This window comes from Dreissena polymorpha, chromosome 2 (assembly GCF_020536995.1).
Source record: "Dreissena polymorpha isolate Duluth1 chromosome 2, UMN_Dpol_1.0, whole genome shotgun sequence".
Lineage (NCBI taxonomy): Eukaryota > Metazoa > Mollusca > Bivalvia > Myida > Dreissenidae > Dreissena > Dreissena polymorpha.
Window position 1 is genome coordinate 59,152,931 of NC_068356.1, and position 72,089 is coordinate 59,225,019.

General features: G+C 34.7%; 1 pseudogene; it reads left to right on the plus strand.

The window, feature by feature from the left end:
• Positions 1–18,044: 18,044 nt before the first annotated feature.
• LOC127869759 (glutathione S-transferase 1-1-like) lies at positions 18,045–22,182 on the plus strand (annotated as a pseudogene).
• The last annotated feature ends 49,907 nt before the right edge of the window (positions 22,183–72,089 follow it).

Consider the following 72,089-nt stretch of genomic DNA (forward strand, 5'->3'; position numbering starts at 1 on the left):
CATTCAATGCAGTCAATGTTGGTTGTGTTCGTGCGACTATGATCGCAATTGTTTAATTCCCAAGTCATCGATGCAATGCCATGAAATGACAAAAGATAAAATGTATAAGTAAGGAGTATTGTAACATAAGTAACGGTACTTTAACGAAAAAATGTATTTAATCAGTTATTCGAACAAAACAGCTAAACGGACTCTGAAATAAAAACAACGTATACATTAAAAAGCTAAATATAAACAGAAATCAACAATAACGAACATAGCCAAAAAATAAACAAGCGCGCCGCAAGATTCCGCTTCTGGCGACTCTGGTTCGCATGTCGGTCGGCGGATTTTTCGTATTTTTCAATGCGAAACAATATCGAAATCCCTATTTTTAGACAAGAATAATTAATTATGCAAACAAAGGACTATGTAGAATTAAAGCTTAGTGTCGAATGCTTTATGGTTTAAGGAGCGGATTTTATAACCCGGACCAACCATGTAAAAATTATCCAAACTTAATACTTATAAATATTGTCACGTCTGTCTCTAACTCTACCGCGAAATTACTTAATGATCCGACCCAACATTTCAAAATGTCCAATCCAATATCCTATTTATGTTTAATATTCGGCATTTAACAGCTCAAGGAAACACTTTTCTTGTGTGTCGTGCCCGTCTACTCGCAAGCAATGCCTCAACACTGTTCCGAATAAATTATCACATCCAAAATATTGCGTAAGAACGGAAATACATCATGTCCACTTAACACGCAATTTCACTGTGGATATAATAAATACAGTTCCCAAAATTTTCGTCCCATTTACTGCATAGTATGCTCAACACCGAACATCAGTACAAAATGTCACAAAAATACATCATTGCATTTATCACGTTTGACAGTTTAGGCGTTTCAATTACGATGATTGGTCACTTGAATGAGGAAACCCGATGCCCATGGCGGCATCAACACACGCTAGTAGAGGTATTCCAACAAAAAACAGAGATGGGTCTCTATGACTGGATGCACTTGTATAATTGTACAAACATATAAAAGGGGGCCTGGAATTAATGCAATTGTTGTTTATGAATTTAGTAAGTGTTAATTATTCGGTTATGATAGTGCCTCATCGGCCCGATGTTTGTTTAACTTTAATTACACGTACCAATTAAGCTATATATGACAGGTTGGTTGAACGTTTTTCATAGACGGTTTAATATTCACAAAGTAAATAATTATGAATACTTAATATATCAAAAATATAAAATGCTGTTGTTCATATCGTCGTATTATGTTCCAATTTTCAGCTCCATCGCATTTGCACTATTGTATTAATTGAAATAAAATGTGTTGAAAAAATTGTGGGCAATTGAACTTATTTCAGTTATCGTATGCAAGTATGAAGTTCAGGTTACTTTGATATTTGTATATTTATACGGAATCCACTGTTAGAGTGAAAATATTTTAAACTAAAATGGCAGCTTAAATATGCCTTAGGTTTTATGAAGCATAATATGTTTTTTGCAAACCATACTATTAATTATGTTTAATGCTGCAGATTGACATACGTCAACGGAAAACACATTGTACTTCAGATTTCTAACTAGATTACATGTCCCACTGCAAGTGAAATAAAACACATCGCAAGATTTCCCACATGTCAACAAAATTTCCGACAATCAGAATCGACTATTCCAAACAGTCATGTGCATTTAGGCTCGCGTGCATTTGACTAGCGCTAAACGTCACTGCTTTGTATCATAAGACACAGGTATAGAATCGCACAGCCTTTTTTAAAGATGGTATAGTGTTAAGACAGCCCGGCTGTGTATTTTAAACTTTTGTAATTATTTGTTGTTGTTTTGTTTAACAAAAATTAAACGAAGAAACATTGGTTTGTTGTTTATACATTTATACATTTGTTTTTCAACACACTCTGTATTAATCTTAATTTACCTTGAGTAATCAAAAAAATGTGATGAAAAAAAGAGACTTATATTAGATTAAAGAGCTTTAAACAAACATTTATATAAACAAAGTGTAAAATTTGATGATTTAAAAGTGGCATAGTCATTTTTGAACAAAATATTTTTCATTGTGAAATTTGACATAACAAGCGCTTATCATTTTAGTGAAATTTTCAAACAACATTGTGATTTTCTAGGATTTTCTTGGAAGGGGAGGACGGCAAGGTCCGCTACTTCCGGTTTCTAGAACTTCCTTTTGGATTAAGTAGTGCTTGTTGGATTTTCACAAAGATTTGTCGCCCTTTGCTCAAAAAATGGCACAGCGAGGGTAAATCCGTCCTTATGTTTCTTTATGACGGATTTGGTTGTTCAGATTCATATAAAAACACTTTGGTTTTAGGCACTCAAGTAAAACAAGATTTACTCAGTTAAGGTTTTATTCCAAACGCAGACAAATGCATTGGATACCAGTTCAAGTCGTGCAATTTTTGGGAGCTGTGCTTGATTCTTTAAAGGGTGAGATTCAGATTGTCGAACATAGGAAAACTAAGGCATTATGTCCATGCTCCTCATTGATTGAAGAATCTACATTACTTAGATCTATTTATGTGAGAAAAATAGCCTGTTTTGTTGGTCAAATAATATCAATGTCAAGTGTTATTGGAAATATCGCTCAAATAAAGACTAGGTACTTGACTTTTGATATAAATTCAGCCATTTCTTGGAATAAGAATAATAGAAGAAAGTGTAAATGAACTTCAGTTTTGGCAGGCAAATAAGAAGGATATATTTGATTCACATAAATGTTCCAAGGTTGTGTACTCTGACGCTAGTCACGCAGGTTACGGTGGTTATGTAGTGGATGCGATCAATGGGGTTTCGCATGGAATGTGGTCACCTGGTGAAGCACAAAAGTCTTCATCATGGAGGGAATTAACAGCTGTGTTTAGAATACTATGTTCTCTCAAGCACTTGCTTGTTCATCAGCGCATTAAATTGTTCTCTGATAATCAGTCTGTTGTGGCCATCGTTAAAAAAGGTCCAGAAAAAGATATTTGCAAGATTTGGCAATGGGTATTTTAAATTTAAGTTTAGCCACTTACATTATATAAGAGGTTGAGTGGGTCCCTCGAACGGACAATGAACGAGCAGACTATTTGTCAAAGATAGAGGGCATTGATGATTGGGGGATATCAAACGAGTTATTGGCGTTATAAGTCGAAAGGTTTGGTGTGCCAACCATGGATTGGTTTGCATCTCATTACAACAGAAAATTAGATCGTTTTTATTCAAGATTTTGGAACCCTGGTTCGGTAGGAATAGATGCATTTACTGCTAGATGGTCTTTTGAATTATGATTATTTGTGCCTCCCATTTCTGTTATATCAAGAGCTGTGAACAAAATGATGGTTGATAGAGCACGCGGTGTATTAGTTGTTCTGCAATGGACCTCTGCGGTATTTTCGCCATTGTTATGTCCGAATGGACATTTTATTCCTGAGATATTGGATGTTATTCATCTGCCATGTCAAAGTGGAAAGGCTATGTTCGGCAAAGTAAATTTTAAATTTGACATGCTTGCTTGTTACATGGATTTCAGGAAGTGCAAAGGTTGTGATATAATTGCAATGCAGTTACAACTACTTGATAATGCATAATTTTGTATTTATTAAGCCGCAGGGCTGTCAGGACTCTTGTTAGAAAATGATTTTTGTCGTTTTCTCAATGTCATCAACACGCTTGTAGTGGATTAAATATCATTGAAATGCTTGTCTGTGATCAAATGTAGCTAAGACGCTTGTCTGGAATTAAATATCAGTAAGACGCTTGTCTATGATTAAATATCATTTGAGACGCTTGCCATAGATTAAATATCAGTAAGACGCTTGTCTGGAATTAAATATAAGTAAGACGCTTGTCTATGATTAAATATCATTTGTAGACGCTAGTCTTTGATTAAATATATGTAAGACGCTTATAAGTGATAAAATATCATTTCAGACGCTTGTCTGTGATTAAAGAGCGATTAAGTCGCTTGTCAGTAGTAGAAGATCAGTAAGACGCTTGTCTGAGAATGATCTGTAATTGATTATGTACATCGGTTAGTAAAAGAGAATCTGTATTAATTTTGTGTGGTTTTTACATATGTTTTTTTCAGATCCATGCGGATGAAATTGAGGCATTACCGGAGGTCTTGGTGGATAGGGTGGAGCTGTTCCCGGGTATCTTGCGCAAATCAAGAGCAGAAAGTACATGTTCTAAATATGAAGGAGCATTTATGCGATGGAGAAATTTGGCTTTGTGTAATCAGATAGGGAGCAGTGACATTTTGCCCGCCAACGCTTTTTCGGTGGCGTTGTATTTAGTGTCTCTTTTTACAAAGTACAAAAACCCCGCGCCTATTATATCTGCATTTTTCGGGATTAAATGGATGCATGACTTATATGGTTTAGATTCTCCTACTGATTATAAAATAGTAGTTAATGTAGTCGAGTCAGCAAAAAATAATTTTGTCAACTCAAACTAATAAAAAGGAACCCATAACGGTGGAACTATTAGCTATGTACAAACGTATTTACAAAGATGAGGATACATATATTTTAGTTTTTGCTCAGTCGAGTAAAACTGACAAGTATAGAGATGGGTCATGGATACTAATTGCTAAATCGGGAAATGTATTGTGTCTTTACACACATCTACATTGAGTTCATTGAATGGGTAAGTTTGAAGGGAGACGATTATATATTTTGCAATTTGTCTAAGACTAAAACCGGTTTTAAACCAAGAAAAGTCATGAAAGCTATGTCTCATACAAGCTTACGCGAGCAGTTTATTAAGGCTTTTCAACCGCATGTGTCAGATATTTCTAGCTTTGGATTGCACTCTTTGAGATCAGGAGGAGCTTCATCTGCTGCAAACAGCGGTGTAAGAGATAGACTGTTTAAAAGATATGGTCGATGGACGAGTGAAAGTGCAAAAAATGGATATGTGAAAGATGATATGAATTCTAGAATGATTGTCTCTAAATCACTTGGTTTATAAACGTTTGCTTTTTGTTTGGTTTATAGAAAACAATTTTTAGCTAGTTTTGCCCGAACTTTTCGTTCATCTGGTCGTACGCATAGATACCAAAAGACAAGCTGTATTTTCAATTTATATAGTTGCGTTTGTTGTTTATTTATGAGACGTTTAAGGTATAAGGAAATATAATTTTCCTAGTTTGAGCGCAGCGAATTAGAGGAAATTTATTTGCCTTTGCATAATAAATTCTCCTGTAGGGGTCGCTCAGTGTATTGTTTTGGCGGGCAAATATGCTCGTGGAATAGCCATTTGGCTTTGCGATACGAACCAGAGAACACGTAAATTTTCCTAATTATTTATTGGATATAAAATATTGACAAGTTTTCTCATGAAAATTATTATCTGCATGAATATAGCCAGTTGTTGTTTTTTGTATGTAAACTATGAGAGTTAATACATGTATGAGTTATGAAATGTATATCAAAATGTGAATTGTTCACATTTGTTTATTGTCATACGTTATAAATGTGTTATCTGGTCGTACGCATAGATACCAAAATACAAGCTGTATTTTCAATTTATATAGTTGCGTGTGTTGTTTATTTAGGAGACGTATAATGTATAAGGAATAACTGTGCCCGATATCAACCATGTAATTGGCAAAAATGACGCATTGAAGCCTTACATGGCACGAGTTGTCATATCATACCATATTTGATTAAACTAGTTCTGGAATTTTGTTAGTAAGCGAGCCTTTGGCGAGCTTACTTACAAATTTCCTGGACGAGTTTAATAAAATACGGTATGATATGACAACGAGTGTCAGATCTTTTTTATCACAAGCTTTTAAATGAGCAAATAAAATAAATATTTACGCAAACATATTGATAAATCCCGAATGTTGTTTACATTTCGTGACGTCATTTGACGTTGCAACGCCATTTCAGCAAAATAACAAAATGCGTTTGGTCAATAAACGAAAACTAAGCCAATGAAAACGCTTAAAAATGTTGTATTACACATGTGTAATAAAAAAAAATACGTAATGGTTGTAGTACATGGGAAACAGGGTATAGCATGTGATAATAACCATTACTTAGTGTTACAATGGAACATAACATGGTATATATTTAATCTACTTTAATATGTGTCATGATTCAAAATACCAATATTTATCTGAAATAATAAACATATTGTAAGCAACGATTAACAATAAGATTCACACTGTGTTAACATTATGATTTACGCATAAGAATAATCATGTCAATTAAGTATTATCTGCACTAAATACTTGTGCATTGAGAGTATCAAACGATGACATCTAAAAAATCCGTCATAATTTATGTTAATGTGGTCTCAATCTTGTTAATACCACATGAATATCCATATTACAGACCCAAAATTATTAATTGTAAAACATATTGTGATTACATCAAGAAGAAGATATTTACTGACGGTTGTGTTAATCCATGTTATTGCATACTCTGTATGTGTTGTGAGTACCATGAACCAAAACATCAACAGCGATACAGAGAAATATACAGCATTGCAAGACGCAATGCAACATTGAACTATATTTTTGTTATTTAAATTTTAATAAAAAGGCGCTTTGGACTTAAATCTTAAGGAATTGCTTTACATGATGTACGCCTTCCACCCACACACATTGAAGAAATATAAACGGACAAGCCATGCAATAAAATAGTACCAAAATTCCGAAAACATTGTTAGCATACATAGTTACCATTCGCTTGTTTGTGTATCAATTATGACGCCTTACAGGAAACAACAACTTATTGGACTCATTGCTCCAAATCAACAAAGTCATTATATTTCTTACTCCATACACAGCAAACTGTCGCTAAATATGCTTATGCGTATCATTTCTGTCGCTAGTTAAAATGTTTGTGTCAAGTGTAAAGCAAATGTGTTCCATTTGTAAATTAGTTTCGACAGCAATTATTGCATTTTTTAACTATCATTTGTCGTAACACCAGCCAGTTGATAGGATTTAGTAGGGGAGCCGATTATATATTATGATAGATTTCAACAGTCTGCATAAATATGCATGTTTGCTAGTCTAAATAAACTGTTTACAAAAAAGATGCACACATCGCGAATAAACAATCTTGTTTAACGGAATGGCATAACACGCAATCATGTTTCCTTTTCAGAGAGAAAAACATCGATAAGATTAATTACCTTCAACGTTTTTTTTGCTATTTTCGGTATGTCTTTTGCGTGCAAATATATTAAACGCTGTCCGGTTTAAGAATATTAAGGACGTACGCGGCAGTTTAGTGTCACGCAAATATTTTTTACTGAAACACAGGTTGCGAAATAAGTGCAATATATTTCGGATATTCGGGTAAAAATAAATGTAAACAATGTAAGAACGAAAGAACAACAAAATATGCTTAAATGAACGCCAGGTACACAAATGGACAGTTTTTGTCCATGAAAATAAAATACCTTTGATATGCCCCTTTAAAGGGGCCGTCCAACAGATAAAGCGTCGTATCGACGCGAAACGATATTTTGGGAAACTACGAGGATTGCTTATATAGGTAAAAAAATGCATACACTCTCAATATGAGCGTGGATGGTCGAGTGGTATAGGCGGTAGGCTTTTTACTCCAGGAATCCAGGGGTCAGTGGTTCGAGCCCTGTTGAGGGTTACTTTTGTCCTTTTTTAAAATTTGTATTCTTGTTTTTTTTTTAATGGAGATTTTTAGTTCAAATGTTTAAATTAAACAAATATAAAGCATCAATACATGCCTTAATCTGTTAGACGGCCTCTTGAATATATTGTATACATCGTGTTTTCAATTATTTACTGTATTATTCTTTTTTTACTCATCTTGCTACACATAATTTGTGTTTTCATTTACATTTAAATCTGCATTTTCATTGGCATACAGCAATACATGCTTTAGTATGTATTTTGACCTGCTCCATGTACATTGTTTTCACTGTGTTTTAAATTGCAATTTAATACCTTCCGTAAAACTGCAATTGTGCACAAACGACTACGGTGACCTATTGTTTTCTTTTTATATTTGTATTAAGTTATTACTCATGTGAAATTCAGGCAAATTTGGAAAAAATCTAGGTGCAGGAAGGCACTTAAAAATTAAAATGACTTTGATGAATTTTGTTTATTTTCATATGTGAAATTCATTCTGTTGTTTTAGTTTGTGTTTAAAAATTGATAAAAAAACATAAATCAATCGATTCATGTTATGTTTTTTTTATTTACAGTCTAATTAAAACAGTATTACATATTTTGTGATAAATAGAGGCTGTTTTCAACTTTTTTCTCAGAAATTTACTATAGTTTTTATGTTATTACCTTATTGGTGAATTGTTCTTGTGCTAAAATATGCTTGTTGTTTAGGTGCGAATAAAACAAATGAACAACAACGGTGACCCATGATTTTTATTTTATTTTTTCATCCACAACAGATGATTCTACCTAAATACCAAAACTTATCAAATTCTAGGTGTAGCAAAATTTGCATTAAAACTGCCGCGTACGTCCTTTACAGCAAAATATAACAGCAGATGAAGACAGAAAAAGTGAGACTGTATAAAAGATTTCTTATTCCAATCGTGACAAATTTTCATATTCAACGAGTGATAAAATAATGGTTTACAGATCTGATTGGTCCAAATGCATGGCTTGAACATGAACACATGTGAATTGGGCATTGAACCAATGAAATTAAATACGTGTTCATTCTGGGAAGAAACTACCACGGGGAGAATGTGGAAAGTTTTGTCACATAAAACTAAAGGAGCTTTCGATGCGACAAACGGTCATTTGAGCAAATCGTTTGTCATTCTGTTTTAGACGAGGAAGATGTTACCTTTAATGGAGCTAATGGCCAAAACTGAACGTAATTATTAGCTGATGCATTGTACATTTAAAACGACACTTTCAAACCTGTTGTTAACACTTATTCAATCGTACCAGATTTTGAGGTCCGAACAATTCAAAACGCAGATAATCAAGTAGCCATAAAAATACCGCCCAAATACCAATAATGAATAAAATCATACTCACTCCGATTAGATTAGAACACGCCTATTCATCATCATCGTAATCATCATCATCATCATCATAATAATAATCATCTTAATAATCATCATAATAATCATCATAATAATCATCATAATCATCAACATAATCATCATCATCATCATAATCATCATCATCATCATCATTATCATCATCATCATCATCATCATCATCATCATCATCATCGTCATCATCATCATCATCATCATCATCATCATCATCATCATCATCATCATCATCATCATCATCATCATCATCATCATCATCATCATCATCATCATCACCATCATCATCATCATCATCATCATCATCATCATCATCATCATCATCATTATCATCATCATTATCGTCTTCGTTGTCGTTGTCGTGGTCGTTCACGTCGTTGTCCTCATGAACATCTTGAGCAGCAGCATCATAATCATCAACAACAACACCACTACCACCACAACTACAACCGCCACTACAACCATCACCATCGTCATCGAGGCAGTATTAATTGATATAAATTATTCCATCATGTGGTTATCACTGGACTTGCGTTCACTTACTCGTTTTACAAGAGCCATATGATTAGGATACCTAACCGTTTTAGTCTCGTTAAAAATAAATATTGTCCGACAATTATTCTTATTATTAGCTGTTTTCTTAAACAATATTTAATTACAGTGATCAAACTGCAAGTCATTAATCTTTAATTTATTACTCAAAGAAGGAATCAATATTTTATTGATGAAGCAAAAAAGCGCCGCCTTTGATGTTATTTACCGGAATTGTCCGAAACTACTACGGGGTCAAATTAAAAAAAAAAACACTTCCCGAGTGTCGGTCCGTTACAAAGAAGTTCCGCCGGTTTTATGCTGACAATTTTATAGAAGCTTAATATTTTGCCATCGTATTGCAACGATATACGGTGCCTGGAATTTAGTTTACATTAACAATTTGAAATATTCCGGCAATCATGTAAATTACAAAAGACGATTAAATGGCCTAAGTACCATAGAGTACGTAGAAAAACGAACATATTTGATTATGAAAATGAGCAAGATTAGAGCCGACCATGGCCATATGCTCAAATTAAGCTGTAGACTTGATTCTAAGGCACTGAACCAGATTGTGTCTTTTGTTTCTTGAAAGAATCGGTAATGTTATTAAGAATAACCAGTTTGTCATGTGTAAATGAGACCATCCATTAAATGCGATCTTCCAATTGTCATATTGTTGTATGCTTTTTTTTCCTAATGTGATTTTAAAGTCCGTGGCATGTTAATATGCCAATTTATTAGTATTGCTATTTCGTTTAACGTTACAGAGTTAGGCTGGAAACATAAGTGTCAGTCGAAGGACAAACATTCCGTCACTTGTAAGCATTGTTTATTTGTGATAGTTCATTTATGGCGCATACTTACACTGTAAATAAAGTGAAAGTGATAAGCATTTTATATCAATTTGCATAAAACTTACGTTTAAATGTTTTAAAATACGCCTTATAGTTTCTTAATGAACCTTCAAGATTAACAGATTCCAAAGATACTGTTTGGTATATCAACATCCGCTATATATTCATAAATATTTCAATCATATTAGGGAAATGATGCATTAAAACAAAGCATGCGATAAGTATACTAATATAAAACAATACCTGCATGCAAACGAATGTGAGACAATCACAGCTGAAAATAAAACGAAATGAGTTGGGCTTTATTTTATAATGTTTTTGTTTCGAAAGGAAGATTTCTTTTTCAAGAGATAATTGTTTTCAGTGTATTTTATTACACAGCAATTGTTTTTAAAACGACATGCATGAGATATGTATATGTTTTGCTTTGAGATGTATACTCCACACACGTGGTTGGTAATTACACGTTTAACCTTGGACGTTTTATGGTCTGTCAATGCGTTAAAAATATCATTTGTTTTACTAAAAGCGCGTAGTCAAAAGTGCTACCATGGAATACATAACATATGGCAACACGTAAGAATATTTATAGGACTAAATTGATCGATTGACGACAATATTCCAAGATAGTTAATGGGAAACTTATTTTCATTTTCATCTTTTGGGACCCAATACAATTAACGGCGATTTTGCTGTTGACTACGGGTTTACATCAACATTTAAAAACGTTCAATAAAGAACTCTTGTGGTGATTAATAATGCTTTAACCACGTGAATTCGCGAGGGGACACGCCATAAACGTTGTAATCGGAAACGCCCTCTTCTGGCTGTATGCGTTAACCTATGAACTTCTGAGTACATCAAACAATACCGCAACAAGTGAAGATGGCAACATGCAAAAAGTTATTGATGCCAATATTTCAAGGCAGTTTATGTGACACTTGTTTTGATATTTATCGTTTGGGACCCATTTTAAATAGCGGCGATTTTGCTGTTGATTACAGGTATTTATCAACGTATATCGACGTTTAATGATAAAAATATATGGTGATCAGCAATTAGTTGAATGCTCTTTTATTTGATCTCGCGTGGGATCCGCCTCTAACGATGTATTCGAACACGCCGTGTTCTGGCATTAGGCGTTTAACTATTTATGTTTATAAAAAACACTCCCATCGACGAAAGAAACACTTTCTTTCTCAGAATTGAACAACGGAATAATTTATAATTTTTACTGTGAAGTATATAATTTTCTGATGTGTTGATAAATAAGATATAACATGCAAATGTAAGCGTACATGTGGCAATTGTTAATAACAATAACCACGTGCAGTGACTTATCATACACGTGCAGAGATAATGTAGTCCTAAGGTGTACACATTGTGTAACCCTAATACTCAATCAGAATGCAATGCTATATACTTTATTTTTTCAACAGTGTCATTAATTGACATCGTAACAACAACAAATATTTTACGAGAATGTCAACATATCTGATATCTCAAAATCTAAAATTGTCGTCGAAGGAGTAGAAAATCCGATTTCTTGAGAACCGCAACCCAATTGCCCTTCCCCCATCTGGTAAGCCCCCGACATACGTTTGAAAACAACTTGAAAAGCTTCAATAACTGATCTGAATACCTTATTCCGAGCAATGACCTTCGTGTGGCCTCTGTTCAAACACCAATAGCCCCTGAACAGCGCCTTGGCAGAACATACAAGATCCCGTCGAAGTACCCGTTCACGCCTAGATATACGTCCGTTAAACCCAAGGACCGCGTCTATTTTGTTCATTGCAAAAATCGAATGAATCCGTATGAAGATGATACGGCACACGTTCATGTTGTGTATTATATGGAATAATTCATAAGTCTGTAGGAATAGGGTATAGTCGACTAAAAATTTGAATTGTTCAAATGCTTGTACAAATTTTATAACAGTAGAAAAGCGTTAATTTAAAAATAAGTTTAGCAATACATGCTAATGTAAATATCTCTCTGCATTTTGACAAAATTGTTAATTTTCCTATACTGTAAATATGCAGTTCGACCAACCGCTGAATCTATTGAATATTTGACACCGAATACTGACTTTATTCATAAATGGAAAACAGCAGCACTAATCGTAAACGAGTTTTCATTAAGACGGTTATTGTGTCGACCAATCAAATAAGACCTGGCTGAAGAGCGGCTGGCTATTAGGTAAACATAGCTTCGGAATTACTGCTATGCAATAAATATCTTGCAACGGTGTTTCAGATGTATTGACTTGCTGATACCAATTGCCACAATGTTGAAAGTCAAAACGGGCAACATACCGGAACTGGATTCCTGTGTGATACGAGGAAAACTGCAAGGGAATTTGTTTTTCTTCATTGTGGATTAAGTGCATGAGTTTAATATAGTTGTGAAAACACTCAGTAACATTTTGAAATATATCCGAAGCAACTCTATAATGGAAATGGGACGAACAGATCATGCTTGAAATTTTACTGGACACTACTGGAAATAATTTAGAACAACTTTAAAGATTGACCTGTAAGTACACACAATGTATTTTGTAATTGAATAATTTTATTTGTATTTTAATGAAAGTATTTGCAGAACAAGAAAAACATATTAAATAGTTATCAGTTACATATTCACAAAGATATTGTGGTAGTTGTAGAAGTTATTTAAAGTTATTATTAAAGTTAATAAAACTTTAACAAAAATATATTGCTTACTTGTATAACATTATAACTTGAAATTTGACATATATTTGAGGGCTGCTTTAAACATATTTGAAGCGAGTTTTCTTCATATATTAATCATATAAATTATATCGATGTGATCTTTGCTTTCTTCATTACTTGTTTGCTGAATTCCTGACATTTATATTACCATTATCATAACCAAGAAATGTATAACACTTGGCCCTAAATCGACGTACATGATATGTACGCAGAATAAGATAATCATATGCGTACCGTTCGAGAGTTTCGACCCAACATTTTAAAACCAATGTATGCAGTACCAACAATAATAATAGGGAATTACACACGACAAAAGATTGACAAATCATTAATCAACATCTCTGTAAGAAGGAGGTTTCTGCCCGCCTTATTTCGCTGGTTATGTTATCGTGAACTGCGGCACCTGCCCGAAATCTCTTGGTCTCATACCAATTAAACATACAACCCTCTAATTACCCATACGCCCTTGGGTGATGAAGTAGATAAACTCGGCATAGGTTTGTAGGTCCATTATTTATTTAAGCAAAGTTTGCTCACATATATAGCTTTATTGTTTATAATGTTCTTACCATGTTCATTACATCTAATTTACTGTTCGATTTCGTTTTCTTATGTTACTAACACGTTTCACCTGAGGACAAAAAATTTAATACAAACAATCACGTACAATCCAGAAATGGACGGGTCGTCCTGAAGATCGGTCGCTAAAAATGAAATTATTCACGTTTCTAAATGGGTTCTATGTATTTGTTCGTTTCACGATTTGATTTAGCGAGAAATTAGCTCGTGCATTGCAAGGTTTCGTGGCGTTATAAAGGTGTATAGAGGCGTTTTTTGTCACTCGAGGTTATATTGGCAGCAAAGAAAGGTCGTTTGATTTATTTCACTATGTCTGATTCAGAAAATGATTTAAAAATAAAGTTGTGAATGATTTAAAGGGCTTGTTTGACGACGAAAATAAGGAATTGAAGAGAAGATTCCAGGAAGAGTCGGACTTGATTGAGAAGAACGTGCGGGAAAGGTCATACTATAGTCTAAAATTGTGTTTAAATCGGATGTAACAGCTATTTGTTTGTTTTTTTACGTAATGCACGTTTATTTTTAAAAGGTATTCTTATTTTTATGCTTTGTTATCTTTTTTTTAGTTTTTATTTGGTTAGATGTGATGTTGACGTCGGTTTAGTACAGCTGAGGGGCATAAGGGCGTGGCAGCAGAGGCAAGAGAGATAGAAATAGAGCGAGCAGAGAGAAGAGTCGAGTAGCGAGCGAGCGAGGCGAGCGAGCGAGCGAGCGAGCGAGCGAGCTGAGAGAGCGAGCGAGCGAGCGAGCCGAGTCGAGCGAGCGAGCGAGCGCGCTAGCGAGCGAGCGAGCTAGCGATGCGAGCGAGCGAGCGAGCGAGCGAGCGAGAGAGCGAGCGAGCGAGCGAGCGAGCGAGGAGCGAGCGAGCGAGCGAGCGAGGCGAGCGACGAGCGAGCGAGCGAGCGAGCGAGCGAGCGAGCGAGCGAGCGAGCGAAGCGAGCGAGCGAGAGAGCGAGAGAGCGAGCGAGAGCGATGCGAGAGAGCGAGCGAGAGCGAGAGAGAAGAGAGAGCGAGAGCGAGAGAGAGAGAGAGAGGAGCGAGAGAGAGAGAGATAGAGAGAGAGGAGAGAGGAGGAGGAGAGCAGAGGGAGAGAGAGAGGGGAGAGAGCGAGAGAGAGAGAGAGAGAGAGAGAGAGAGAGAGAGAGAGAGAGAGAGAGAGAGAGAGAGAGAGAGAGAGAGAGAGAGAGAGGAGAGAGAGAGAGAGAGAGAGAGAGAGAGAGAGAGAGAGAGAGAGAGAGAGAGAGAGAGCGAGAGAGAGAGAGAGAGCTCGAGAGAGAGAGAGCGAGAGAGAGCTCTAGCTCGAGATCTCTCTCTCTCTCTCTCTCTTCTCTCTCTCTCTCTCTCTCTCTCTCTCTCTCTCTCTCTCTCTCTCTCTCTCTCTCTCTCTCTCTCTCTCTCTCTCTCTCTCTCTCTCTCTCTCTCTCTCTATATATATATATATATATATATATATATATAAAGAGAATGAAGACCAGTTTTTTTATAAACATTCATTTATTCATTTTAAGGCTTCATTTCCATTATAAACTTGTTTTAATGTGAGTAATGCGTTGCGCTATATGATATAAGTATTGCGTCATACTCGCCTGTATATAGCAGTTTAGCTGTGTTAACATCGCGTGACTTAGGTAGTAAAGAGGTATTGAAAAAAGATGTAATATGGCACAGTACTGGTTGGTTGGTCCTACTGCAACATCGATATTTAAATTGATTCGATAGAGTTGTATTCAAGTAGTTAGCAGGACGGGAACGTTTCGATGTACTGCGTGATATTTATTTTTTGAATTTCGTTAATATGGATTATTTATAATATCAAAATAAACAATAGTTTATGATTTTGTAATAATCGCTTTCCATTAATTCATGTATATGTTTATATACTTATTATGTAATTTCAGTGACGTTTCATTAAATTATTCATCGGCATTTGAGTCATCAGTGGAAATATACTGCGATTAGATTCGGAGTGCAGACGATTGAAACGTACGTTTGTTGTAGTTTTTTTTAGATAATTTTATAGTATTATTGTCCGATATGTCCATAAACGCATTTTCTTTCGCTCGTGTATTTGTTATAGGCATACATAACTGTTTAAACATGTTTTAAGACAGTTTTCATTTTAAATCGATGCATAATTATACTGATAAACATACTAGCTCGAAAACAAGGCAACATAATATCAAGTGTAATGTTTGATCTATATTACAGCTCGTTGAATATTGAAGAGTACAAAAAAATGATTCAGAAAATGATTCACGAAGAATATGCACCCAGAAAGTCAATATTACATTCAGCTGTGAAAACTATTGCCAGTATCGTGATATTCAAGTATGCTGGTAGATACGGAATATTTGGCCGGATTATAGTAACCTTTTTCGCAATTTTTTTTTCCGATGAAATTTGTGCAAGTACACAAACATCAATTTAAAAACTGATGAGCTTAGCTAGCATTTACATGTATTGTGTTTTACATAAAAACGTATGGTCTTGCTCAAATAATGTTGTCGCATTCATTGTCTGAATCGTACGATATATTTCTAAAGGGCAACTATATCCCAATATATCATCTATAATTTCGTTTCGCAAAGGTGGTCGACGTAGGGATATGACAATAATATTGTTTCGTTTAAGAGATCGACTATGGGATAATTCTAAACTATAACAATAAGTAACACATATTTTGGATCGTATTGCTCTAACATTTTCAGCCTTTCCCAATTCTTTAACAGTAATTAACTAAGACTAAAATTACCACAAAACTATGAAATTCGATTTATCAAAATATATGGGTATTGTCTTCATATATATTTTTTACTTATTGAACTTAACTGTCACTTTTATAAAAAAAAGGATTAAAAAGTTTCTTTTCTGTCTTATCTTTTCGTTATTTCACACCGATTGTTTCCATTTTTATTCCATGGATGTAAGAAACATATTAATTATCCTATCACTCCTTGTTGAGAACAATAACAGCTGATTTTTAATCATTTTTAACTATTTACTTTACATTTAATAGAAAATAAATGTAGATATATGCCTATATATGTAGTACTACGTGTATTTACGTTACAATTATCGCACATAATTAATATTAATATTATGTTTGGTTCATTTCTGTGTTGATGTAATAATTTTGATATGTCTTCATGTGGCTAATACAAGAACTTAATGTTCATTACTTTTGGACTTTCTTTGTTACGTTGGTTTCTACGAGGTTCGTTTTTTTGATATTGAAAATGACAAAAGTTATAAGTTGGATCTTAAACATAGATATAACGATCATTTTCGTGATAGCTCTCAGAGTGGAGCTCTAAACTCAGCCAGAGCAAACATTTCTGAATGTAAAATAAATCACTTTATATAATAGCCTTATTTAGATTATGTTTATTATCTTGACATTATTTGTGACAAACCATCTTGAATTAACGAATGAGAGCGTATATGTCTTACTTACCCATAATTAATGATTACTTTGCCATTAGATACAGCTTCCCTTACTTTAAGATTAAGACATCAATTGATCAAGTGTTATTTTTATTGTAACAACTGGAAACAGATCAAATCGAAAAACGACAAAAACCCGCAGCATCATCTAAGCAACAAATATATAAGTTGGGCCGGTTTTGATCCCGAGACCCCTGTATTTCGGAGCATTCATTGATGAAGGCACATTGAACTTCTTGTAATAGATCCAAGTATTATTCGATATTCTAACAAAAATAAGAAATATCCTTTAAACTGCGTATATATGATATGTCAGTGCCAAAATATACTATAACAGACGCACTTTGGTCGGATAGATGATCTGGGGTCTAATAAAATAAAAAATAACAAGTTTATTCAAATTTGTGGTATGCTAATATAGATAAAGTAACGTGCATAATATATCAACGTATAAAGATATTTCAGTAACAGAAAATGTTAAATTTTTTTTTTTAGATTTAAAGCAGTTGCTCAACACTTAATAAAAAGATGTTATCATAAATCATACTAATCTTGAAGACACACACATGCAATTCACGTATAAAATATGCAAGTAAGTGACTACGATTACAAATTTACATTTCCAATCATTTATTTGAATCGATGCTAACCTGTTTATCAACGGAGAGCAGCTGAAATTTTAAATACTGGTACAATATTAGTAAAATACTAGTTTTACGCATTTCTTTCAATAAATATCGATTTCACTGGGGTTTTTGTTTGTTTATTTATTTGGAAAAAAAAATGCACACACTCATTTTTGGCATGTGTATGTCAAACAAAACTTTGAATTGAAGTTTAACATGCAAAATACGTTGCTATCGATAGGGACCTTCTTAGAGTATTGGAACGTTGCATTTCCAAATCATATTGCGTATATAAAGGTGAGACACAAACGCCTAATAAAAATTATAACATTTTGATTATGAAGCTAATCAGTTAGAAAACGCTGATACCATAAAAAAGACGTTTGAAAAGGTAGAAAATTAAATGAAGTAAACCAAGCGCAAAATGTTGCTAGAAATTGTTGAAAAAAAGTTACAAACTTTCACGCGCATTAACCTTTGTTCACGGGCCGTCTGGATGGCGGCCAAGGCGGCGAACATCCCCGTCACCATCCGCTACCTGGACCTCTTTAAGGGGGAACACAAGACAACTGAATTCGCAAAGGTATAGATTAAATAAGTCAAACATATTTTCTTTAGCTCATTTGCATCGAATGCCTCAAACTTTCATAATTACGAAATCTCTAAAGTGATGTTGAGACTTCAAAACGAAACGGCCCCTCCTTCATTTTATTGTGACACTAAATGAAAACGTTTTAAATAAGCCCAGAATGACGTAGAGTTTATTGTGAAAATATAATGTACATCGTATTTCAGATTAACCCCGACACCACAGTACCTACATTACAAGATGGAGACTTCATTTTGGGAAAGGTTTGTGTTCTGTTAAGTTAATTCTGTCTGTCTGTCTATCTGTCTGTCTGTTTGTTTGTCTGTCTGTCTGACCGTCTGTCTCTCTGTCCGTCTGCCTCTCTGTCTGTCCGTCTGCCTCTCAGTCTAAGTGTGTCAACTATATTTGTCAATCTTTTGAAAGCATTGTTTGTGAAAAGAAAAGTGTCCATGGCACGGCACTTACCGGTATAAAAATATCGTTTCACAGTCGGCCGATAATGACTTACTTGGTATCCCGGTATGGCAAGAACTCGCGACTCTACCCGAAAGATCTGCAACAGCGGGCCGTGTGTGACCGTCTTTTACACTACGACCTTGGCTCCGTGTACAAGACCGTAAGCGAATATATGGTGAGATACATTTATATAATTAAGAACATTTATTATCCTCATAGTCTCACATGTAATCTAAGTTTACAAAACTTGAAAGAAAATGAAATGAATGAAATCTTTTACACAGATCAGTCAAAGTTTCTTATTTTGTTAATGTTTTTAGGCGTATGGGGGAGATCTGCTATAGCACATTTTTTCGCAGTTTGTGTACGTAATAAGCTGAAAATAATTAAAAAATACCAAACTACCAATAAACTAAAATTACATACAAGACCTACATTAACAACAAAACTGCACATTGCGAGTACGTAAAAATGCCAGGTAATTAAAATAATAAAGCCTGCAACTCGGGTGAGTCGCGGTACTTAAGGAATATTCATTTGCGTCTAGAAACCATCTTCAAATATCAGATAAATAATTTATAAGACAAACATATCTGACTTAACTTCATTGGAAAATAGCCTTTTTATGACGAAAATCCTTCAATTTTAACTGCGGTATCAACAAAAACAACACCACTGTCCGCCATTGTTGTTTATATTCCCTCACGGTTGACTCGCGGTAAATAGGTTAAACGACACTAATATTAAATTTAATATGAATAAACATAAAGATTTTACATACCATTCAAAGTAACAATCAATAACGTATATAACAATTAGAACATATGGAATATAAGACATCAAATAAAATAAATATCACATACATGTGTACCCGTCTATCAGAATCTTAAGTTAATAATTGAATGTCCCTCAACGCACATGCATTAAAACCCGTTTTCATTGAGAAAGGCTAATATGTAAGTACCCGTGCTTAAGTTACGAGATTCTTCCTGTTGTTCCAGTATCAACACAGCTGTTCCAGGCCAAGCCCCCGGACACGGACAAGGAAGCCGCCATGAGGAAAGTGTTCGACTACATGAACCGACAGCTTCAGGTAGTGATAAAAACGGCTGAAAAGGTCGTTGTCGGCTCAAGTACTACTTAAAAGTACCGCGGGTACTGTTAAGTATACAATAATAACCCCAGTCACAGAAAAAAACTTCATGGCATCTGGCCATACTCTATGGTGCTTTTTAGTATGTTTTCCGTACTCCGGGTAATTTGCAGTATACTTTAGAGTATCCGGGGTACTTTTAAGAGGTACCTCAACAGACAATGACAAATCGAGCGTGGAAGCAGGAGCCAGTTTTTGTAAACTGTCCATGAAATTCCCTTTAAATACTACTTTTATGTTAGAACGGATATACACCTTCGGGAAATTATTTAAGTATACGAGTATATCAAGTGTTATTGTACCCTCGCTCTGTTATCAAAGTTAAAACGTATATCAAACATCTGGTCTTTATTAAACTTTATGTCGAAATTATGAAATCGTATCTCTAGTTGTAAGTACAAAGTACGATACAAGGTTTTGTTATAGGACTACACTACTGGTCTAGTGAATGAGACAATAATTTCAATTGTGTAACCCGTAATAACCAATTTATCACTCGCAAGTATGATATCAAACATATATTTGATCTTGCACTAGAAAGAGTTCAAACGAACCTTTTGGCATGGGAGACGATTCAGTCATGTTTTGAACAGTAGTTGTTTCCCTTCATTTTGAGCCTTATTATTAATATTACTTGGCTGTTTATATAGTCTTGTTACAGATCGTAACTGCACATTCATGCGACTTCTTCAATACATTGCGTTGATATCATGTTTAGTGCACATACGTTAAGTCACTTTATGCTATGTATATATATTACTCGGAATACTTTTGGTTTATCTACACTCTTTTAGGTATCATTTTATTGATTGAATGTTTAAGTGATTTGTTTGATTCTTGTTGATGTCCGGGGTGCGTGCGGGGTGTTGTTACAACGTTTACAGTCGACTCGAGAATCATCAACTTAGCGGTGCCATTGAGGTTAATCTACGTTGCACATAGAACACAAACTGGCGTCAGAATAATTGTTTTTTGCATTAATATGTCGCAACTCATGTCAAATAGAAACACCTACATACCGAGAGTTATTAGCAAAGTCAGCATTGGATTGTTTTAAAGATTGTTTGAAAGGGAAAAAGGTTGTTAGGAACACAGATTCTTGCAATTGTGTAAGCATTATAGAAAAGTTAGCATGGAAACAAACTTTCACATTTTAGAAGAAGATATTTTTGATATATGTGCAACTCATGCTATTTCATTTGAGTCCAAATGAATTTCTGGAGATATAAATAAGATAGCAGATAATTTAAGTAGAATAATAGATTACGATGATTTTGGTGTTTGATTTGAATTTTTTAATTATATTGACAGCTTGTATGGACCACACGATGTGAACAGATTTTCCAATTATTATAAAGCTTAATAATCAAGGTACAATTCTGTTTTCTTGACTGCTAACTGTGAAACTGTTGATGCTTTTCTTGTAAACTGGTATGATGTCAATAATTGGCTCGTTCCACTAGTATATCTGATTCCTAAAGTGTTTTTTTTAGTCTTGTTTTAATAATTATTTTGAACATTGCAAGATAAAATGCACCTTAATCGTTCCATATTGACCGTCTAATCTTTTTCCCCTATGTTTGTTAGAGATTCTGTTTTAACCAATATATTGTAGAGATTTAAGTTTTTAATGACGCTAGAGGAACCTATGTTCAAGGTAAATATACAGAAAAGTATTTTCGGACCAGACAAATTTACCAGCAAAGTTCTTGTTGCTCGTATTGACAGTTGCTGACTAGGAGTTGTTCACTGACAATGGCTATTTTGAGAAGACCCCCGATTTATATTTAGAACATAAACAATGCTACCGTGGGAAAACGGGTTGTCCCATTACTGGTTATGGGGGTTTCGTATTCATTTGATTTTAATTTGAGTTAAAGGTGATATGATATTTTTGAATGTTATTTTTTATTTTGAACATTTTTGTTATCTGAAATTTCATTGTTATTTACTATTTTTAATACAAATAATCCATGCAATTTCACTTACTGATTTACATTAAATTTCTTGAAAGTATGCATTAATTTTAAGATTTATCGCTAAGAATGTATACATTTATGTTTTTTCCAGGCGGTATTTTCTGTTCTATGTTTACAGATGTTTTTATGTCTTATTCCTGGCAGGATGTTTTGAGATCATCTACGTTGGCTCCTGAATTGTTTTCAGATGTTCCAAGTTATGTGCTCTGCAATTGGCGGAATGCCAAGTTATGTGCTCTGCAATAGGCGGAATGCCAAGTTATGTGCTATGCAATTGGCGGAATGCCAAGTTATGTGCTCTGCAATCGGACGAATGCTTTGTTATGTGCTCTGCAATTGGCCGAATGCAAAGTTACATGTATGTGCCCTGCAATTGGCGGAATGCCAAGTTATGTGCTCTGCAATTGGCGGAATGCCAAGTTATGTGCTCTGCAATTGGCGAAATGCCAAGTTATGTGTTCTGCAAATGGCGGAATGCCAAGTTATGTGCTCTGCAATTGGCGGAATGCCAAGATATGTGCTCTGCAATCGGCCGAAGGCCTAGTTATATGCTTCGCAATTGGCCGAAAGCATAGTTACATGTATGTACTCTGCAATTGGCGGAATGCCACGTTATGTGCTCTGCAATTGGCGGAATGCCAAGATATGTGCTCTGCAATTTGCAGAATGCCAAGTTATGTGCTCTGCAATTGGCGGAATGCCAAGTTATGTGCTCTGCAATTGGCGGAATGCCAAGTTATGTGCTCTGCAATTGGCGGAATGCCAAGGTACGTGCTCTGCAGAAGAAGCGCCCATCCTGATGTCGGTTGTTGTAAGAGGATGAGGATAGTCGTTTGGCTGTCTAGATGTTTGCAATAGTAAAGAATGGAGATACAATTGGCTAAGTATATTTTCTATTCAATTTATTTTCATACCTAAGTTTAAAATTACGTAATTTTATATTTAATAAAGAACATTTCTTTGTTTCACTCGATTTTATACCAATAACATGCGTTGTACCTATCTGTTGTGTTGTTGTTCGTTTTTGTTTTTTAAAGCAATTTAGATTAGGGAATAATTGATTTACTCAAAATGAAATAGTGATTAAATGAAAATATTCACGTTTCTAAATTGGTTCTATTTATAGTTTCTGGTATTGATCGTATTTGCTCGTTTCACGATTTTATTTAGCTGAAATTAGCTCGTGCATTGCAAGGTTTCGTGGCGTCATAAAGGTGTATAGAGGCGTTTTTTGTCACTCGAGATTTTATTGGCAGCAAAGAAATGTCGTTTGCCCGCCCCCCCCCCCCCCCCCCCCCCCCCCCCCCCCCCCCCTCGTACTTGGCTAAATTTGCTATATCATATGTATGATACATGTGCATCTTTTGTTTTGGTTTTTATTAATTTTTATTTTCAGAATTTACGTCTATGACGGTTTTAAGAGAAGTTTTTATACACTATTGTTGTTAATATAGTAAATTGAGTTTGTTTCAGATTTTCATATTAGATGAAGCCAACGGTATTATTTTTATTGATATTTTCAGTATTTCTTACTTGTTGACTCCTTTGCTGTAACATAATTTAGTATATTTTCAGTTACCAAGATGGCCTTTACATTTTGGATTCCGCGTACTACTTCTACAGATCTTGTCAATCATCAGTATTCCGTTCCATGAGCAAACACGCCCTGGGTCATTGCAGATGGATAAAGTCCGCGTAATCAAGATTCTATTGAATTTGTATTTTGCTGCAAATAACATGCCTTGTACCTATATGTTGTGTTGTTGTTCGTTTTTGTTTTTTAAAGCAATTTAGATTAGAGAATAATTGATTTACTCGCAATGAAATAGTGAGTAAGTTTGTTTTTCACAACTTACAGATGAACTGTTCCTTTCTGATAAAGTAATTTTATGTATATAATCTGTATGAAAATATTTTAGGGTGTTTATGGGAGAAAAATCAAGAATATTTTTGTTTAAACTGTTTAATTACTACTAAAGATGCATGTGCTTTTGATTGAACATTACCTACCAGAACTTGAAAATGTAAAGGGACTGTTTTCAATCAAAATAAAGGATCTATACTTTAGGGGCAAGCTTTGCATTCAGAAACTTGTATCAGACATTAACTTTTTTACATTAATATTACAGATCAGTCAATTTCAAGAAAAAACGATAAATACAAATAGTGTTTTTCTTCCGACTTTAGTGCTTTGTATTAAACGCGATAAATTACTGTTTCATTAATTTTTTCTGAATTTGTGTTTATATTTTGAGCATTCCTCTGTATTATTTGTTAAATCTTCATGCTAGCATTTGCAATGTTACGTATCATGTATAACATTATACGTTCGACAGAATCACGTGCATTAATGTGGATTTACCAGCGATTTAATGTTACCGGTGTCTTAGTATCATCGCTGGGGTTTGCCACTTGGAGATGTGATTTCACGCGAGAGGTCGCTCATAAAATCTTGGTCCTCCTTGTAAAGCAGAGGCTTAATAGCTCTTTCATCATTATCTACAAGTTATTGTTCACTTTACAACGGGGGATTAATGGACCAATCATTATCGCATTTGATCAGCATTTCTTGACTTTATTCGTTAAAGCAGCACTACAAGATTCGTTTAAGGTAGCGAACCCGTAATGGGCACCTATCCAAATATAATCTAATGTATTATTTTCTCAATCAGCATCATTTCACTTAACTAAATGCACTTTTTTAGATAGGCTTTCTATGCTTTAAAACAAATATATACTGATTTTTCAAAACCATCCCCCGCTCGGCTTGTGTCCAGTTTATTTGCACCCCTGGGGTATATAAAAGTTCCATAATTCATCCAGATTTCCAAATATGGACATGCAGTTGGTGTGTACAGATGCAGTAAAGGTGTTTAAAGTTTAAACAAGATGAAATAAGTATTCTTTTACAGACATTTATGTTTTTAGCTCATCTATTTAAAAAAAAATATATGAGCTATTGTCATCGGCGTCGGCGTCCGGTTAAGTTTTGCGTTTAGGTCCACTTTTCTCAGAAAGTATCAATGCTATTGCATTTAAACTTGGAACACTTACTTACTATCATGAGGGGACTGGGCAAAGTTAGATAACTCTGGCGTGCATTTTGACAGAATTATGTGCCCTTTTTGTACTTAGAAAATTGAAAATTTTGGTTAAGTTTTGTGTTTAGGTCCATTTTATTCCTTAAGTATTAAAGCTATTGCTTTCATACTTGTAACACTTACTAACTATCATAAGGGGACTGTGCAGGCAAAGTAATGTAACTCTGACTGGCATTTTGACAGAATTATGTGCCCTTTTAATACTTAGAAAATTAAAAAATTTGGTTAAGTTTTGTGTTAACATCCACTTTATTCCTACAGTATGAAAGCTATTGCTTTCATACTTGCAACACTTATTAACTATCATAAGGGGACTGTGCAGGCAAAGTTATGTAACTCTGACTGACATTTGGACGGAATTATGGGCCCTTTATACTTAGAAAATTGAAAATTTGGTTAAGTTTTGTGTTTTGGTCCACTTTACCCCTAAAGTATCATAGATATTGCTTTCATACTTGGAACACTCGCAAACTATCATAAGGGTACAGTAAAAGGACAAGTTGCATAACTCTGGTTGTCATTTTTACGGAATTATAGCCCTTTTTTGACTTAGTAACTTTGAATATATGGTTTAAGTTTGTGTTTCGATCCACTTTACTTCTCAAGTATCAAGGCTATTGCTTTCAAACTTCAAATACTTTCATGCTATCATGAGGTTACTGTACCTGGCAAGTTGAATTTTACCTTGACCTTTGAATAACCTTGACTCTCAAGGTCAAGTTATTAATTTTTTTTAAATTGCCATAACTTCTTTATTCATGATTAGATTTGATTGATACTTTGACAAAACTACTCTTACCTGACATACCACAATAGACTCCACCCAAATCATCCCCCGTGCCCTCCCACCCTCCCCACCCCCCTGCGAATCCCCCCCTAATTTTTTTTTAAAGATCATCTCACAAATGACCACCACACCCTCACACTATACCCCCCCACCCCACCCCGCCCCAATTATTTTTTTTGAAACGGTTAAAAAACACAAATATTTATTTTTATTATTTTATGTTTGAAATACCGTCCAACCATCGCACCCAAGAATCCCCCACCCACCCACCACCCCCCCCCCCCCGATTTTTTTTTGCATTTTTTTCCCGCATTTTTGGAAGATAATGCAATAAATGTCCACACCCCCACACTATACACTCCTCTTCACTCCACCCCTCCCTCATTTGTGATTGAAAATGAAAGTCCCTTCACCTTTAAAAAGAAAATAGATGAGCGGTCTGCACCCTCAAGGCGGTGCTCTTGTTTATAACTTGTTATCTATGGAAGAGCGCCATGAAATGAAAGTGGTTTCAGCCATGTAGAAATTGGGTTGGTTAAAAACAAAGTGTCATAAAATTCAACATAGTATGATTTAAGTAATATTTTGAACTTAGTTTTGATGGATACATATAGACTTCATCAACAAATCATGAATGTAATAATTTATTACAAAGTGGGTTGCGATGCATTATTACATTTCGGGTCGACAGTAACAACCCATTTTGTAATAAAAACCCGAAATGTAATAAATTTTATCATGTCCATTAAATCAGAGATACAGACTTTTTTAGAAGTTATTTTCATGTTTAAATTAGTTTGTATTGACTGTTCCCTCGACTACAGAGTGGGTTGCGATGCATTTTTACATGTCGGGTCGACAGTAACAATCCGTTTTGTAATAAAAACCCGAAATGTAATAAATTTTTCCATGTCCATTAAATCAGAGATACAGACGTTTTTAGAAGTTATTTTCATGTTTAAATTAGTTTTAGAGTAGGTATTGAGTGTTCCCCCGACCTTTGTTCTTATAGACTACATCAACAAATCATGAATGTAATAATTTATTACAAAGTGGGTTGCGATGCATTATTACATTTCGGGTCGACAGAAACAACCCGTTTTGTAATAAAAAACCGAATTGTAATAAATGTAACTAAGTCAGACAAAGTCCGAGAAACATTCATTTTTGAAGTTATTTTCAAATTAACATTAGTTTTAGAGGAGGTATTGACAATACCCCCGACCTTTGTTCTTTTAGACTTCATCAACAAATCATGAATGAACAAATTTATTACAAAGTGGGTTGCGATGCATTATTAAATTTCGAGTTGACAGTAACAACACGTTGTGTAATAAAACCCCAAATGTTATACATTTGCCCATGTCGAATAAAGTCCGAGATGTTGATATGTTTTGAATTTATTTTCAAGTTTAAATACAATTTTGATTAGGAACTGACAATTCACCCGACCTTCGTTTTTGTAGACTCCATAACAAAATCATGAATGCAATAATGTATTGCAAATTGGATTGCGATGCCTTATTACATTTCGGGTCGACAGTAACAACCCGTTATGTAATAAAACCCCGAAATGTTATAAATTGTCCGATGTCCAATAAAGTCCGAGATATAGATTTGTTAGAATATCGTTTCATGTTTAAAAACAATTTTGAGAAGGAATTGACTATTCACCCGACCTTTGTTCTTATACATTTCATCAAACAAACATAAATGTAATAAACTATTACTTGGTGGGTTGCGATGCATTATTACATATCGGGATGACAGTAAAAGGTATTCAAACGATCTGCGAAAATATTTTCATATTAAATATAGCGACTTTCCAAATTATTTACGACGACATACATGCGTTTTTAATCTGACTTAATTCGTCGCTCATTGTACATATATTTGTAAAGCAACTGTACTTTCAGTTTCTATTACGATGCGAAAAATAAAAATGTCTAAAAGAGGTTGAAAGACGTCCGCGATTGTTGCGCCAAAATATCAATTGACAGTTACAAAGTTATCAGTTAACATTAGTTGTTGTTGTTTTTTATTTAAAGTGTATATCATGGACAGTTTAAAGGATTAAAGGTGTTATGAAACATCAGTTTATTTAAGTTAATTATGATAGTTTACAATTTTATTGAATCAATACATGTGTGTAGCTTCAACAGAAGTTAAGCAGCAATGACTTTAAGGTATGCACTTTTATAACTCATTTCACCCTATTTCAAGAATGAAATCCCCCTATTTGTTATAATCAATGGATGAAACTCCATTTCTCAAATAATTACCTGGGACACTGTATAAACCATAATATATACACGACAATAGCCTTATAATTCCTACGATAGCCTACGAATCTTCGACATAATTCTACGTCGAATACACAGTGTACACTAACTTCTAAAAGTGTAAACGTAATGAGTAATAAGTAAGTAAATTGTTGTCTGTAATCAGCCAGTGCTCATTTTCTATAAGTAAACACGTAAATACACTATCGATACTTGTAGAACAAAATAATTAACCCGTTCTTATCTGTAAATTTACATCAAACTTAAAAAATCCTTGCCTGCATACGTTCTGCTCAATAAAACGGGGCGTATTTGAGGACTTTGTACCTTAATCACTAGGTGCAATAATTCAACTCCCAGCTATTGACTCTCCGCGTCGCTTGTATGTACTCATTAAAGCTCAGGGCATTCAAGAAAAACTACATAACTCACCTGCTCGTTATCATTGTGTTTAGGTTACAAAATACAAAATCAACTTACACACCAACTACCCGGCCAACGTACACACCAACATCCCGGCCAACGTACACACCAACACCCCGGCTAACGTACACATCAACACCCCGGCCAACGTACACATCAACATGCCAGCCAACGTACACACCAACACCCCGGCTAACGTACACATCAACACCCCGGCCAACGTACACATCAACATGCCAGCCAGCGTACACACCAACACCCCGGCCAACGTACACACCAACACCCCGGCCAACGTACACACCAACACTCCGGCCAACGTACATACAAACACCCCGGCCAACGTACACACCACACGCCGGCCAATGTACACACCAACACCCCGGCCAACGTACACATCAACATCCCGGCAAACGTACACACCAACACTCCGGCCAGCGTACACACCAACATCCCGGCCAACGTATACACCAACACCCCGGCCAACGTACACACCAACACTCTGGCCAACGTACACACCAATACCCCGGCCAACGTACACACCAACACGCACGCCAACGTACACACCAACACGCCGGCCAACGTACACACCAACACCCCGGCCAACGTACACACCAACACGCCGGCAAAAGTACACACCTAAATGCCGGCCAACGTACACACCAACACTCCGGCCAACGTACACACCATTACCCCGGCCAACGTACACACTCGATCAGTGGAATAAGTGTCAGGATATATGCAGAATCTGGTGTTTTTTCGATTTATATTTAAGTGAATGCAATTAATTTATTAACAAGTATGTTAGTTTTTGTTTTACAGCCCTTTTAAACGCTTTAGGACAGACCGACAGACAAACAGACCGACATACAGACAAGTTCTCTCCTATATACCCCCCCCCTAAACTTCGTTTATGGGGGAATAATAAGGTAGTTTTATTTGTCTATTTTTCACATTCAAAATGATTGAAGTGGACATACTAGTATATGAAAAATTCGTTATATATTTGAAGACAGATAAAGTTGCCATTGATGTGGTTTTGTTGCTTAAAGCGATCTTTTCACGTTTTGGTAAATTGACAAAATTGAAAAAGTTGTTTCAGATTCGCACATTTTCGTTTTAGTTATGCTATTTGTGAGGAAACAGTAATATTGAACATTTACCATGGTCTAATATAGCCATTATAATTTATGCATCTTTTGACGATTTAAAAACTTGAAAATTATAAAGCCTTGCAACGCGAAACGATTGAATAATTTGGAGAGTTCTGTTGTTGTCGTTTAATTTTGTGAAACTACGAAGATTGCTTATAAAGAGTATAAAATACATCATGCATTGTGTGAGGACGGATGGCCGAGTGGTCTATGCGGAATACCTTTACTCCAGGACTCCATGCGTCATTTGTTCGAATCCAGTTGGGGGTTACTTATTTCTTTGTTAATGTTATTTTTTTTTTTTTTTTTTTTAACTGGTGATTTTTAGATCGAATGTTAACATTAATCAATAAAAAGCATTTAATGACAGACTTCAATACATGCCAAAATCTGTTAAAGGGCCTCCTCAAAATTTGTCGGGCATAACCATTAAACAAAATGTTTAAAAACGAAATACACATCGTGTTTGTTTATTTGGACTGACGACATTTTATCATGCATTGGCCTAATGTGTACTTGTTGTCGTTGGATAAGGGCTTTTAGGTTCGGAAAATGTAAATAACTTGCATACGACTTCGGAGATCTCAGGTAACATTACATGTCTGTAATTGCCTTTTTTACGCTGAGTATATCACTCTCTGTAAAATTATTTCTAAGCATTTCAGGAGTTGACATTTGCTTCGAACCAGTTGATTATTATTGAACCCAGAACACCTGCAGCAAATGCTGTCATTTGAAATTTATAAATTATGTATATTTGTACACCAACATCTAATTTAATTATGTGAAACTACGAAGAATGCTTAAATAAAGTATAAACTACGTCACTCATACATACTTGGCAGGATGGCCGAGCGGTGTAATTGGTTTTTACTCCAGAACTCCGGGGGTCACTGGTTCGAGCCCTGATGAGGTCTACCTTTTTTTTCCTTTTTAAAATTTTATTCTAGATTTTAAACTGGAGCTTTTTCGATCCAATGTTTACATTGATCATTATAAAGCATTTAATGACAAACTTCAAAACATGCCAAAATCTGTTAAAAGGACTTTTTGTTCAATTCTATGTTCAAAATAACATAACATAACATTTATTCGGCATTAAATAGCATATTGCAAATTTATAGCCTATACACAGGATGTGTTTGAGATAGCAAAGACATGGTTCATGTATTTGAGAAGTACAACACAAAATGATGCATACAAATAGTCGGTAAAACAAAAAAGAAAAAAACATGTCAAATCATTCAAAGAATAGAATCAATAAGTCATTTACACAATGAATATATAATTTCGGTGGTGAATTATAATTACAAAAAAAGTTCTCATTGTTTAAATGATCGATTATATTTTTAATGGTGGATACAATTAAAAATTTCAAAATTGTTCAATTACACAGACTTAGTTAAGTAACATAATTACGTAATGCTTATGCTTAAAGTACAACAAAATAATGAGTATATTTATTTTATCATTTTGCATTAAACATATGTTTGCTGTCTCTTTTATGTAAATTGAATATTCTAATTCATAATGATAACAAATCAATAACCCTTATAATATTCTAATTGATAATGATAACAATACAATTACATTTTCAAATTTTGAAAATCATACAAAGAAGTGATCTTCTTTATTACAAATAGTCAACATAATACAAAATAATCGCACAAGTTGATTACTTTCACTCTATCCAATACAGTCATTCGATCACCTAAATATTTTTAACAGTAGGCAAAAGGAAATAATAATCATAGTTAACACGATTCACTTATTATTGTATCTGTTTTAATAGACATACACAAATGATGGCGTTAACAGCATATATTTTATACTACGTGTATTGTATAATACTAAATGTTCATGGCGGCATGTTTCACAACTGCGTCATTACGATATGAAACGTCAGTATCGGTATATTATAATAGACCCACAGTTTCCACTACTGCGTCAAAGGTACCAAAACCATTTCATAAGAAAAAGAATAGTATGTGAATAATTAAGTATAATTGATTTAGAATTATTTTTAATATTCTAGAATGCGTGCGCCACTGTGGATCATCTTAGCGAAACACAACGAATTAAAAAAATATATTGTGGATTATTACTGTGAAAACACATTAATTCATACAAAAAAATCAAATTAATTTATTATCATGAATATAATATTTAATATGTATTATCTTATCCCGCCTGAGTATTATCTTACCCCGCCTGAGAAAATATGAGGCGTTTTCTTGTGTATAATGTTAATAAAACAGATACCTTCCCTTCATTGACTTCTCCATAGAGCATTAGTTATAGACTAGTTAACTTTTAAAAGAAATATTCATTCGAGTTCTATCCTTCTCGTATGCCATTTTTATTTAAAATTGAGTTAAATGTTTACAATAATGTTTATTTGACACTGACATATGTAGAAGACTAATGAATTGATCTTCCTGTTTGAGAAAGCTTAGCTACAAAGCGGTTTACATACAGTAGAAATGGGCCTTGCTCTGTAAAAAGGGGTTTAATGCATGTGCGTAAAGTGCCGTCCCAGATTAGCCTGTGCAGTCCACACAGGCTAATAAAGGACGACACTTTTCGCCTTTATGATATTATTCGTTTCAAGAAAGTCTCTTCTTAGCAAATATCAAGTTTAGGCGGAAAGTGTCGTTCCATTTACAACTACGCTCCCGATAGGGAAAAACAACAAAAATACAACATATTTTTGGTAAGTCATTGGTATGACCGACTGACTGATACCGTGTATTACTATTTCATAGTCATCAAACATACATAAAAACATGAATACACACAAAAGCTTTGTTACAACATAGTCTACAACAACGCCATGCATACTGTATGCCGGCACGAGTCCCTCCTCGTAGGCAACTTATAAGGCAGCCACGCCTATCAACGTAGACTGCTACATCACCAGGCATACTGTATGTCTACATGAGTCCCTCCTCGTAAGCAACTATAAAGGCAGCCACGCCTATCGTCTCTTCCGAAGACCGAACCCCCCAGTGGGATAAATAATAATTATTATGATACTGGTATACATGTATAAATTGAATACATTAAATGCGTACGACATGTGGATAAACGCATGACCTGTTGTAAAAAACACATTCCTGAATTTCAAAATTAGCTCGTACCAGGGTAAAAAGCATGTAGATTACACATTAAACAATAACGTTTGTAATGTGACTCTTACTGTTATTCAAAACAAAATAAAAAATTAACACATGTATCGATCAGTCAATCCCAACGCTCAATGACTGAACAGAGTTACTCGGCCACGAGTAAAACGCTCTCTTACAGAGCCACCTATCGGAAACTACATTGACAAGGGAAAGTAGTTTTCGTCTAATTCGCACGTGCTCAAACGACGAAAACAATATTTCCCTTTACAACTACGCTCCCGATAGGGAAAAACAACAAAAACACAACATATTTTTTGGTAAGTCATTGGTATGACCGACTGAATTAAAAGAACGGGCTTGTAAGTATAGTACAAATAATAATTGGCTTATTATAAAATGCATTGATGGTTATAATCCAAGTGCCATTGAAACCCTTAGCCTCTCATCAACTGAGCTTTTAACATAGCCGTCCTTAGCTGTTTCACTCAGCCATCTACCATGACGTTTAAATAACCTGTCAGGAATGCTATTATTAGCCGCAGCAGTTGCGCCACCAGCTCTCAAAGAATGAAGGCAATATTTGCTTATGTCTTGAACATGCGGTTTAAACGCAATCAAAAACAATTCTCTAAATTTACTATATGACAAATGCTTGTTTTCCTGTCTGAGCCTATGTCCACATTTCGTTGAACTTAACCGACGAAACAAGTAACATTCAGATTCCGAAGAAAAGCTGTCCAAGTAAGGTATTTCTGTAAATTGACTACTGGACACAACTGTGTGCCTGTCCTAGCAATAAGCACCCATGCTCCCTCACGGAACTTATCTGTCTTGCTAGATTCATTAAATACACTTAAGTAACTACTGTTAATACAAACATCACTCCTTCTCAACTTTAGTACCTCTGCACTTCTTAAAAACCCAGCATATGATAAAAGGCATATACAAATAAATCTTTGATTCATAACATCATTTTCAACATACATATGTGTGTACATTTGTTGCAGTAAATCAACAGTCATTGGTTCTTTTTTATTCACAGGTTTCGCTAAACGCCGTTTTGCAGCTTCTTACATATTAATGACAAGTCTTGAATCAGTAGGTGATAAATAATCAAATAAATCATGATAATATTTAATACTGTAGAACGCATTTATAATCGGACTTGCACTACTAGCTGTTTGTATAATTGACGCTAAATATAGCGCAACTTGAAAAGCCTTGGCGGGCAAGGCATCCCCGCTTGAAAGCCCATTAGCATACCCCCAACGACGCCATCGATTGAAGCCCCTTTTGTAACTGAGGTGCGTGTTTTCCGCTTTGGTGACTTTAAGCAACTCGGGCAGCAAGGATACCTTCTCCGCCAAGACCTCTGGCAAGCCATCAACTTCACTTCCGTATCTCTGAAAAAATAACTGTGTAACAGCACTAAAGTTGACACAGTTTGTTACTTTACACATGATATTTACAAACAGTAAGCAACAATATCAATGTTCATGATTCACAAATGATATCAAAAGTGCTAACATGCGAAATTTAAGATTTTCAACACCAAACAACCCAGAACCATTCTTACTAGGTATGTAATAACTTATTGCCGTTGGTAATTCCATACAGTCTATTACAAACGACTTAACATGTCCATCACTTGTCCAAATCATAGGCCAAAAATTAGCCGACTTCCATTCTGGGACAATCAAAACACCTTTTGCCCCACAAGATTGCATTTTTAGCAATACCCTTGGTATTAATATTATAGGTGGTACAAATAAGCCAAAACTATGCGTCCATGGGTAAGTAAAAGCATCAACTCCTTCAGACTCTTTACACCAAAATCTAGAATAAAATCGCTGTAATTTGGCGTTATGTTTAGAGGCAAAGAAATCGACCTCTAAATTTCCCCATGAAGACTGAATTATTGACAAAATGTAAGGGGAAATACCCTAATCGTCTTTTTCAACTATTTTGGACAAATTGTCTGCCACATAATTTTCTCCCCTTGGTATCCATTCAACCTCCAAATGAATAGAATGAACTAAAGAATACCCGAATATTTTCATCGCTAAATCTTGTAATTCAGGCTTCATGGAGCCCTTAGCAACAATGCTGCATACACCTGTGTTATCAGTAAACCACTTAACTCTTTTATTTACCAATACATGCTCAAGCGACAACAGTACTCTATAAACAGCACGCAATTCTCTCCACGTAGAGGATTTTGCCGCTTCCGACGGCGACCACGTGTCGTGCACTACACCGCTTTGCATTTCGACCTCATACCCTGCTAAACCAGTGCTGCTAGCGTCACTATAAACAATTATAGTACAGCCATGACTGATTGCCAATGTTCTAACATTTATAATTTGTAAATGATCATTCCAAAACGAAAGTTGAACCTTACTTCCTTCAGACAACTTAATATAAGAGTTCCACGTTTTTGCTTTAAGGATGTCAATGCTTAAACGCCTAGTCATAATTTGAGAAACAGTTCCCAATACTTTACCCATAGATATAATTTGTCCCACAAAACTAGCAACTCTTCGCACACAAACATAGTCCGAAGTTTGTAAAAATCTAAGTGTCTGTAGAACTTTATCGATTCTACACCCCGATAAACGCACGGTGAAATTAGCTGTATTTAACTGAGATCCTAGCCTTTGTAATTCTTGCACTGGCTCCCAGCATGATTTATCAACTTTAGGCACCAAGCCGGATAATAACAAATCTGATTTAATTTCCCGTGACATAATTACTGTCTTATCGTATGTCTCTGCGTTGCCAAAACCATCATCTAAAAACATGATGATCTTTTTACCCTCGCCTCTCCATTTTGCAATTTATGGCCTCATTAATTTTGTATAGATATAACAAGCAGACGACAAACCAAAAAGAAGAACCAACAATTTGTAATAGACCAGAATACCTGAATAATCTTCCCAGGCAAAACCTAAATAATCTGTGTGTGGCAGAAAAATATCCACAAAATGATATGCAGACGTTATATCAAACTTAATCATCCAACAATCTTTTTTGATATACATCAATGCTAAACGCAAGTCTTCATACGTAACTGATTGCTTTCAAATATGAAAATAAACCTTTCGTAAATCTAAAATAAGTCGTTTTTTCCCATTATTATTACAAGAAACTGTCAGCGGATTAACAACGTGTGGAGCATTTGTACATTTCACAATAAGACCGCGATCTAACAAACTTTTTATAGCTTCAGTCACAAAATTATTTTCATATAAAGCTGAACGATTGTTTCGACAATGTACATGGTCTGGTAAAGAAAAGAATGGAATTTTATAACCATTTTGAATAGTGTCTAAAATGAATTGGTTTGCTCCAATATCTTTCCAAAATTGCACATGATTTTTTAATCTACTTTTAACCAGTATTTCTTTCTGGCCTTGTTCGTACTCATAATAGTCGTCAGTAAATATTTCCTGACTGTTAGCAAAGTTATCAGTAAACGATAAATACTCATCTTTATCCCCACGCTTTTTGAAAAAAAGGTGGGGATATTGTGGTGATCTCCGCCGTCCGTCCGTCCGTCCGTCCGTCCGTCCGTCCGTCCGTCCGTCTGTCCGTCCGTCCTGGCCACTATCTCCTCCTACACTAAAAGCACTAGAACCTTGAAATTTACACACATGGTAGCTATGAGCATATGTGCGACCCTGCACTATTTGGAATTTTGATCTGACCCCTGGGTCAAAAGTTATAGGGGTTGGGGTGGGGCCGCGTCAGAAATTATCACTCATTTTTTTAGGTTATTTTACATTTACTTCTTTATTTCTACACCGATTCACTTCAAATTGATACTGGACCTCACCTATGACAATACGGTCAATCTCAACCATGCATGGCCCCATTCCCAACCCTGGGGCGCCCCGCCCACATAGGCCACACCCACCAAAAATTTCCATTTACTATAATTTTTTCATTTCTACACGGATTCACTTCAAATTGATACTGAACTTTTGTTATGACATTAGGGTCAATCTCAACTATGCATGGCCCCAATCCCAACCCTGGGGCGCCCGCCCGCCCACATAGGCCACACCCACCAAAAAATTCCATTACTATAATTTTTTCATTTCTACACGGATTCACTTCAAATTGATACTGAACTTCTCTTATGACATTAGGGTCAATCTCAACTATGCATGGCCCCATAACCAACCCTGGGGCCCCGCCCACATAGACCACACCCACCCAAAATTGCCTTTACTATAATTTCTTCATTTCTACACCGATTCACTTCAAATTGATATTGAACTTCTCTTATGACAATACAGTCAATCTCAACTATGCATGGCCCCATTACCAACCCTGGGGCGCCCCGCCCACATAGACCACACCCACCCAAAATTGCCTTTTACTATAATTTCTTCATTTCTACACCGATTCACTTCAAATTGATACTGAACCTCTCTTATGACAATACGGTCAATCTCAACTATGCATGGCCCCATTACCAACCCTGGGGCGCCCTGCCCACATATGTCACACCCACCCAAAATTGCCTTTTACTATAACTTCTTCATTTCTACACCAATTCACTTCTAATTGATGATGAACTTCTCTTATGACAATACGGTCAATCTCAGCTATGCATGGCCCCATTACCAACCCTGGGTCACACCTAGGTCAAACATTCGGCGTGGGGATACGCGTCGGCCTCTGCCGCGCCATTTCTAGTTTAAATCTACGTCTGGTATAACCGGGTTCTGCGGTCTGTGACTACTGTTTGGTAGGGACGTCAAGCTTCGGGAACCGCCGGGTGTAGGGGCAGTGGCGTCTGAGGTGGGTGGTTTCACCACAAGCGAAACAGGGACCAATTCCGTCTCTTGCATTGCCCTTGATATAATGGGGACGAAAAAAATGCAGTTGCTGCATGGGTCCTGAGCGCTGCTGTTGCACCGGAAACGAAAACGTGTTTCCGCCACGTGACAAGCTTCCGGAAGTGACGGTAGCGGAAGGCTTAAAACTTTTCGTTGACTTCGCCTTCTTCTTCTTTGCTGCTCTTGCCTCCGCTCTGTTGATCCTTGATTCATCACTCGAGTCGCTAGCCACAGGGTTTGCCTCATATTGGCGTACCGTCTCCCATCCGCCCTCAGACGTGTCTGCTATACGGATAAGCTTGTTTCGTCGCTTTAACTGTTCACAAGCGTCATTCACTAGCTCGCAAGCGTACTCTTGTTTGTTGTTTTCAAATGCCCAAAGCACCTGGCTAATGTTCTCGTGCAATTCCGAATTGAAATCGTGCTGAATTTTGTTGCTTTCGTATCGTCATTTTAGTTCATGTTCCGTCTTCAATTTGTTAACTTCAGAGCGCACGGAAAGCGAATTCCCTCGAACTTCTTCTTTTAGAGAACTTATTTCTCTTTTCTGTTCGCGCATTTCTACTAAAAGATCCCTAATTGAACTATTTAATTCCATATTTTCCTGAGAAGCACACTCTTCGCCAGACCGCGTGGTCATTTTCATATGCAAGTTTACCCCGTGCAAATTAACACATGTATCGATCAGTCAATCCCAACGCTGAATGACTGAACAGAGTTACTCGGCCACGAGTAAAACGCTCTCTTACAGAGCTACCTATCGGAAACTACATTGACAAGGGAGAGTAGTTTTCGTCTAAATCGCACGTGCTCAAACGACGAAAACAATATTGCCTGATTAGCCTGTGCGGACTGCTATGTTTTTGTTACCGTCGTAACTTGGTACACATCGAGCGTAAAATATAGTTTTCAATTATGACATGTAAATGTGTTTCATCATCCTGAGGTAAGTTAGGCAATTGCAATATAAAGGACCGACTTGTTCGTAAAATTGTTCACAAGTAGCCTACAGTATGCCTACATTTCATTAAACACGGAGTACGCATACAATTACAACAGTGATTAAATAAAATAAGTCTCGCTCTGTGAAAAGGGGGTTCAATGCAAGTGTGTAAATCTTCGTCCATTATTACCCTGTGCAGTCCGTACAGGCTAATAAGGGGCGACAAATTCCGCATGTATATTTTATATACATAAAGGCTTTTTCCGGATGAGGAGGCCCGAGCCTCGTTATCTGAGGGAACGCCGCAACCTGCTTGCGCTTCCTTTGTTTTTGCATTTTGTGTCTTTGATTTATTATTTTTAAAACATTTCATCGTAAGTTTTAAGGTGCGTGACATAATTCAAATTATATTATATAATTTTATTATTTTATTAATCCATTGGTACATTTAAGGTTGGTGAAACTGTTTTGTTCAAAGACTGTAATATTTGTTATACATGAGATATATGTGATTGTTTAACAACTGTGATATCTTAGAACGTGCAGACGTGAAAAGACTGAAAAAGTGCTTACGTGCAGACGTGAAAGACTAAATTGTTACTAGTGTTTTTAAATTCAATCGTGCAGACGTCAAAGTCTATGTTGTTTTTTTGTTTTGTTTTTTAATATCCATGTAAAAGTATATTCCGCCATGTTTTTGTATTAATTTAATGTCTTTTTTATCGGGCACTGGTCAGCTATACTGCCCAGCTACGTAATGAATAAAGTTTATGAAAAAAATGACCGACGTTAAAGTCGTCGTTTTACGTCATGCAACTGTATTAACAGTCAGTTAGGTTAAATAATTTTAACACACTGCGGTAGTATATTTATTATAAATTAACTTTATTATATAAGTCGAGCATGTGTTCAATTTGTTCGCACCATACATTTTGAGCATTGCCAATAAAGCTCGAAACTCGCCTTATACGAGAAAATTGCGGCCAATGTGGAAAAACACGGCCAATATGGGAAAAGTTCGGCCAATACGAGATTCAGCAAATCAGAAAAAACTCGGCCTTTTATGAGAATCTACAATTTCGACAATTTTGGACGCCATTTTGAAGTTGTATGCTTAGTTTCGGGGCAAAAAATAAACTCTTAAAAATATAATATTGCAGTTTACCGAAAGGCTCGCGAAAACAATTAGTTGTTTCATACCTTTATTGGCTGCAGCAATTTTCACAGTTATCATTTTTTATGTTCTGAATATATTTTATTTCCGGCTTCAGCAGACGACACAAAAGAGCGAAAATTGTAAACACTTGCGATAATTTAACGAAACAGCGAAAAATCGTAAACACTTTAATAATTTAAGCAGCACAAAGGACGGTGAGGACATGATGCGCTTTTGGCCGATGACGTGTTGACTATATCTTTAGCTGTAAAAGATGTGAACGAGATAGAACAAAAGCTATTACTTCATAAAGTTAAATTTGCTGTACCAAGGGAATTAGAAGATTTCCAGGCTCCGCCAGAGTCGGTACCAGACAGTGTCAATGAACTTGTGAAGACAAATTCTGGCATCGGGCCAAGTAAAACATAAATAACATACATACAATTTGTTGATGACAATAAAGCGCAGAACACAAAATACAAGACCAAAAAGTGATATGAAAATATTTATTAATATATTGAAATAAAACCCAGAAATGAAATTAAGTCTTCGATGTCCGATGAAGTCCGTGACAACAGTTATTTTCGAAGTGATTTTCAAGTTAAAACAGGTTTTAGAGTAGGTTTTTGACAATTCACGCGACATTTATTTCAACATATTTCATGAAATAGTAATGAATGTAACAAATTATTACAAAGTGAGTTCAATTGCATTATACCATTGCGTTTATTTTAATGAGTGGTTTTGTGATTTAAATTATAATAGTAATGAATTTTCCCATGCAAAATATCGTATATGTAAAACTCCTTTCAACAAGTTTAATGGTAGGTTTTGGCAATTTCCCCGAAGTTTGTGTTATAATTTCAGATAATGAGTAACTATAAAGTGTGGTGAGACGCAGGATTATAATTCGATTACAATTCGAGTTGACGAGCAAAAAAGGAACATTTCAAATTTTATACAATAATTCTAAGTCTCTATAACGCTCAAAATCAACGAAAATTTCGTGAAGTATTTCGTAATATAAAGTTAACACCTAAAAACATAGATTGTTGTAGATACAAAATGCTCGTTTTTTATTTACTTGCGTCCACATGAAATTCCATGTTGATTTCCTGCGAATATATCTATTGATACGACAAACGAATACTAAAATGGTACCATGTTAAAATCATATTATAAACGAGCATTTTGTATAGCGTTAGTTTACGAAATAGTGTACGAAATTGTCGTTGATTTTGAGTAGTAATGGTACTTTTACATAAAAAGGAACGAGAAAAAAGAGGACAATGAAACAAACGCGGTTTTTTGTTGGTTTACCCTTTCACATCCATTTTTTTTAAATATTTTGTTCCAATGTTTACAATGGACGCTTGTCTTAGGAAAGGGTAACAAGCCTGTCAACCTCGTCACTGTGGAAAACCATATGACAGTTTGTTTTTTTTTTTGTTTTTTTAGGTTTTTTGTTTATTATATTTTATAAAAAATGATCAATGTTTTACTTTCTATTTATCTTTTAACTGCAACTGGTTAACTTTAATTAGTTTCTTTCTTAACTCAAAACTAAGATATATACTTCTTTGTATTTTAAATAAGACAAGTTGAAAACTGTTCTCTTTAAAATGACCACATTTTGTTTTGTTTAATTTGTTTGTTCAAAACAGTCTATAATATGCCTGTCAAACGCGTAATAGTCCAAACCATCAATTTTTTTATCCTAAAGAGAGATTCTAATTTTTTCTCTGAAATGATAGAGAAAAAAAGAAATTCTTGTTTTCCTTTTTAGTGAATGCCTCGTTGTTATGAAGAATGAAAAAGGTATCAACCAAATGTTCCAAACTTTTGTTAAGATGGTGTTCAAATATGTCTCCTTGCCTAGCTTATATACTTGTAGTGTTAAGTTTGCAATCGGCATAGGTTTTTAAAAAAACATGTAAATAGGCTAGATATCTTGAAAAAATGTAGTTTGTGTCCATTCTTAACTTTCGAAAACATGATGAGAGTCACTCTTTAAAGATATCAAGCATAATCGTCTTTTGAACTTAATTTGTTGGGGAAAACGTACCCGCTATAATCCACGTTGTGAACTTGCGTAAAGCAGTACATGTCATGTATCCATCTAATAAACCGAGTCGCAGTCACAGGTTCCAATTTCTGAACGGAAAACGTACTGATGGACTAACGGGCGCCACATGTATAGTTCTCGCTCGTGCAATCAGTACGTAGGGGTGCGTCAGATAATATTTCGTTAAACTTCGTTAAACTTGACACACTTGATTACTAGCAGAAGCTGTAAAAACAAATTTTGGACGGATTGACGAACGGACGGTAGACGAAAACCGATCATCATAGTTCACTTCGTGCTCAAACGAGCTAAACATTTCCAAGCTTTTTATCAATTGTGTATATGAGTGCGTGGTAAAGGTATATTTTAGGTTACTTTCCCTCCATCTGGCGTGATAAAGATATATTTTAGGTTACTTTACCTCCATTTGACATGATAAAGATATGTTTGAGGCTCTTTACATACATTTGACATTATAAAGATATGTTTGAGGTTACTTTACCTCCATTTACCGTGATAATTGAAAATATGAAATTACCTTATCTCCATCTGACGTCGATGACTTCAAACCAACCAAGACCAACCCTGTCCAATGTGAGCCAGGCTCTGTACCAATGTCCACCAGATTCACTCAACAGATTGCGGACTATAAGCATTAGTCCACTGTTTCTATCAAATGAACGACTGAGTCTTGCAACACTGAGTGTTCTGGGCCTATCTGAAGAAAAAGTTAGGACTTGACTTTGGCGAACGTACATTTGAGGGTATCCATACTCTCTTACTATATCGGCGAACTGATAACTAACCCTCTGCAATGTATACTGCATTAATGGAGAAAGTCTTATTGTGTAATGAATGATTCTTCTAATCGCAAGATAATGCAAGTGAGGAATGCTCGTATTATTGGGCTGGTTAGATTCTCCCTCCTCCTCTGCATTGCTATAAGAATCCCCCTCCTCCAAAGCATCATCAGTGGTGCAGTAATCCCCCTCCTGATTATCTCGTTTCTCATCATCCTCTTCTTGCGTTCCTATGCCAACTCCCTCGTCATAGATTGTTGAGTCTTGGCTCACCTCTTTATTTTCTGTAACTGCATCTAAATCAACCCTTTCGTCACAATATTTTGAGTTTGGATCCTCCTCTTGAATTTCTTCAATTATATCAAAGCCACCAGCCTCGGCATATGTATTTAAGTGAGGAAAGCTCACTTCATCTTCTATGTTGGTACTTAAACCACTACCTTCGTCATCTGTATTTATGATGGAACCATACTCTTCATCTCCCATGTTGCTTTCGGAATCATTGCCGTCTTCATAAATACTTGCATCAGATCCATGTACTTCATTGTCCATGTTGCTATCGGAACCAGCCCCATTGTCATATGTTTCTTTTGTCGGATTCATGATACCAGCAATGTTCATTATAGTCTTTATTTGTATCTAAAACACTCCCCTCGTCATACAACATATTTGTGTCAGAGCCCCTTTTCATATCTTCAATCGTAACAGCCCCCTCCTCCTCGTCATCGGTATGTGAACCCGTCTCATTATCATATTCTTCAATGGCAACACTCTCTCCATCATTCTCATTATTGCCAGTACATCGTTCATCATTTTCAATCACATCGAAACTGTTTTTAGCATCACTATTGCACTCAGAACCATCTTTATCAGTGTTAACTACTTTCATCAGAACCTTCTAAGTTCCCATCACTCTCACTTTCAGACACACTTGAAATTGTAATGCTGTCTAATATATCATGAAAAGCACTTTCGTTCATAATTTTAATGGATACGTAGTGTATTTCTGGATAAAATCCTAGAGTAAATGTTGTCAAGTCTTCTGAGTATATGCCAGTGTTAGAAACAATACGGTTATAATCTCTGCCTTGTGGGTTTACAACAATCAACTTACAATTCAACTCTCTAGCAAGGGCAAGAAGAGTAAGGTTGTCACCGAATATGTTTTTGTTTGCCATTCGTTGTAAATATCTATCTATTGGGCCTTCAGTAAAACTGCTGTAATGATCCCTATTTTCTTTGATGTGATCTACTGCCATTTGTCGGATTTGCATTCCTGTCCTGGAGATGCCTATATTCTGGACTTGATGACTGATGGAATTGAATAGGCAATTTGATGCCTCCTGTGGATTATGAACTATATGGATATCTTCATTATGAATTAATGATCTTACATCATTCGGCGGAGGGACAAGCATTATCGTCTACCATTTCGTCGACATTGTTTTCACAGGCAGATATTTCGATTGGTAGATAAAACCTCTGTCTATGCATCTTCGTCTTTCACTCGGCGAAGGGTTTTGACAAGCATTATCGTCTACCATTTCTTTGACATTGTTTTCACAGGCAGATATTTTGATTGGTATATAAAACCTCTGTCTATGCAATCTTCGTCTCTCACTTTCTCGGATGGTTTGTAAGGATTTCTCTCTTCTGTTTCTTTTCTCTTCTAACGTTCTACTTGTTATGTGTTCCACCGATACCCATTCAGTAACGACCGAATCATCCTGTTTCCTATATATCACTCGGTTCCTTAAAAAGCCGCGCGATCTCTTAAAGACTTTTCCTTTAAGTATATACCTTTTTTATGGTACCCTCTTTCCAAAAGGGTAGCGGAGAAATATGTGAGCACCTTTCTCATAAACAGTGCACGGTTGCCTTTTCATTTGAGATTCATTCAGCCGCTTGTTACATTTAATTGAAGCTCGTTTAGCAGTTTTCCTGATTTCACAAGCTGATTTTTCATTCCCTCGCCCAAATTACACGGCAAAGGGAGTCTGGTATGAAAGAACCTCTTTTGGTTTTTTGTTTATGCTGTTTACTATATCTTGAAGACATTCTACCCAGTTAAAGCCCCTAGGCCGATACCTCTCATACATCTTTTGTCGTAGAATCCTGTTCGTGCGTTCTACTTTGCCTTGGCTCTGAGGATGATATGACCGACTCTTTATAACTTGCACATTCTTATCCTTTAACAGCTTATCAACTTCACATAGAAACTCCGAGCCGTTGTCACATTGTACGATTTTCGGCCAACCGTGCTCTCCAAAAACATCCTTTAAAGCTTTTGAAAAACAGTTTGATGACTTATTCTCGAGAGGTCGACAGAAAAGGTACCTGGAAAATACGTCTACCAGAGTCAAGTTGTATCGGAACCTCCTGTTTTCAAACTCAACATCTGACATTTTGACCAGATCTATCTGGACCCTCTCGAATACATAATTTGCTTCAACAAACTTAATGAGAGCTTTATTTGTAAATTTACAATTCAGGTGGCCGTGCATTTCGCTTTGGTCAAGAACTGTCTTTACTTTCCGTTCGCTGATACCAGATATGCTTCATTTCATATGCTAGCGAACGAGCCCCACTACCCTTTAACTTCAATTGCTTTTTACGGATCATGTCTGACATACATTCCTGAATAACTAAACGCTTCTTGTCATGGAAAAGTATACTTTTTCCGTTTCTGACTTTAATACTTAGCTTGTCTCTATATCGCCAGAACAGCACTGCTGCATTCTTCTCTGCCCGTGTTTGGTCTCTTACCGCCTTTTTGTACTTCCCCTTGACCATTTGAACAATAGCGTTATAAGTGTCATTGCTTACTGGACGCATATTGAAAAATACCTTTAGAGGAAATATGATCCTTTTTTCTTTTTTCATAAAACTTTATTCATGACGTACCCTGGGGTGTAGATTGCCCCAGGTACCCGCTAAAAGAACTAAATGTGAAATAACAAATGTATGGTGACTTATTATAATATTTAACAAGATTAACAAAGTTATAAGAAACAAAATTATATTTTTCACAATTTACAAACAGTCTTTTGCACGTCTGCACGTTTAATTAATATTCCAGTCTTTGTTCACGTCTGCACGTTTATATGATGTTATTGTAAAATTTATATGATGTTATTGTAAAACAGAACACAATGATAGCTTTTAACAAATTAAAGTCACCATCTTAAATTTAAGCGGGTCTTAATTAGTATTATGTATTGAGTTTATATCCTTGATTATAAAACGAGTAATATATCCACACTTCCTTAATAATTGTAAAGAATTACGAAAAGAAACATATAAGGTTGTATATTTAAATGAAAAAACTATAATGAAATTAAATGTGATTCCCAGCGAACCACCTCAGTTCATGCACGGGCACTTTCCGCGATGGTCCGCCAGGATCATGATATATAGTCTACAGCTGCCCTGGATGATGGAGTTGAGGCACGTGACAGCCTTCGGTACAACTACTCACCCGCCTCAACCCCACCATCCAGTTAAGCCTGAACAAGTGTGAAAAAGCATGTATAATATGATATCTAATTTTTTTTAATGAAACTCAATACGCAAGAAAGGTTAGTACAATGTTCCTATGGCCTACATGAGTGGAAATGAGGCAATTGTATAGCGTATCTACATAGTGATGAAACATGGGTGATAATGAAATTCAATGAATGAAATGAGATGAGCCCAAGACCGGGTTACACAGTATATGAAATTATGATTGAAATGATTCAAAGGAACATTGATGAAAACAGTGATGATGCATATATAAATACATCAATACAGAAACTCATCACAAAAATGACACAAAACACTGTATCACTTTGTTGTTCTCTATCTCTCTCTGACTCAGGATGACAACCCGAGCAACGGCTCTCCACATACTCGCTGCTGTCATCCTGAAATCAGAGAGAAAACACAACAGCAGAAAACAAGTAAAATGTTATAAAAATGTTAAGTAATTTTGGTAATTAAGTTCTCTATGAAAAACAATATTTTTGGTTAAATTCTTTAACAGGTCTTTCTCACACGAAAGTTACGGTTGTTTTTTTATAACTTTCAAAATAATACGAACAAATTTATCAAAAATTACTGATACATCCTGGGTTTGTCATCTACAAGCGAATGTAAACAAAACATTTTTCGATGTGCGCATGCGTATGTTCATGGGCCTTATATTGAGACTGGAGTCATTAAAGGGAAGTAATTTTCCACTTTCCATAAGTATTTACCGGACATTTATATAAATGTGTTATTTTGAAACAAATAAGAGTTTTAATAAAACTTTTCTTAACATTACATTAAAATGACATAAATACAATACTTTGATAGTGAAATATGTCGTTTTCTGAGTGTGTTAATAGATTAAAGTGATATTATGGGCATCTAACGGTTTATAAGTGTCTATCACAACCGTTGTTTATTTTTTGGTGTTTTCACATCATATACATTTAAATTTGTTAATGCAGCATCAACCTACTAAAACAATATCCCGGAAAGAGAAAAATAATGCATTTAAATATCAACCGTACTTTCGTTTTGACAACTGACGACAGAAATGATTCGATATACAATATGAATCTGAATGTAGTTTTAGTGCAGATTCGTTCATACGACACAAATAAACTATTTTGTTTTACAGATCATTTCGGGCTTAGAGGACTGGGTGAGTCACGTGAAATAATGAATATAATATAATATTTTTATTATCAACTGGTAGCAAGATGAGTTGCAGTTAATTGATCAGTAACCACATTTTAACTAACTCGTTTGACCTGTTAATTTTTTTTCAGCTCAATGCAATTCAGCTTAAAGTGATAGTAGGGGCATTTTTCACTGTTGAATTGAGTTGTGTCTTTATGTCGTATTTATAAACGAATCTGCACTAAAACTAAATTTAGGTTCACATTGTACATGCGTGATCAGTTGTCAAACGAAAGTACGATTGATTTTCAAATGCATTATTTTTCTCTTTCCGGGATATTGTTTTAGTATGTCGATGCTGCATTAACAAATATAAGTGTATATGAAGTGAAGTGACCGGATGGTCTTAGTGGTAGACTTTTACTCCAGGACTCTAGGGTCAGTGGTTCGAGCCTTTTTGAGGATTACTTTTTTCTTATTGTAATTGTATTCTTAATTTTTTACTAGAGCTTTTTAGGCCCAATGTTTACTTTTATCAAAATAAAGCATTTCATGAAAAACTTCAATACATGCCAAAGTCTGTGAAAAGGCCTCTTTAAAGGTTTGTGGAAGCACGGCTATTGTGGTATAATTGATGTCTACATTCAAACTGATTTGCTTTTTGTTTGAACTTTAATCTTTTGATAATAACAAACTATCAAAAACGATTCTGTTTAGTAAACATAATTTTACGATGGCATGGAAAATAGTCCAGTTAGCATGGTAAAAGTATAGAAATGATTGGCTTGCCTTATACAACATGCTGAGTTTGTCGATTTGTATTTTAAGTATTGTTGAGCATGTATTTTTGTAATTTTTATACTGATGTATATAAAACATTATTTATTTGCAAATCGGGACTAAATTAAAATGACATTTTCATTTTATATAAGGTCGTCTATTTAAAAGTAATGTAATTTATGCTTTGCATCAAAATAGTGTTCATAGCTTTATAACGCAAATAACATGTTTCATTAATATAAGTGTATATTGTTGAAGTACAGTACAGCTCTTAGTCAGTATTCATTTTCCGCGGTGTCACCGCGAACGCGTTTTTGTAAGGAATCGCCGCGGACGTCGAAGTTTCACCGGTCCGCGATGATCGTCTTGTCAGTCTACCGCGGACTTAATCGGTCTGTCGGTCTGTCCGAAAATTTCATCCGATCATCACCAAACTTGATCAGAAAATGTATCTAGATGATGAATAGGTCAATTTTGAATATGGGTCATGCCGGATCAAAAACTAGGTCACGGGATCACTTAGTGCGTTTTAAACCGAACGTTTGTCCGGACCATAACTATTTCATTTATCGTTAGATTGTAAAATGAGTTGGTTCTTGTGTTCACAATCATAGGATGGTGTGTCGTGTGAAAGAAGTACGTCGATATCTCCAAGGTCAATGTCACACTTGGAGTTTAAAGGTCAAAATATCCAAGGTCAATGTCACACTTGGAGTTCAAAGGTCAAATGCTTGTCCGGGCCATACCTTGTCATCTATCGTGAGATTTTAAAATCATTTGGCAAATTTATTTACTATTATCGGACGGTGTGTCGCGCGAAAGAATAACGTCAATATCTCCAAAGTCAAGGTCATACTTTGAGTTCAAAAGTCAAAAATGGCCATAAATGAGATTGTCCGGGCCAAAACAATGTGGTTCATTGTGAGATTTGAAAATCATTTGTCACATTTGTTCACCATCATTGGACGGTGTGTCGCGCGAAAGAATTACGTCAATATCTCTAAGGTCAAGGTCACACTTTGAGTTCAAAGGTAAAAAAATGCCAACAAATGAGCTTGTCCGGCCATAACTATGTAGTTCACTGTGAGATTTTAAAATCATTTGGCACATTTGTTCACCATCATCGGACGGTGTGTCATGCGTAAGAATTACGTCGATATCTCCAAGGTCATGCTCTCACTTTGAGTTCAAAGGTCAAAAATGGCCATTTATGAGCTGTCCGGGGCATAACTATGTCGTTGATTTTGACATTTTAAAATTACGCGGTACATTTGTTCACAATCATTGGACGGTGTGTCGTGCAAAAGAAGTACGTCGATATCACCAAGGTTAATGTCACATTTGGAGTTAAAAGTAAAAAATGACCATAAATGAGTTTGTCCGGGCCATAACTATGGCATTCATTGTGAGATTTAAGATGACTCTGTACATTAATTCTGTTAACAGTCATTCGACGGCGTGTCATGCGAAACAAGAGTTCAAAGGTTAAAATGGCCATAAATAATAATCGCATAATAATTCTTAAAAATCGCCATAAATTAGCTTCTCTTGTTTTGTAAAGACAGCATGCAAACTAGTCTGTGTCAATGTAGCATGTGGGGTATACGTCACGTCTGTGACAAAGCTCTAGTGTTCAATGTTCAGATTTGTAAACTGTAAACTGAGATTTAAGCTGGGAATGTGTGAATTTTGAATATCATTAAAATATCAGCATACAAAATGTTAGGCATGTTTCACAAATTTAAGTTCTGAAGTGTTAAGCTGTCCCAGGATGGCAATCATTATCATTTAGTAATTACGTAACCACGCCGGACTAGCAGATTAAATGAAACGCTTTAAGTTGCCCGCTTTATAACATTATTGAGAAACTGACCATGTTGGTAATTGTTAGAAATGACGTCTATTTGAGATAGTATTATCTTTGCTTTTGTCGCACTAATTGACATGACTCCGCCTGTCAATCAAGTTCTTATCTAAGAACTGATCTACCAATCAGCGATCGATTAATCGGGCGCGTTAGTTAGCAACGAACTGTCCGCCATTTTCTAGATAAGCTATGTATAGGTTCACTTTTACTTTAGCGAGTTTCTTTCGTTTTCCTCTTTAAAAAAGTATATTAAAAATGGTTAAACGGTGCCGATGGGGACTATGTAACTCGGACAATCGATATCCTGAAAGATTAGTTGGTGACATTTAATTAATATCGTTTCCAAAGCCGAAAAGAGATCTTGAGAAGTGTAAGCGATGTATAAATGCATGCGGTCGTCACCACGAACAACTGAACGTCAACACTGGCAAAGACAATTATAATATATTTGTATCGAATATACTAGCAGATTTAAATAGTTTATGTTATCGATTTGATTATCACATAATATTTCACGTTTTTAAAAAATAGTTTTATCAGTTACTAGGTCATTAATATACAGAAGCGAGGTTCATCTGCATAACTTAAAGAGAAATAAAACCCAGCATGAAGCCTTATTTTTGCTGTGTTTTATTACTATGATAGTAATGCACTTTATTGCCATTATACATGTTATTAGAAGGTTTCACGTGATATATTATATTAATAACGGTATCTACACATGTGCAGACATATGATGTCACCAATAAACGCTTTTAATCCACCTTTGGGATCGAATGCCTAGTTCTCATTTTTTTCAACGAGTTTCGTTTGATTTGTTCGGAAAAAAAAGCGGAAATGAAATAAGGCAATAACGATGTGAATAGGTTTTATGGAACTCTGACATTCGGTATCCATAAGTTAAATAAATTAAATATATACCATTTCAAACGCGGAAATGCTGTCTTGACAAGAGCGAGTGGAAGCTTCAATGTGTAGAATTACCGAGATCACCCTTATGGAGCATTTATTTATTTAAAAAACTGGAAATGTTATGTTAGAAATAACTTATCAAGTATGAATTAGATCACGTGTGCTTGTAGAATAATAGAGAAGATTGGTACCAACTTTGCGTAACTTAACGAAATCCCCGTTTAAATCGAGTTTTGTGTGTGTCAGAAACAAATGAAAACGATTATATGTTTCTATTTTTATAGAATCGAATCGATAAATGCCACGTAATAAGAGTTATTATTACTGATATAACCAATAAATGCCGAACTTGTGAGAAGTCGGTACCTTCGCCAGCGTCTGATACAGGTAGCTTTACTGAATTCCCCTTCATACAGCGCTACTTTATATATGACAATGACCAAACTTATTGTGCTGTCTTGCACTTTCAATTACAGTGATTGATCAATGTCCCATAAGCAATGTTTAATATAATTAATATCACTTTTATACGTAATAACATGTGGGATTTTGGTACACTCGGTGTCAGAAAGCGTGTAAAACTTCACCGAAATCCCAGTTTAAAGCGCTATTTCGTGTCAAATACACGAGTGGAAATGTTTCGTAAATAACATGGGTAAATGCCGTTGAAGAAGTGTTAATTTATTGTTAATACCAACATCACACGTAATAACAGGTTCGATTTCGGTCAGCGCGCAAGCGTTTGAGAGCGTTATTCATGTACCGAAAAACCCGTTATAACTAGCGGATGTTCTCTATAAACGTTTATTTTTTGCATTCGCAGAATAACTAAATGACACAAACCCGTTATACAAGTGTCATATGGTGTCAAAAAGTCCATAAAAATAATCCGGAATATCGCGTTAATCTACATGCAGTATATAGGCAATGAAGCCATTTTGGTGTTAGCTTGTCTAGGTTTGCTACCCGCTGAGCCACGTGATTAAGTGGGCGGGGCGATCATAGATTAGGCGTCATGTCAATTACCTGCACTAGTTATCTGTTAACCATTTATTTATAAATATTTCATTTTTAGAAGGTTCGTGTTCCGTATATTAGCATAATTATATATTATTACATTTTGGGTTCTCATCAAAATGTCAAATTTATTTAAGTTTGGCCATCTTGGAAAATATGGTATTCAATATATTTGTCTTATATCTCTGTAAATGGGACATGCTAGCAAAAAATAGTGCTCGTTTTCTATAACATTAAGATTGCAAAATTTTCCTTTTTTGTTGTCTCGTGAATTATTACTATATGGGCCTCTTTCTGTTTTTAATATATGAGATGATACTCAAAATGTTGAGAGCTATTTAATGTTTTGAAATTTTAATAATATCTAGATTTGTATGGCTGTAAACCAAAATTGTCTTTAAAAAAAAGCGGTAGTATGAGATTCATCTTGGTGAATTATTAATCTCGCTATACCCGTGTTGTTTACAATATGCCACAGAAGACTGCAAAACTCTCATAGCATTTAGTATGATGTATACAAACACATAAAAAAATCACCTGAATTTAAGACTTTATTAACAATGCTATTGAGACTGTATTTACACTTATGTTATGGTCGCACCATTAAATGAGTCTATAATAAAACTTAAGTGCATATTGTTCATGGTTTTTCCCCGGTAATTGTTGGCAAGATGGTATATACTTTGCTACTTTATATAACCAGTGCAATATAAGTTGACTATTGCCTTCTATTTATTAGCATAACAGCCCAAATTATATATTTAAAATGGCCAATTTGTATTTAGTTCATTTTCCATACATGTTAACAACATAATAGCTGATTGACACCCTTTCGCATTTTTTTTGTAAAATGTGATCACCGTTTTTGGGGGTATTCCCACTACTGTCATGTATTATGTTTTATATTATGTACATTACTAAATTCTGTATTATCACTTACTTTTCACATGACCTTTTGATATGTCTATTATAGTATGGTTAAGACTGACTATGTACTATGTACCAGTCGTAATAAATATCTGTTCTGTTCTGTGCTATATATAGAATCGCCACCTTTAAGTTCATGCTTTATTTTAATTTAATTATTTCATGCTAATCAGCCTACATGTAGGCATCTATATTTGCTAATCAGGTGTTAAATTAGCCCATGGCAATGTTAGTCGCTAAGAAAAGACATTGTCCAGATGGTAACTAACATGACAATTTTACAACAGAAACCCTACACCACATGTGGTAAACGATATCAGGATAATGAACCGTAAAAGCATGCTTTATTAAAGTGTTCATTTACGTGTAAAATAAGCGAGAATAAGATGGAATTTGTGTAGTTGTATTAATAATGTTAGTAAAGGTATTATATAATTCGTCTTAATGAGTTACTTATAGAAAATTTCGCCAGTTTAACAATATCAGTTTTAAATTGATTGATTGGGTACAAGATTATGTGCAAATGTGTAAGGGGCTCGAGATGGCGTAAAACGTAACGCACACGAAGATTATTATACACGAGTTATCATTTTGTATTTGAGGGTATTTTATTGTGTATTCAAATATATTTCCTCATATTTCTTAATTTTCAGAGAAATAAGAACATTTAATTACGATTATCTTCGGGAATATACGTCACCAGGCTATACATGCTTTAAGTTTTTCTTCATCGTTATTGGGATATAGAACAAAGCGACTGTCCGCCCGCAAGCGTGTTTGTCCGCGTTGGCAGCGCGGATTTGGAAAATTCCGCGTGAGCTGTACTGTATAGTTAAATGTCTGCAGATGTACAGTGTCACTGTATGCATATAACAATACTATTGTGAGTACGATTACTCCACCATCTTCTGCAATTTTTAGAGTCATATTATGTAGAAAAACAACACTTTTTTACTAAAGAAAGCAAATACATGTATATGATGCAACACAAAAAAGAGTTCTCATAAAAAACATGGACTTATAACCTTATAACTTTCAATTGCTAAAAATGTTCGCAACGTTTGTCAACATAAGAATTATGATAAAACTAAGCATAAAGTAACTTTATTTGATTGAACATCCAATTTCTCACCTAAATCACTATTTTACTCTCTCGAATACATTAGATAACTCTATACGACGTGATATAATTGTCTATAAAATTCGCCATTACCGTTTGATGCGTCTGACCCACGTCACGTGAAAGAAGTCATTTATCAAGCGATGTTTGCAATTCCAGGTATGCCATATAATCAAATATCTTGTCATTTTGCTTGTGCCCTCAATCTAAATATGTTTGTTATGCACTTCATCAGATGTTGCGTCTAACAAACCAATATTGATATAATTTAAAATTATTTAATCACCATCAATGTTTTGGGAGCCATACATTCTTCAGGCGCGATAACATTTTTGTGAAAATTTTCGGTAGAACAGTTCTTCTTAAAGTGTATTGATGATATAAATATCAATGTGATGTACTTATATTTACAGAAATATGTGTTATGTTTTAAATAATAGGAACCTATTTTAAATTATTATTGAGTATTATTTTATATTCCTGGAATACATTTTATGCTAGATGATGTGAACTAATGTCAATAAATCTAAAATTGTTTACAATGCTTTAAGCCGCTTTGCTTTTCGAATGTTTTCAAAATACCGTTTCAACATGAAACACTTTCTTATACAAATTTGTCCATCTATGTATATATCTATTTTGATTAACACAGTCTGATCTGATTTCAAGTGTTTTTGTAACTTTTGTTAAGAATTTGGCAATATTTAATGAGTTCAAAAAACTAAAAAAATAGTATTAACGCAAGCTAGCTGATGCGCATAGTAAAACACTCAGCGATTTGTAATACATGGTTCTGGTTATTCTAAACACAGTTCTGTATGGCTCCATATTAATTTACAATACCAAATGTGATATATTCCAGATTATACATATTCATATAGTGTTAATATCCTAACTTGATTCGGAAAAACACGCCTCTTAATCAGAGAAATATGGCCGTTTTTATGGGCTGTCATCATTGACATATACCGACATACTTGTTTACGTGATTGATGCTTGTTTGGTGTTGTTGTTAATATAAATATCACTTGATTAAAAGTAAATCAACAAATTAAATATGTCACAATTCAGAATTCATTTTAAATGTGTATAAAATGAAACGGTTTTATGTTTGTTTCGAATTATATTTATATCAATACGTTTAGTTGGAAGTTGCTTTCTTTACGCTTGATACGGGTAATCTAAATGCTAATATATTTTTATAGATGCAATAAATATTCCATCAAAACCTTTCGTTTTTCCATTCTAATTATTTTGTTTCATACGTCTATATATAAAGTGAAATACTTTTTATGAAATAACAAAGATATAAAAATCAATAACAAATCCATCTTTCTAGTAAACTGGTAAAACAAGGGTGTAAAAACAATTTATACACTTATCGAAGAAATGCATATTGTTTATTTAATAAAATTCAATACTTATATAACATAAATACACAAGACTTTTTAAATTATTATTCACTATTATTCGCGATTCCAAACGAATATAAAACAATTTTACATACACAATGGATGAATACATTAACATTGCCAGAAAAAAACTTTTTGTAATGAAATAGAGAATACCTAACAAAACACTTTATAGTATACAGCAAAAATCACAAATAACAAATGACAACAGTACTGAAATGAAATAGAAAAAAAAATTGAATCTAAACGAAAATACCGACTGGAGAATTATATATATAATTTCTTTTAAGTCAACAATTGATACATATCTGCGTAACTTCCAATATAAATTCTTATCTCGAATAATACCAACAAATAAATTTTTAACAAAATGCGGACAAAAAGAGTGTAGCTTGTGCGAGTTTTGCGAATCAGATATTGAAACAATTGACCACTTTTTGGGGGAATGCGCTCACATGCAAGAATTATTGACAAAACTGCAGTACTTTCTAAAACAAGCGAATGTTGAAGAAAAATTAAACAAAGAAATGGCATTTTTGGCATTATCGACAAAAAGGTTTACAGCGATGTTTTGAATTTTATATTTATTTTAATATAAACATTCATATTTAACATGAAAATTAAAAAATGCATCCCAAACTTCAATATTTTTATAAATTATCTCAAGCTAAAAATACAGACAGAAGCAGAAATTGCCCTCATTAAAAACAAACATGAAAAACATAATCGAAAATGGATCCACTTTATTAGATATTTTTCAATCAATACAACTTAGATAACCTCTTTGAATTCATATATACTCTTAACACTAGTATGTTTTATGTTTTTACTAAACGTCAACCTAACGAATAACTTTAACCCAAGCAAGAATTAAGAGCTTTTTTATTATGATTTGAACATGTTTGAGCATGTTATGTTTATTTTTTCATGAACCGTCTTAACACATTGTTTGTTGTGTGTGAATGCGTGTGTGTGTGCTTGTGTGTGTGTATGCGTATGTCTGTGTGCGTGTTTTGTGTAACAATATATGTTGTATGTATAAAAACTTTTATGAATGTTTACACTGTAGCATATTTCTATATACTTATGTACAACTCAAAATATTTGAATGAATGTGTCTTTTATGTTATATTGCCCATGTTTTTATATTTGTAAATGTTACTGGTGTCAATATAAATATCATGGAAAAATAAGTGAGAAAAACGAATACTTAATCGCAATTAGATTAAATCTGATATTTATGCGTACGAGAAATAAAAATGAATATTGAAATCGCTAAAACATCTATCCGTTTATGTCGTCGTCAAAATGAGAAATAGTGTCCCTCGATATTTCCTGGTAGGTTTAATGCTGAAAGGTCTGAGTATTTTTCGGTTACTCTCGGATGCAGATGATCTAATTCTTGTTAAATCGTTATTTGTTCAACCATACATTTATACTTAATATTTTGCTTAACATTGTTTAACTGTTCGTTAAATAAAATTATATCATTGATATATCTTCATGCATAATATTCAACGATCGTCCTTATAACATACTTGTATCTTTCTGCATTAGATTATTCTAACGAATGTATGTGTTTATTATTCAGTCAAGCTATAAATTATGACTACCGGATAAATTAAATATTTTAAGTTGAATAGATCAATCGCTTTTTGTTTAGTCAATTTAATTAAGCGAACTTCGACATTAAAAATTATGATCACAATATGACAGAACAGTTTGCAATAAGCCGTTTAACGACTCTGTCTTCCGTAACTTTGGAAAATTCATTTTTAAAGCGATGTTTGATTTTCCGAATACGTCACATAATCATATATCTCTTCGCCTTACCTCATTCTCAATATGTTTGTTATGCTCCTATCAGATGTTGCGACCGACAAGTCGGCATAGATGCTGGTATTCTCGTTGTGTATTTGTTTAATGATGGATTACTCAGATTAATTGTTAGTATTTTTTTACGAATATCATTTTCATTTCAGGTACAAAAATCACTGTGGGGTATGCGAAGAAAAAAACATACCAGATTATTGAACACTAAATGAATACGCTGGCAGATATGTATGGACTACCTCTGTAAGCATATTAATTTGCCTCCATAGAGACATTTGTCTATTGTGTTTAAGCCTAAAAAAATACAAAGTTTTGGAAGGCAAATTGTACGCGACCACGTTTTTTTGGCCTTAATGAGAATTGTTTTTGGTATAACTTTACTCTGACTGGAGAGAACAGACTGAGTTAATTATGAATAAACCATTTTACAATAATGATTCCACACGCTTTTATTGAACAATATTGATATTACTTGTGTGTTAAATCGTGTATGTAAATAAGCCAGTCATGTTTTTATACATAATAATTGATGACCTACCATGGAATCATTTTCTTGGGAAGAGTGTTTGGCCATAACGTTAGTTGACTGCAGCTTTTTGTATTCCCATGATCTTTTAGGTCTTTGCATCACTTTTATGTTGGTGTTTTTCTTTTGTTCTTATTTGTGATCATATGCCACTTAGATGCATTCCTTTATGCTAGATTTGGAATTGTGAGAACATAAACATGCTGCCCTACATTGAACGCTCCAATACGGAGGGAAAAGAGTTGTATTCATGTGTATGCATGTGTATTGTGTGCTTGTGTGTTAAGGTTAATTGTTGATGAGACTGTCACTTGCAATTAATTACAAACGCGTTTTGATCAGAAGACTTATATCCAAATGAAACGACTAGAGTTTTACATTTCCATATTGCTATAACGTTTGATAAGCTCTTTTTCTCATTTTCACCACCCAGTCTGATACGTCGAGTCATAATCGCTGGTTTGTCAAGAACTGAAGAAGTTTCTTGTTTACTCTCATCAAACAATTCATCATTTAAGTACACACGTATATCGTTCCATTTAGAAATACATTTGTTTTAATTTGTCAAGCTCTCTCGAACTGTGACACTTAAATTAAATAATCCTCCGCTGTGTTATCTAAATCAGTTTCAAATGTCAGATTCCGCAATGCCCTATGTAAATCTAATTCCCCCTTGATGTAAGCACCTAATTTTTCTATTATTGTTTCAAAGTCAACTGATGGGTGAACAAAGTATCACTGTTATGAAACTGGGACCTATTGGTGGGGTATAGTTTTAAAAAAGTTCTCTCGAAAGACTGTGATTTTCGGTTGACTAATTTGGTGCCACTCGAATATTATAAACATCAGATGAAAGCGTAACAAAACGTAATGCTATGAAAAAAATGAGTTTGAAACTCATTGCAACGTTTTAAAAGACACCGATAACGTTTTCAGTAGCAAATAGATTTAAATCTTACACTGATTAGTCATATGAAATATAACGTATTCAATGGCAAATATTGGGAAATGTACACAGGTTTAAATTAATACAAATTTGTTATTAGTGACTACTCGGATACATATATGCAAAATACGAACACGAATAATGTCAAATACTTGTTGAGTCTTAGAACTGGTAAACATCATTATAGAAGACAAAAAGTAGAGTTTTATGCTCAAACATAAGCGCACAAGTGACATGCGAGACGCCGACATTTAATGTGTTTAGGCCACCAATTCAGTAAATCCATTTTCTGCACCTGCAGGACAAAGTCTGTAATTATTAATTAAAAAAAATCATTTTCCAAGTATTTGCCTCTATATTGCGTTAACATTATGAGACTAATCAATAGATATTTGGGAAAAACAATTAATAGATTATAGACTATGCCCTGCAGGCAAGCTGGATCGGTTGGTTGTCGCGTATTTAAAACTGTGATTTTTTCTATGTTAAACATAGGTTATATACATCATGTATTGTAATGCCACCTTTTGAATATTGGAATTGATATGTGTTGAATAAACCTAATTTCTTGATTTCTGTAGTGGCCTTACTTTTTAAATTTTATTCTCTGATAACATGTAGTTCATAACTTTCGAAACTGTGCTCTTAGAATTCGTTCCCAATGGATTACATTACATGTAATTGTCAGTTCTTTCCTGATCATAAGTATGTGTCATGTTGTTGTGATTGTTAAGTTAACAATTCAATGTGTACTAACGTCATTTTGATGTCAGATTTTTTGTAATGACTCAACACAAGCATGTCAATAACACACCTTTTTAATATCACCTTATAATAATGAAATACAACACTTTGCTTATTTTTTGAACCGCGTATCAAACATCAATTAATTAATTAAAATATAAAAGAAAGTTCATAACAAGGTAATGAAATGTGGCATTGGGCGATAGCATGTAAGAAAAATAACCATTTTAATTACTTATTTTTTTTACTTGTCGCCATGCAATATTAATAACAGCATTAGATTAAATTGCAATCAATTTGTTAAACTATATGTATCACACTTACAATAATATCAGAGTACTGAATACCGTTTAAAACAAACATTGGGCCGATGAGTTTTTATCATGGCGGAATAAGCTGAAAAAAACTTACAAGATTTTTATAAAACAATGGAACGAAACCAAGTTTGAATTGTTTTATTTACTTGTTTGTACAATTATATTTTTCGCGTTTTGAATGCAGCATGTGTGCCCATTCAAGGAAAAGACACATCTCTCTGTTTTTTTTACCAGCGTCTTTGGGTCCACCATGGGTATCGGTTACCTTCATTAAACTGACCAATCATCGTTATTGAAACGCCTAAACTGTCGACGTGATGAATACAATTACAGATTAAGTATTTTTGTGACATATTGCGGTGACGTTTGGTGTAGCGCATACGAAGCGGTAAATGGGGCGAATAATTCGCGGACAGTCTGTCAAAACTGGCCTGCTAGATGGCAATCAGTCGTTGCGCTATTCGCCAGAGACGTCCCTTGTAGCGACTGTTATTCCAGGACAGAATTGGACATGCATATGCACATATCTAGGGACCTCATTTAGTAATCGTTTATTTTGTTGAATCTTATTTATATAGTGATTTTTGAGTTCATAATTAATTTATTTTTACCCAATGTGTTGCATTTCTCTACTGATTTCAGTGGGTTTGCCAATTTTACCAAGTGACTGTAAACACAAACAATGTAAACATGAAATACCGTCCATGTTTTGGTCAGAGTATTTAAATATATTACGATATACACAGTGTTTGGAAATGAAGTCACATTTCAATTTGCCTAATTAAAAGCACTCATACCGTTTCACTGCGCACTGCATAAATCACACACAAAATCATTTATTAAGGCGGTCATTTGAAACGCAGAATGGTCGTTTGTATCAATCAAATGTTTATAAATTTACAATTCAATTCAAGCAAAAATAATACCTTGCATATATTTCTCTGCATCTCGTGGCCATCATGGGAGACATTAAATTTTAAATAAATCAGATAATATATACTATGTTGTTTTTTTTAATTCCCGCATCAGTCTTCTTTTCGAAGTTCAATATAACACAAATTTACAAAATGTTTGACCTATGACCATTGAGGCGACAAGCGCTTGTTTCGATGTAACTCTTAAGTGCTTAATTCGCTGTATAAATCTGACAACCTTTTACCTAAGTGTTTTTTAATAATGCTAACTGTTACGACAATGATTGCGAGTCTAACCGTCGTTTTTATATATAGATGCCCTTAAGTTATTTTACTTGAATAACTCAGATGCTACTAAAACAAAGCTTTCTCATTATAAGAAACTATATAAAGATTAAATACGGAGAAAGAGGATGTGCATACTGTATAAAATGTACCGAAATTGAAAGCTTAAAGAAAAATAAACCACTCAATGTTGTATCGCTTTATTTTTTTCAAATGAAAGAATAAGCTCAGCAGTAATAACATGTATCGATCCTCCGCGACGATAGAAAATATTCGATGAAAAATTGCTCTACGTTACCGTTTTGTGAAGCTTAATTGTAACATTTGAATCCACAGACGAATGTGATCATCGGATAAGGGGTTATAAATATGAGGTACGAGCTCATGGTGATGCCGTTTTCTGATTGCCATCATAGCAAAATAAAACCATACGTTTGGCTTAAAAACCATAACTTTTTTACGTGCTCAGCTATTCGATAAAATTACTAGAAACATACTCGATGAGAACAAAGAAATACAATACACCATTTCAGACCTTTTTTTATCATATTCATAGCGGAATTGCGTGCCAAGTGGTCATTCTGTTATCCCATTATTGCGCAATATTTCGGATGTGTAAATTTATTTGGTGACGGTGTTTTAGTATTACATGAGAGTAGATGAGCGCGACCGGAAAGAGAACTAAGTGTGACTCGAATCTGTAAATACCGATTTAAAACGCGAATACGGTCGGGACATTGATAAAGCCACATATATGCTTATGTTTTAGATGGATTAGATCATACTATTTAATTATTTATTTTGGACACTAGTGACGTGGTTTGTCCGACTAAAAAATCCTTTTTTTTTAGACTAAAGCATTTGACACAAAACGTGCATTATACATATTAATTAGTTTGATTGTTTTGTGTTATTGACTTTAAACGTAGATTGTTTTGCATAGAAATGTAAAAACGATAAACAATTTACGTTTCGGGATGACAACCACAGTCGCAAAAAAAATATCTAGCGGCGCATTTGTTTACTTTTCGCTAAGTTCATTTTTTTTCATATTATTCTTAGCTTATCGACGTAATTGATGTTTTTATTTTAATTGTTGATGTGTTATTTTGGTCGAATAAATTATTAACAACGTCCAACATTTGGGTAAATATTCCGTGTCAAATATGCACTTACTTTTATATCCCGTCGTTTCCTGGCATAGCGGATGACAGTTTGTCGAATACTTCTGTCACGCAAGCGTATGCCTGAAATAACATAACGTAATAAACAGTCCTTAAACGCGTTTAAAAACGCCCGTGGCTATTACGTTTGGCAATGATCTTTGTAACAGCGTAACAACCTCAAACAAACTTGCATAATTTTGTATGGATTTGTTCATCATTGTTTCTCTAGTTCTTGAATTAAAATATCGGAAACGATTAGGGGTTTTCCAGAAATGTTATTAAGTGATTCACGTGTTAAGAAGTAACTAAGAACTATTGGCAAGATTATTCTTGATAAGACATCCACATATGCATGTCCAAGTGTTGATTGGGAAAGTCTCTATGTTCCGCATCGTGGAACTGGCATTTAAACAAAATGCGTTTACCGTAATTACGCTAAGTTTTCGCACACTTTAAAATATTATTTTGTTCGTGTCCGAAAATTTAGATACGAAAAATATTTAAAAAGAACAGGTGTCCGAAAATTTAGAGATACAAATTAAAATGTCCTAAAATTATAATTATATTACACTAAAAGCAATAATTCAATGTACACTAATTGTAATGTGATTTGCTTTTGTGTGCTTTGAAATAAATAAAATTTAACAGCCTTGCTAACTCTTGCCTGAAATGGAACCAAATAGTAACAAGAGTTCTGCGGTTGCAAACATATGCCCCAAACAAGGCTTTGAACTAGTGACCCCAATTTCAATAATGATCAAATACTGTCAAGGGCCAATTCACACGTGAAGTATAAAGCCAATCGTTCATTTTGCTAACGAGTTATTGATCGGAAGCAATTTTCACACTTATTGTGACAGTGACCTTGACCTATTATCTAGTGGCACCAATTTTAAAAGGAGTCATCTACGGTCCAATGCACATGGGAACTATCAAGCCAATCGGTCGATTCGTTTATGATTTATTGATCAGAAAAGAATTTTCCATTAATTGTGACTGTCACAGTGATCATGACCTTTGACCTATTTTCCCCAATTTCATTAGGTGTCATCTACTGTCCAAGTACAATGCACATGGAAAGTATCAAGCCAATCGGTCAATTTGTTGACGAGTTATTGATCGGAAACTATTTTCACACTTATTGTGACAGTGACCTTGACGTTTAATCTCGTGACTTCAAATTCAATAAGATGTATCTACTGTCAAAGGCCAATGTACATGTGAAGTATCAAGCCAATCGGTCAATTTGTTGATGAGTAATTGATCTGAAACCATTTTCACACTAATTGTTACAGTGGCCTTAACCTTTTACCAAGTGACCCCAGTTTCATTATAGGCCATTTACTGTCTAAGGTTAATGCACATGTACAGTATCAAGCCAATAGGTCATTTCGTTGGTGAGTTATTGATCGGAAATGATTTTCACACTTATTGTGACAATGACCTTGACCTTTGGCCTAGTGATCCCAATTTCAATAGGAGTCATCTAATGTCCATGTCCAATGCAACTGTGAAGTATCGAGCCAATCGATCAATTAATTGATGAGTTATTGATCGGAAACAATTTTCACGCTTATTGGGACAATAACCTTGACCTTTGAGCTAGTGACCCCAATTTCAATAGGAATCATATAATATCCAAGGCCAAAGCACATGTGAAGTATCAAGCCAATCGGTCAATTTGTTGACGAGTTATTGATCGAAAACGAACTGACCTATCGACAAACCGACAGACAGACCAACCGACATCCAGCAAAGCAATATACACCCTCTTCTTCGAAGGGGGGAGGGGGGCATAACATACAAAACATTCTGCTTCCTTAATAGGACGAAACTGTTTCAAATGCTTTTGGATGAATCCATTGTTTTCTACCGGTGTACATGGTTATTTAACCAAAAGTGGGAATGTTATGGGCCATTTCCGTAGATAAGCATTGTAAAATATACTGTTTAAAAATTTAGAGACATTAATTATGTACGAAAACCCGGATGTCCAAAAATTAAAAGTTAGGAAAATACTTATGTTTGCTAAAAAAGGGGATGTCCGAAAAGAGTGTCTGGAAACATAGAGTAATTACGTTTTATCGCATTAAAACAACCAAAGTTATTTCGATCCATCAATCGGATAACATCCTAAGAGTTTTAATCTACATGAAATCTGAGATTTAATTTATTCTAATAGAAGTAAATGTCCAGTAGAAAAGATGTCTTATTATCAGTTTTTAAGATTTTCCTTATTTATATCAAATGACCAATCGCCCAACAATTCGACCCGTTACAAAAACACAACACAAACATAATAAACAAAAACTGAGGTCATTGCATTGGAACGGTCTTTGCAAAGCGTTGGTGGTTTTCGTGGGTAACTAACTCTCTACTCGCAACTGGGTAAAGAATTATTCGCATTAAAGTGTAAATTGGCAACAAAGTATTGTATCATACACTGTTGTGTAATTACAATGTTTAAAACTAAATAATTAAAAAAAAAAAAAATTATCCTGATATGTATGGCATACCAAATAACTTCATACAGTTGAAAACGGATCTGACATGTTATGTCATATTTTATTATATAATTTATAGCGTTCGCCAAACAAACAAATTTTTAAAGCCGTTGAATCTTCAATGTCTGAAACACCTAACGGTTCCAAAATATAATTCAATCCGGAAACCAAAAGCTCGTAATGCGCTTACGCCTTAATACTGCCGTACAAATTCTGTGCTGTATTTGAAAGATTGGTGTCTTAGTTTTATTCATTAAACAACGTCAATTGTTTAATGGTTTCCTCCGTAATATCGTTGTCATCTTCCTCCAAGTTTATTCAATTATCCCTATTCACTTAATGCATTTAAAAGTTTGTAAATGTAAATAATCATAGACGATATGATTTATTGAAAGATTCGTATTTTATTTGCCGTCGCAGATGAAAGCTGCCCAATAACATGCTATAAATAAACGGTTTTTGATTCATAACTCGTGAAATATTTCTTATTCTCGCGGTTATATCTGTCAGCGTGCATTGTTTGCTGCAATAATACCCAGACGAGCGATAAAAGGGGTTAAAACGCAGTCACTTCTCATCAGACCTAATGCTACTATCTTGTGTTTTTCACAATGAATATGACCGTTTGGTTGAAGAATAGCATGTTACTGGAAATGGCTTAAAGTAATGGACACACATGTTTCTAAATTAGAATACGTGTCGATATACTAAGTCGTAAATTTGTTTTTCAGGGAATTTATACTCTCAATGTGCACTGATATTTTATTTAGATAAATGAGGTTGGATATTTAAATTTTGCTAAGCTATAAATAGGCATTATTTTGTTCTTCGTGAAATCACATATGGTGCGTTTTATGCATATTTTCAGTAAATACTGCCACTGTAAAATAAGCACTGAAAATATGTATTATTTCTAATTAAATTGAGTACTAGTTAGTGTCACGGCCTGTTTTGTGAATACGGATTATTAGGATTATACTTGAATCTTTCCTTTAGTTATGATAACTAATATTGCTTGCCAGTTAGTGGATATATATAGTTAAATATGACTTACATATTATACAAGAAGCAAAGCATCCAAATGGCATAGAATTATAAACCTGTGCTTTATAGAAGAGCAGGCTGCAACAATCATTTCCAATGTGTTGAATCCATTAGATGGGCGAGGAAAATAATATTGTTTTAAATTAATTTTGTAGAAATGTCTCCGATTATTAATCACTATAGGCAGATGTCGAATGTGTTTCAACAGCTTTATTCTAATTTCAATCAGCCACGCGTTTAAGTAAAAGATAAATAATGTATCACTTTCGGTAGGCTTTACTTCTGTATTTGGACCAACTCAATTGTTGTTAAATGGTGCGGAAAATGACATTAATCTTTATACGATGATGTGTGTCACTTTTGGCGTCTAAAATCACGGTTTTGATATGTAAAGTATTTGAAATTAGCCCGGAGCGCGACGATGATCACTGTTTGTACTGGAAACTCGGGATTTATATTTTAAACTCGAGTGCTTAATGTACTGGAAATGACATTTGGTAGTGGAATATACACACGTTGGAAGACTCATTTGAATGTCTTTGTGTGGTATAAGTAAGAAATACATCTTAATTGTTGAAATACGGCGCATAAAATATTTGAATGCTATGCGATGTGTATACATTCACAATTATCAACAACTCTTACAGTACACTGATTTTTGTCTGGAATAAAGTTCCATAAAAAATAATATTTATCACATATTATAACGTTGCATACATATGTGTACAATGCTACCTTTGCGACAAACATCAGTTTGAAATTATTTACATGTTACACATACATATGCTCTCTGTCTAGCATGTCTAAACGCGTGTAACTTTAATATAATGACACGGTTGAATAAAATAAATGGTTAAGGAAATAATACTCCTATCTTGATACATGTATTTTATGTCGTTAGTGTTTTGATGACAGAATGCATTTTTAAGTCACGTATTCAGTCTTGAAATATCAAACATGAATATGAACATTGAATGGGGACTTTAGCTTACGGCATTCCAAAACCGTGGATATTGTAATTGCGTTTCATTTGCGAAATGCTGCAATTGGTGTTAATAAATAAATATATTAAAAATAATATAAGAAATCAATAATTACAGTAAAATTCCACCAAGCAAATATCCTCCACCTATCACAAAAAATAGATTTATTATTTTTTAAACATACAAGTAAATGAAATTACATACATTATTAAGTAAACATTCTGTTATCAAGAATACAACAATGGATAGATCAAGCTATCTCTGAAAGGCTTTATATTATAATACGTATATCTCTGAAAGTCTGCTTTGTACGATCAAAATTTGATTGGAAATGCAATGAAAATTAATTACTCACGTGTTTTGCCTATTTAAGTCTGCAAAACAAGCGGATGTTATCGGTCCAATTAAAATGAAGCTCCATGCCGTATATGTCCATACCAGTCGTTGTACAAGATGATTTGTATCCCTGACGTGACATTAACGGATCGGGCCTTAATCACAAACAGTCTGAGCAAAGTCGTCATGCCATATTTCAGTTTGTTATATTACTGGCATTTTGGTTCAGTTAGCTAGCAAGCAATAAGTGAAATGCATCGGTATCCGGAGAAGTATTTATTGTATTGTATGCGTCACTCATGTACATATTAAATAAAAATGTTCGTTATATATATCGTTTCTCCCTTCTTCGTTATATGTGTTTTATATAGCATGTGTACACTATTCTGATTCTAATGTTTTTATTTTATCATAGATAAAGAACATTTGGTCGAATATGTCATATATTCGTTTGGCTTAAGCTTTCATATGCGCACATTTGATGACTTAAATATGTTTAATTAACTCAGCTTGGAATTGTTTAGAACAAAGCTCGATCATATCCCTGCCTCTACTACAAAACCACAAGGTTATACCCGATATTATATTTTTTTAATTGTTTACTCGAGACGATACATATAATTTCAACTATGTATTAAGTAGCACTGATTTCAATAAAATAAGAAAAATATTACAGACAATAAATTATTCTAGATATGTGCTTGCCTTTACCAGCATAACTAGTAGTTTAATATAATTCGTGTAAGACTAAGAGGAAGTAATGTTAACATGTGCAAAACAATATATCAGGCATAGTTACACCACTTCGTACTGACACCGGGTGCTTGAATTAATTTGAGCGCAAGCTTAACGTGAGTCCAATATAAATGTGCTTACTTGCATTACACCGTGCAGTGAAAGTAAGAAGCCTTCTTACATAGTGCATGTCTAACTCTGGCATCAACGTAATAACACAAGAACATTGAGCTATACTGTATTAAATGATTTCATCGTGTGTACATCTGTTATGTTATGTACCGTACGGACTGAATATGACAATGTGACTGACCTAAATCGGAAAATACACGGTCAGCATGTGGTCTTGCTTAGCTAATTAAAAGTGAGTATTGTATACGATGTAAGTGAATATTTGATCCAAATTAAGTTTTTAATGAGCCTATGCTACACTTTTCAGTACATAAAATAACTCATTATTGATTCAAATCGTCCGAAAATGTATACATAGCAATTTAAACCTAAAACTATAATGTATTTTCATACTTTTGTATTGCATTTCGTTCGGATTATAATCAACGGCCTAATTGATACCCTATGTATTTGAGGCGTCATCAGTGACGTCCATGTTCGCCCATGAAGACATGCCAACTCTAGCGTAAAAATGCAGTACATGTAGATGTCCTAAAATTGTAACGTTTTTACATGTGTGATCTTCGCCCAGAGATATATATGGTTCCAAATATAAATTACATATGTAATGGAACGGAATAATTCAGCGCATATTGGCACTGCGCTTCCACTTCGCTCGGGACTCGAACATGGAGAAATTTAAAATCACGGGAAGGTGTGGTTTATAAACTCTACTTGTGTATGATTTTGCATGGGAACTGATGGTACGGTGAATTGGACATCGATTTAAAATGCAAGTTGTTTACGTACTTCGAAAACTATTTGTTGTATCTAAATTCTTAAAACGATGATGTTTTACATGACTGAGGGTAACCGAATACATATTAACACAGTTTTAATATAACCATTATGAACATTAAATCCGTCAAAAACAACTACACGCTATTATAAAAATGTGCAACAGTTGTTTGTTGCTCTGATAACTATTAAAAGTGTATATGGCGCAGTAATGCTCTTGACGCTGCCCCGGATGTATTGAATATTAGCATGACTGAACACGACGTTAAGCCATCTGTTACGCCTCGAGTCTCTGAGAGTTCTTGAAATTCCGTTCATAACTATTGAGTGATCTTGGCATAAGCAAGAATGATTGGCCCAAATTAATGTTTCCCATGAAGACAAGATTTATTAACCGAGCTAATAAAATGACAGGTACCATAAAATGCTCGTTTTGAAGTTTGAGGTTCATCCAATTCTGAGCTATAAGTCGAGATTAAGTATGAAAGATTTCGGACAGCAAATGAAGACGCTTACATATATGTATTGACTGCTTCTGTAAGCATATTAATTTGCCTTCATAGAGACATTCGTCTATATCGTTTACTTCTTGAAAAATGCATGTTTAACTGTTTGTAGATAAATCTATCGCGATCACAATGACTTATTGTTCTTGAGGAAAATAGGAAAATAGTTTTCGGTACTTACTTAATTCTGCTTTGGGAGAACAAACTGAGTTAATAATGTATAGCCCGTGTTTCTGGGAACCACAAACGATATTAAACATGTAAACATGAAATTATGTATGTCAATTAATCATAAAGCTGTTGCTGTGAATATGTACATGACTATTGTTAACTAAATCTTGGCAATGGTTACTAGTAAAGCTTTCGGACATTAAGTTAGATGACTATGTCATTTTGCTCATAGATCATTAGTTTTTGGAATTCAAAATATAAAGAAGTGGTGTGTGGTCCGCTTTTGTTTTCATATGCCACTATTGTTGTCATGTGCTTCTGTCCTGGTTAAAATATTTGAGCATATTGTCACTTGCAATAATAAAGAATCTAGATATGATCAGAAGATTTATCCTCTACTGATGTGCCTATAGTTTTACGTTTATATATTGTTTTACAACTAATGAAGTACAATATCCCTTTCCACTAAACTCTCTCTGATACTCTCTGATAGGAACACTCGCTTGTTTTATCCACAAGTTCTTGTTTACATTCATAACTATCAATCAATTTATATTGAAGGTTCACGCGTATATCGCTTTAATAAGAACTACATTTGTTTTAATATATCAAGTTCTCTCAATCTGTGACACTTCAATTTAATAATCCTCTGTTGTGTTTTCCATATCAGTTGCGAATGTCATATTCCGCGATGACATTACAAACAAACGTCGCCCTATGTAAATCTAATTTCCCCTTTATGTTAGCACCTAATTTTTCTGTGATTGTGTCTATGTCAACGGTTTGTGAACAAAGCAGCGTTGTAATGATATTGGGACCTTTTGATGGGGTAAAATCAGTTCTCCAGAAAAAGTGTTGATTTCGTTTGACGTATTATGTGTCACTCAAAGAAGATTACTATCCAATGGAAGCGTATCACAATTTAATCACATTCAGTAAAACACGTCTAAAACCCATTTTCTTTGTTTAAAAGGGCAACAATTTCATTCGTTGTCAGTTTAAGATCGTGTATTTGTCATAGGGAATATAATGTATTCAATGGTATATATTTAGAAAAAGTGCACTAATTGTTTATATTTTAAAATGTGTAACATGTTTATGTAGTGATTGCATTCAATAAACTGCAAACACAAACACAATTGATGTCGCTTCCGTCATAAACATAACAATGACTGAGTCTCAATAGGGAGGACAATACATCGCAAATATTTGTGATCATACTTTCGCCTCAAGCATGTGAACCTATCAGCGCACGTAAAACAAGTGAGACGCCGAAATGTAATGTGTTCAAGCAACCACCACTGAAAGTCCCCTTTCCTTACGCCAATCTTTGTATGAGTGGTATAATTATATCACGATAGTTATTTAAAGAAGGATTGAACCAGCATTTGCCTATCATTGTACTCTATCATGATCACATATTACACGCCTTCACAAAACAAAAAGCAATAGCACCGTCTTTCTGTTGATGTTGTCTGTCAGAGTCATACCGTTCTTTACAAGGTATGTATGTACACCATGTCTATATCGTTTGTTTTTTATTAAATAAAAAATATATAAATGTATAAACGCCTCACAGACGATGCGACACCGATTCGTTTAAAAAGCAGTGTGATCGCTGTGCGTATCCAGTCTAAGCCTTGAAGTGCATGTTATGCTGACAATGGACATGTGCCAAGGAGTACTCAGAAAGATAAATACGTATACACGATAATTTAAGTCGTCGACATACCCAATTGTTGAATTTTAATACTTTTTTAATGCGGTCTGATTGTCATGCGCGGGGTTTTAAGCGTCTTCAGTATAAATTAGACATTTTGTAAAATAACTTTGCCCCGTAACGTTAACCTACAAGACATTAAATTTAAATAAACAACTAGAAGATTTTGCCGCTGATTATGCTGCTAATGTTTCGTTTTTTACTTTGAAGAAAATGAATGTTGAACCACGTTTAAAAAGATACAAATATAAATTTAATTCGTAAGTAATTTTAAATCGTTCATGTCTGAGTGATATGGAATATAATTTATTAAGTTACCCATGTTTCGTACACGCAATGTTGTAAACATTAAAATGTGCCATTTTGTCGTTAGTTACCTGTTCAACACGCATTACAAATATACAAATAAGACACAGATGATTCCCTACTGGAATAAACATAACAACGGTTGAGTCTATACACTGCTGAAAATCATTTTATAAATCAAATAAATATTAGTGTACCACGATCATACATAAGACACAAACCCTGTAAACCCATTAGCACACGTTTGACTTGTGATACGCCGATACTGAATTAATTCGTTAAAACAACCGCTTCAGTAGATACCCTGCCCTTACGTCTGTCTTTCATTATTAGAAATGATTTAATATCCCAATAGTTTTTTAGGAAGTCTTGAACCAGCATTTGCTTTGTATTGCCATATGTCATTGCGAATTCAGTCATCTGGCATGCCTACACAAATCACGAAAACAATTGCATCGGCTTTATGTGAAACGTGTGTATCATAGCTGTTTTATTACGAGTGATGCATTTACGCCTGAGTATTTGGCTTTCGTATTTATACGAATATTAAATATATTCATAAACATTTTACAGACGATGCAACACCAATGTGGTTTAGAAGCAGTGTGATCGGTGTGCGAACAAAGTCTAAGGCTTGAAGTGCATGGTATGCTGACCATTGAAACGTGTCCCCGAGTGCTCAGTTATATGTAAACGTATTATCGATAATTTTCATCGACATACCTAATTGTTGAATTTCGATAGTCTTTAACACGGTCTGATTTTCATTT